Here is a 72089-nt window from a genome sequence, read left to right as displayed (position 1 = left end):
AATGAATGAGCCTATAGAATGCGAAGGGTGGAGGAAATCTGTTTTAGGATTAATGGGCCAGAAACAGGCCCATCAAATAAGACAACTTATATTAAGGGCGGGAAATTGAGGAATGAATCCAGAATATGTCGCAATATTCCAAAATGTTTCGCAATATATCAAGGGCTCATTATGGTACTCACGCGATGGCAAGCAACCGAACCCAAGGCCGTGGTCTATGCAGGTGGGAGTAACTTGTGGCAAGCAGAATATGGAATCAAACTTATAATTTGGGAAACAAATAAACTAGCTGATAATTTAGAATTTTTTATTGTACACAGCTAGTTATAGAGAGTTACTTCCCAGTGAGAGTGAGAATGTAAAAACCAAAACTTATTTTTATTATTAATAAAAGGGGTAGGGGACCTCTATAAAAACCTCGCTTACCGATCAAAAAAAAAAAAATATGGAGTCCTTGTCTTGCAAAGGGTTGAGTTGAGTCTTTGGTCTTTGAAGCCTTGTATTGCTTCCTGAGCTTTTGGACCCCTATGTTGAATTTGACAGTTGACTTTTACCTTTGATTGTTGACTTTAACCGTTGTCTTTTTGGCACTTTTTCTCAGTTGTCCCATAAGGTCCCTTTTAGTCTCCTTTTGGCTCTAGATTACGCCATTTGAGGTATTTGGTCTAGAATAGGCTTCTATCCTAAAAAACGATAAGAACATTAGTTTTGAACATTATTGATTATATAATTTTACATAATTGAAGCAGTACAAGAGGATAAAAAAGCATATTTGAGAACTGATTAATTAGAATGAATACAAAACACTTTATTGATTGAATTAATGCAAAACACTTGAATGAATGTATCAACTTGTGAACTTGCATTAAAATGAATGCAAAACACTTGATTGATGGAATTAACGCATCTACAAGCGAGCTTACATTAGAATGAATGCGAAACACTTGATTAAATGCATCGATGTGTGAGCTTGTATTAGAATAAGGAAAAACGTGGAGTATTTGTCTTGCAAAGGGTTGAGTCCTTGGTCCTTGAAAGCCTTGGAGTGTTTCCTGAACTGTTGAATTTTTGGACCCTTGAGTTGTCTTTGACCTTTAACCGTTGGCTTTGAGTTTTATTTGTGACTTTTCAGCACTTTTTCTCAGTTGCCCCATAAGGTCCCTTTTAGGCTCTTTTTGGCTCTAGATCACGTCATTTGAGGTATTTGGTCCATAATAGGTTTGTACCCTGAAAAAGATATAAAAACATGAGTTTTCTACATTATTGATTATATAATTTGACATAATTGAAGCATTACAAGAGGAAAAAAACGCATATTTTGGAACTGATCAATTAAAATGAATGCAGAACACTTGATTAAATGCATCTACTTGTAAACTTGCATTAGAATGAGTACAAAACACTTGATTGAGTGAATTAACTCATCTACAAGCGAGCTTGCATTAGAATGAATGCAAAACACTTGATTGAATGCATCTACGTGTGAACTTGCATTAGAATAATTTAAAAACACTTGATTGAATGCATCCACGTGCCAGATTGCATTAGAAAGAATGCAAACCACTTGATGGATTGAATGAATGCGTCTACAAGCGAACTTGCAATAGAATGAATGCATAGCACTTTACTCAATGCATCTACGTTTGAGCTTCTATTAGAATTAATGCAAAACACTTGATTGAATACATCTACGTGTGATCTTGCATTAGTATGAGTGCAAAACATGGAGTCCTTGTCTTGTAAAGGGGGTCTTTGGTCTTTGGTCTTTGAAGCCTTGTATTGCTTCCTGAGCTTTTGAGCTTTTGGACCCCTAAGTTGACTTTGACCGTTGACTTTTACCTTTGATTGTTGACTTTAACCGTTGTCTTTTTGGCACTTTTTCCCAGTTGTCCCAAAAGGTGCCTTTTAGTCTCCTTTTGGCTCTAGATCACGTCATTTGAGGTATTTGGTCCAGAATTGGCTTTTATCCTAAAAAACGATAAGAACAATAGTTTTGAACATTATTGATTATATAATTTTACATAATTGAAGCACTACAAGAGGATAAAAATGAATATTTTAGAACTGATGAATTAGAATGAATGCAAAACACTTGATTGATTGAATGAATGCAAAACACTTGATTGATGGAATTAACGCATCTACAAGCGAGCTTACATTAGAATGAATGCAAAACACTTAATTAAATGCATCGATGTGTTAGCTTGTATTAGAATAATGCAAAATGTGGAGTCTTTATTTTGCAAAGGGTTGAGTCCATGGTCCATGAAGCCTTGGAGTGTTTCCTGAACTGTTGAATTTTTGGACCCTTGAGTTGTCTTTGATCATTAACCGTTGGCTTTGACTTTGGATGTCGACTTTGATTGGTGACTTTTCAACACTTTTTCTCAGTTGTCCCATAAGGTCCCTTTTAGTCTCCTTTTGGCTCTAGATCACGTCATTTGAGGTATTTGGTCCAGAATAGGCTTGTATCCAGAGAAAGCGATAAAAACATGGGTTTTGTACATTATTGATTATATAATTTGAAATAATTGAAGCATTACAAGAGGATAAAAACTCATATTTTGGAACTGCTCAATTAGAATGAATGCAAAACACTTGATTGATTGAATGAATGCAAAACACTTGATTGAATGCATCTACTTGTGAACTTGCATTAGAATGAATGCAAAAGACTTGATTGATTGAATTAACTCATCTACAAGCGAGTTTGCATTTGAATGAATGCAAAACACTTGATTGAATGCATCTACGTGTGAACTTGCGTTAGAATGAATTAAAAACAAATAATTGAATGCATCTACGTGCAAGATTACATTAGAATGAATGCAAACCACTTGATTAATTGAATGAAAGTGTCTACAAGCGAGCTTGTAATAGAATGAATGCAAAATACTTGACTGAATGCATCTACGTTTGAGCTTGCATTAGAATGAAATCAAAACACTTGATTGAATACATCTACGTGTGAGCTTGCATTAGTATGAATGCAAAACATGGAGAATGGTAAGCAGGTCATCCATGTTCAGAGTTCACAATTCTCTGAATTTAATAAGAAATTTGATAACCTATTCTTGGATCGTTTGTCGGGAAGAGGCTGAATTACAGTTTTGTAATCGTGTGGCAAGAACATGGGGAACCAAGAGGTTTATTATGAAACCATACGGAGACACAATGTACATTTTCCAGTTCGAAAAAGATGATGATCGAAGGACAGTATTGGACATGGGTTCTTTCCTTATATCCAGCAAGTTATTTGTTGTGCGGCCATGGAAGTTGGTTGTTGAAGCTGAGACTCGTGAGCTGAAGACGCTACCCCTTTGGATTATTATCAAGGGAATGCCAATGGAGATGTGGAACAAGGATGGCTTTAGCCAAGTAGCAAGTGCAGTGGGAATTCCTATGTTCACGGATCAATTAACCGAGAATATGACTAGAACCTCATATGCACGAGTATGCGTGGAAGTTAACACCAAATGCCGTTATCCAGAGAGCATTCTAGTGGTGCTAGATCAACAGAGAGAATATACGGTGTCTTATGAATACAACTGGAAGCCTCCGATGTGTGCAATCTGTGAGGTATTTGGGCACTCTGATCAAACATGTCTTAAGGGCGCGCTAGAGACGAAAGCAGGTAAGGAAAAAGTATGGGTTAAAAAAGACATGAAAACTGCGAGAATGGAGGGGGAAACAAATGTGCAGTCAGTGCTTAATAAAGAGCTTGCAGGCGAAGTACAAGAAGTGCATACTATCCAAGAAGAGGGTGGGTGGCAGTCACCAAGCAAGAAACACAGGTGTAGGCCAAGATAAAGCCCAAGTGTACTACAATCAAAGGTGGATTTCCCTAAGCGAAAGGAAACTGGAATTCCTGAGATGGAAAGTACTGTGAAGGAGGGGAGTGCGGCCACGCACAACACAAAGGGTGTGCTTACTATTTCATCTGATGGGGGCGCACCTGCAAGGTTAGTAGTTAGAGACTATGCTAAAGAGGGCCCGATATCTAGTGAGGACTTGAGTGCTGGAAAGGAACAGAGATACTCAACTTATAGCAAGGACCGAAACAATAGTCCAAGGGTAATTACTGGAAGGGACTTGAGTCTTAATACAAGAAGGAACAAAGGAGGAGGGTCAAGTGGCGGTGTTTGCTTTCAGTTCACTAGTCATGTCCCGCATAATCTTGAAGGTAGTAAAGTTGAATACCATCGATCACATCAATGATAGATTATATAGGAGGAACAGTGGCAGAAAAAATAAGTCTTAGGAGTATTGGGCCAGGAACAGGCCCATTAGATGAGAATGTTTGTTTCTCCTTAGCACATGTGTACAAGGAAAATAAAAAAAGAACAAAGGCACAGGCAGGAAATGAACCTACTGTGATTTTACAAGATATTATACCTAGTTCATTTGCTGAGGTTGTAAGAAAAATTGTGCATGAAGATGCAATATGAATGTAATGACAAATATTTTTATTATTAATGAAAAGGGGTAGGGGACCTCTTTAAAAACCTCGCTTATCAACAAAAAAAAAACATGGAGTCCTTGTCTTGCAAAGGGTTGAGTTGAGTCTTTGGTCTTTGAAGCCTTGTATTGCTTCTTGAGCTTCTGAGTTTTTGGACCCATAAGTTGACTTTGACCATTGACTTTTACCTTTGATTGTTGACTTTAACCGTTGTCTTTTTGGCACTTTTTCTCAGTTGTCCCATAAGGTCCCTTTTAGTCTCCTTTTGGCTCTAGATCACGTCATTTGAGGTATTTGGTCCAAAATAGGCTTCTATCCTAAAAAACGATAAGAACATGAGTTTTATACATTATTTATTATATAATTTTACATAATTGAAGCACTACAAGAGGATAAAAATGCATATTTGAGAACTGATCAATTAGAAATAATGTAAAACACTTGATTGAATTTAGATAATTGTGAACTTGCATTAGAATGAATTCAAAACAATTGATTGATTGAATTAACTTATCTACAAACGAGCTTACATTAGAATGAAAGCAAAACACTTGATTAAATGCATCGATGTGTGAGCTTGTATTAGAATAATGTAAAACATGGAGTCTTTGTCTTGCAAAGGGTTGATTCCTTGGTCCTTGAAATCTTGGAGTGTTTTTTGAACTGTTGAATTTTTGGACCCTTGAGTTGTCTTTGACCTTTAACCGTTGGCTTTGACTTTAACTGGTGACTTTTCAGCACTTTTTCTCAGTTGTACCATAAGGTTTCTTTTAGGCTCTTTTTGGCTCTAGATCACGTCATTTGAGGTATTTGGTCCATAATAGGCTTGTATCCTGAAAAAGCGATAAAAACATGAGTTTTGTATATTATTGATTATATAATTTGACATAATTGAAGCATTGCAAGAGGATAAAAACGCATATTTTGGAACTGATCAATTAGAATGAATGCAAAACACTTGATTGAATGCATCTACTTGTGAACTTGTATTAGAATGAATGCAAAACACTTGATTGATTGAATTAAATCATCTACAAGCGAGCTTGCATTAGAATGAATGTAAAACACTTGATTGAATGCATCTACGTGTGAACTTGCATTAGAATGATTTAAAGCACTTGATTGAATGCATCTACGTGCAAGATTGCATTAGACAGAATGCAAACCACTTGATTGATTGAATGAACGCGTCTACAAACGAGCTTGGAATAGAATGAATGCAAAACACTTGACTGAATGCATCTACGTTTGAGCTTGCATTAGAATGAATGTAAAACACTTGATTGAATACATCTACGTGTGATCTTGCATTAGTATGAATAGCATGATTGTATTTTAGTTCCAGAGTTCAATCATGGAGGCAAATATAGGGTGATTCTTTAACCTTAGGGTTAATAAGGTTAAAAGGAAACCTACTTACATGGAGTAATAAGCTAGAGGAGAGAGTAAGCTGCAAGTTGGATAGAGTTATGGCTAATGCGGAGTGGATAGGAGCCTATGGGGATCATGAGGCTGAATTTATGAATCCAGGAGCAATCTCGGACCATTCTCGCCATGATTGTTACCCTATGATGTATAAAAGGAACCAAAAAGAAAGCATTCAAGTTTTTAACTTTTGGTATCTGAGAAAGATTTTATGAAAACAGTAGAGGAGGTGGAAGAGTGAACTAGTTGATAATCCGATGTTTGTGTTTATGAAAAGGTCAAGATAACTAAGGCAAAGACTTATACAAATGGATATGAGGCGAATTGGGTAATGTGGTTGACACAGTGAAACAAACAAAGCAAGACATGGATATCATACAAACTCGGCTGTAAGGACAACCTATGAATCGTATCCTCATTTGGAAAGAGAGAGAAGCAATCAGAACACATGTGAAAGCAGTCGAGACAAAGGAGGTTTTGTTTAGGTGATAAGAGCCCTTTAACAATATTGCTTTACACCAATTATGTGATTAATAAGTAAGAGTTAGTACTGTTATCGTGCTTTTGTGATTGCGCTAAAAAGAGCTACAGTGATTGCTATGAAAGTTCAATGAAGAAAGCCCAAGTTTCATGGAGAAAAAACCCTTAAAAAGCCCAAGTCAAAGTTGTTAAGTGAAAGTCAAACCGGATTAGAAAGCTGAAGAAAAGTCAACAGAATTTCAAAAGGACATATCTTTGGACTCAGGCCTCGGAATTAGGTCCATTTTATATTAAAATGATCGGCTCAGAAAGATCTTTCTAATGGTTTAGGCCTTGACTCGATCAGAGTAGTATAAGTTGGTAAAATTGCGTGATACAGTAACACGATCAAAATTGTAAGTCTTGGATTTACCCAATTGGGTTATGGACTTGATTTATGGGTCCATAACTAAAAGCCCATGCATGAAATTGTAACCTAACCCTCTCCTATATAAAGAGGGTTAAGGTTAAAATAAAGTAGCTACTCCCTCTTTAGTTTAGAATAATTTAGGGTTCCCTCTCTCTCTCTCCTTTTGTAGTTTAGTTTAGGTTAGAATAATTTAGTTTGTAGCCTCTATTAAATCCTTCAATAAAAACCATTAGTTTAATATTCAATTCTTGTCTCTTTAATTTAATGTCTTCATCTTATTGTTTTGATATTGTTCATCCAATGAAACTAGGCTAAAAACTCCATTAGAGGAGGTTAAAGAAGCCATGTGAAGATGATTGCTTGTTAGAATAGTTGTTATTTAGAATAGAATTTCAAGTTCATTATTATGAGTGTTTAGAGATAAACCTCATAATGATGAACTAGAGTTTAGAGCCACCATCAAAGAGATTAGTGGTGGAGCTAAACTCTCATGCTAGTGGAACCTTGATTTGAGAGGACATGGTATTCACTAGGGATCAATATTCGATTCGATGACTAACTAATAGCCAATCAAATTGCATGGTGGAATTTCCCTCCTCTATGTTCTTCCAATTCATTAAATTCACCTTTTCATTGCGTAGTTAAATTAGTTTAATTTATAATTAGTTTTATTTTAAATAAATCACAACACTACTCTCATTGTTCTCACCATTGTTTTCTTGTGTTTGATTAATTAAATTCACTTATGTCTTGCTAGTTTAAGAGTGGAACGATTCCGTACTCTATATATTGCATGAATATATATGTGAGAGTAGGAAATAAATAATTGATACCGTAAGAATAAGGTTAGAGTAATCTAGTTTAGTTTTTATCGGTTATCAAATGGCGCCGCTGCCATCTTAATCTCGATCAAGACAAGAATTCAATTGCTTGAATCCAAGGGGCAATCCCCCATTCTCTACCCACCCACCCGTTTAATTTTTCATTCTTATTTCTTGAATTTTCGGAACTGTTCACTATTTTAGGCATAGGGGCTGCGGATTCACAGAGGAAAACACTGTAGTAAAGGTATTTATAAATTTTGAATAATTCTGAAAATTTACAGGCGTAATCCTTAAGGTGTTATTGATTTACTGTAATTTTGTCAGATTTTTTCTAGTCGTTTTACCTAGTGAACTAATACGATCTTTACAGTGCTGCATTTCAGTTTTCAAACCGTAAGTTCTTGAAAAACAGACAAGTAATATTAATAGATAAGTTTCCCCAAGTTCTGTTATATGAATCTACTTGTAACAGGCATGCTCAAGTATCGAACCTCATAGTAGATGGCAAATGGGAGTTTACAAATAGTGTAAGATGTCACATTAGTGAGATTGTTGAGGTTATAGAAAATGAAGTGGAAATAATGGGGGATGAGGACAACATAGTGTGGTCAGCAGCAACAAATGGAGACTACAATCTGAAGGAAACTTATGAGAGTATGAGAGGTATAAGACAAGAAGTTCAGTGGCATAAACTGGTTTGGTTTGCAAACAAAATCCCCAGGCATTCCTTCATCAGCTGGATGGCACTAAGTGGAAGGCTGAAAACTCTGAAGAAGATGAAAGAACAAAAGCTGGTTGACTCAGATACTTGTGTCTTCTGTTGGAGAGCAGTTGAAACAGAGGAACACCTTTTTCATTATTGCTCGATACCACAAACCTTATGGAACATATTATTGCAGAAAATGGGTTTTAACAGAACATTAGCAGTTACTTGGAAGGGGGAAGTATTATGGATAGAAGCTAAGTCACAGGGAAAAGGAACTCAACAGGATGTGATGAGATTAATGTGGAATGGGTTCAACTATGGGGAATGATAGAATTTTTGAAAATAAGCCGGTGAATGTACTGACAAATAGCTCGAGCAGTGATTCGCGTGATGTCGAGTAAAATTGAATGCAATACAAATCAAGATGAAGCAAGGACCGAGGTAGAAAGATTCACGATATTTGGAATGTGGATACAAATCGAGCAAAGGAATAAGAAAATTTGGCGTAAAAACCGAGAAGATGGGTCATGCACTATGAACACAGATGGCACACTAAGGGGAATTTAGGTGGTTGGTCAGCAGTGATAATGAGATAGAGAAGGAGAATTATTAGAGGCAAGTCACACGCAGAGCAAGTAAACAATCGATCGACCTCATTGGGAAGCAAAGAGAACAGGGAATGAAGATGGCGATAAGAAAAGGGAGAAGAAGAATTAGCGCTCAAACTGATTCAATGAGTGTAATAGGTTTCTTAACAGACAGGTGTCAACATCCGATGCAGGCAGAAAAAATGATACGGGCTATTAAACGTATGAAGGCCCAATTCGAACAGTTCAACATCATTCACATTTTTAGGGAGTCCAACAAGCTTGTAGATGCTATTGCAGCTAATATTCCTCAATGTAACTATTTAGAATTAGAACCGATATTATTTGCTGAAGATGTAAAACAGATTATATGTGATGACGCGAGGGGCAAGGAATATGTGAGAGAGTGAGAAGTAACAAGCTTGTACTACATTTATTTTTTATTCTAATAAAAGGGGTAGGGGTCTAGGGGACCTCTCTAAAAACCTCGCTTATCAACCAAAAAAAAAAAGACAAATAAAGTTACTTAGGCAGTTCCAAAAATTCTAAACTTTTTACAGGAGTATCTATCCTAAGTCAGGAGTTTGCAGTAAAAATTTGACGAGTTTTTCCCTCCTGACTAGTGGAGTGTTTCCAGTGTGTTTATGCAGTTTTGGAAACACTTAATTTCTGGAACCAGCCGATAAGGAGGGTTTGTATAACTCCAATTGCTCTAAACCTTTTAAAGGAATACCCACGATCTGTCAGGAGTCTCCAGTAAAACTTTGGAGATTTTTGTCTCTTTTTGATTGGTTAACTATTCAGTTGTTTGTATTGTGTCCGAAAACTGTTTCACAAACTTTGAAGGGAAGTATAAGGACTTTCATAGCTCCGATTGATCTGACATTTTACGGGCTACTTGATAGACATCTTAGCAAACTACTGTAAAAATTTCAAATTTTTTGGAGCACGCCCCGCGCCCTAGATAGCCTATTTTCGAGCGCGACCCGCGCTTAAAACACTGGACATCAATCAAGGTTGAGCGCGCCCCGCGCCCAACCAAGACAAAGTTCGAACGCCCACCACGCTCAAGCGCCTGGAACTCGAGTTTGACCTGAGCGCGACCCGCGCCCACCCAAGGCTAATTTTGAGCGCGACCTGCGCCTAAGTGCCCGTTCCTCGAGCAAGGTCAGAGCGCGACCCGCGCCCTCTTGTGTAGCAGCTCGATCTTCACAGGTCAGTCCAAACTTCCATTTCTTCAAGTTATTTAGTGTTTCTAACATTTTTTTTTATCGGTAAGCGAGGTTGTTAATGGGGTCCCCTACCCCTTTATTAAAAATAAAATAAGAGAAAAAAGGAAATTACAATCTCTCATACTCTTTTCCCATTACATCATCATATATAATTTCTTACATCATAAGGAAAGGAACTTGGATTGATCTTTTCTATGGATCAGCTGTAGTGGTACTTTCTAGGGCATCAGCTAACTTGCCCCTAACGTGATAAACCATTTCTAGGCAAGTTTGTAAAAACAAACTGACTAGTCATTTAGGATTTTCTTCCCCCATTCGCTATGGAAATCCCCCCGCGATATTTTTGGCAACCTTAGTTGTGCCCTTGTTGGTTACCGGTGGTGCCTCCACCGGTTCCTGCGTGACCCTCTCTTTTCCGATCATCAGAACCGATGTCTCGGTTAGTCCGCGGTACATCATCGCCCTTACCCCTCGATCAAATGCCTCCTAGGTGGTGTTTCCCGACCATCCTTCCCAATCTCAATTGTACTCACTTGTTCACGATTCTCCGCCCGGTGAGGCATCCCCTTTTGTTCCATTTCAACCCCTAAGACCATCGGGCGTAAGCCTTGTCTCAGCCCCCTCGACTCAACCCTCGTCTTGCCACGGGTGGTTATACTTTTCTTAACCCATACTTTAGGTTTTTCCCCGTAATTCAAGAGTACTATTTACACATTTAGCTGTTGAATGGCCAAAAGCTTTACAGCACGAACAGAGTGGCGGTTTCCAATTATATTCAATTGGCACCATGAAGGATCTTACTTGATCAACTACAACCGGCACTTCCTTCGGGAACGTGCAATCTGAGTGGATCTGAGTGGATCTTCAGCATTCTCTTCCTCAAAATCCTTTCCATCGATCCTTCCCCAAATCGCGCATCCACAGCTACTTCCATCTCCTCCAACTCAGAATCACTAGTTGAGGATGCTAGATCTCCTGCTCCTCCATCAGAGGGAGCTCTTCTCCTTCTAGCGCCCAGATGGGTTTAAATGACCTAAAATCATGTAAAAATGAAGCTAAAATCTAATTTATAATGCCAAATGACCTAAATACCCCTAATGCATAAATTGCCCCTTAAAGGTCCCCATTATTAATGAAAAACACAAGATTGAATAATTTGAAGCATTACAGGAGGATAGTGTTTCTAACATTATACAAACACCGAGATTAAGGTGATACAAATGCGTAACAAAGGAGGCATTCGGTACTCCTTCTTCCTCCCTCGCCTCTTACGCCGGAGGAGTTTAATTCTAGTATAATCAGGCTTCTTTTCGTAAATGTCAATGCACATGCCTATCTAGAAATTTATAGTTAGAGTTTTGTTTGCATATTAATTGTCTTAGAATATATTTTTAAAACCAATATGGCATATCAATATGTAGACGAACAATCATGTGATTATTATGTAAACCCTTCACCATGTTCATGCTGCGGTAGTCCTTACCATTGGGCTTCTCATTGCCTATCATACCAAGAGTTTGGACCGACTATAGAATATAATAATAATTATGAGCCTCAATTTTCAAATTTTCATAGTAACCAATACAATCAAGAGTTTTCTAGTCATCCAAACTATACATGGAGTCAACCTAACCCAGCACAATACGAAATCAACCAGAGTTACTCAAACGCCAATAACTATGACTATCAAACACCGTACCAACCAGAACCACACCACCAAGCTTCCCATCCGCTAACAACATTTGATAAAATAATGGCCCAAAAGAAAATAATACTTCAGAACCTAGAACGGACAAGATTGATGCTAACCTCACCTACGCCAGACATTTCCACCATGCCAGAAATCACCAACCCATCTAGCTCGCCACCCTTCCCAGACCAAATTTCCTAACAAATAGCCAACAATGGAAAAACGTTTAGAGAACAAATATGCGTTTTTATACTTTTGTAATGCTTCAATTATGTCAAATTATATAATCAATAATATACAAAACTCATGTTTTTATCGCTTTTTTAGGATACAAGCCTATTCTGGACCAAATACCTCAAATGACGTGATCTAGAGCCAAAAAGAGCCTAAAAGGGACCTTATAGGACAACTGAGAAAAAGTTCTGAAAAGTCACCGGTCAAAGTCAAAGCCAACGGTTAAAGGTCAAAGACAACTCAAGCGTCCAAAAACTCAAAAGTTCAGGAAACACTCCAAGGCTTCAAGGACCAAGGACTAAACCCTTTGCAAGACAAACCCTCGACGTTTTGCATTATTCTAATACAAGCTCACACATCGATGCATTCAATCAAGTGTTTTGCATTCATTCTAATGTAAGCTCGCTTTTAGATGCGTTAATTCAATCAATCAAGTGTTTTGCATTCATTCTAATGCAAGCTCACAAGTAGATACATTCAATCAAGTGTTTTGCATTTATTCCATCAATCAAGTGTTTTGCATTAATTATAATTGATCAGTTCTCAAATATGCGTTTTTATCCTCTTGTAGTGTTTCAATTATGTAATAAATAATGTACAAAACTCATGTTCTTATCGTTTTTTAGGATAGAAACCTATTCTGGACTAAATACCTAAAATGACGTGATCTAGAGCCAAAAGGAGACTAAAAGGGACCTTATGGGATAACTGAGAAAAAGTGCCAAAAAGACAACGGTTAAAGTCAACAGTTAACGGTCAAAGTCATCTTAGGGGTCCAAAAACTCAAAAGCTCAGGAAACACTACAAGGCGTCAAAGACCAATGACTCAACTCAACCCTTTGCAAGACAAGGACTTCATGTTTTGCATTCATACTAATGCAAGCTCACACGTAGATGTATTTAATCAAGTGTTTTGCATTCATTCTAATGCAAGCTCAAACGTAGATGCATTCAGTCAAGTGTTTTGCATTCATTCTATTGTAAGCTCGCTTGTAGACGCGTTCATTCAATCAATGAAGTGGTTTGCATTCATTCTAATGCAATCTTGCACGTAGATGCATTCAATCAAGTGTTTTTAATTCATTCTAATGCAAGTTCACACGTAGATGCTTTCAATCAAGTGTTTTGTATTCATTCTAATGCAAGCTCGCTTGTAGATGAGTTAATTCAATCAATAAAATGTTTTGCATTCAATCTAATGCAAGTTCACAAGTAGATGTATTCAATCAAATGTTTGGCATTTATTCAATCAATCAAGTATTTTGCATTCATTCTAATTGATCACTTCCAAAATATGCATTTTTATCCTCTTGTAATGTTTCAATTATGTCAAATTATATAATCAATAATGTACAAAACTCATGTTTTTATCACTTTTTCAGGATACAAGCCTATTCTGGACCAAATACCTCACATGACGTAATCTAGAGCAAAAAAAACCTAAAAGGGACCATATGGAATAGAGAAAGAATAGGTAATGTCGTCAATAGGGCTGCTGAAATGAAGGAAATTATGCTTAGCATTCAAACTGAATTGCAAGAAGAGCCGTTGAACATAGTACTTATCAGGAAGGAGAAAGAAGCCATCGAGGAATATGTTAAAGTGGCTGTGGCAGAAGTGGGTTTCCATAGACAGAAATCGAAGGATCAAGTTATCACTGTAGGGGATAATAATACAAAGTATTTCTTCACATCTGTCAAAGAAAGAAGGAACACAAACAAAATCACTTGTCTCACTAATAGTGAAGGAACAATATTGGAAGACATCCAAGAGATTGGTGAGCAATGTGTGGAATTTTATAAGGAACTATATAGTCCAGAGCATATGGAGGAGGTTAGTTTCTGTATGTTTGCTGATATGGCACCCAAGCAACATATTGATGAAGGTATCTATGAAGAGCTGCAAGCAAGAGTAACTAGAAATGAGATAACTGAGGCATTATCAAGTATTGGTAGTGACAAAGCTCCGGGAAGTGATGGCTTCTCTTCTCTGTTCTTCAAAGCCACATGGAAAGTAATCTCTGAGGAATTCATTCAAGCCATTCAAAAAAATTTCAAATCAGGTATGATGCTTAGAGAAGTAAACTCTACATGTATCACACTTATTCCAAAAGTACAGAGTCCATCCTCTTTAACGGACTATAGGCCCATTTCATGTTGTGGAGTGATGTATAAATGTATTACTAAGATTTTAACTTCTAGAATGAAGAAGTTCATTCATCTAATGGTGGCACCGAATCAGTATGCATTTATTACACGGAGAGCAATCCAAGACAATATCCTTTTATCTCATGAGTTGTTACATAACTACCATAGGGATTTGTACCCTCCAAGATGTGCGGCCAAGATAGATCTTAAGAAGGCATATGACTCAGTAAGATGGGAGACAGTGGAATATGCAATGTAGAGAATTGGCCTTCCAAGGAAGTTCATACAGTGGGTGAAAGTGTGTGTGGAGACTCCATCATACTCTATCATGTTGAATGGCTCACCCTATGGGTACTTCGAAGGCAGAAAAGAGATAAGGCAGGGTGACCCCATGTCACCTTACCTGTTTGTACTTGTAATGGATATTTTGTCGGAGATAATGATACACAGTGTCAGGGAAGGAAGATACAAGCTACACCAGAAATGTAATGAACCATCACTCATCCTGCCTTTGCAGATGACCTTATTGCTTTCATTTATGGAGATACTGATGCAGCTAAGTGCTTGAAAGAAAATATTGATATATTCACAAGATGTTCGAGACTAGAAGTGAATGTAAGGAAGAGTCAAGTATTCTTTGCAGGAGTTGATCAAAGCAGCTATGATTCTATACAACAGATTCTTTCGTTTGCTACAAGTGAGCTACCGGTTAAATAACTGGCATGCCCCTTATTACAACAAGGTTAACATCAACTGATTGCCTTCCTTTGATTTCTAAAGTTACTAATAGAATTCAAAGTTGGAGAGGCAAGTTTCTATCTTATGCAGGAAGAGTTCAACTCATCAAATCAGTATTGAATAGCTTGAGTGTCTATTGGTTCTCATGCTTTATTGTGCCACAAAGGATTATCGAGGATATTAATAAGCTATGTTGGAATTTCTTATGGAATGGACCAGATTGTGCCAACATCCCATGCTGTCATCAGTTGGGAGAGTATGTGTTATCCATATGAGGAAGGAGGGCTAGGAGTAAGGGATCTCTCAAGGATGAATCATGCAACTAATATGAGGCACTTATGGAACATCATAAACAAGAATGAAACTCTGTGGGTTCAATGGGTTTATAAGAATCTTATTAAGGAGAAAAACTTATGGAGTATGAATATAGCCGACATTTAATTCTCCTCGAGTCGGGCTAAATATTCTAAAATAGAGGGATGAAGCAAAACACATTGCATTGCATCAAATTGGAGATGGAAAAAGCACATCATTCTGGTTAGATCCTTGGCACCCATATGGGATTTTGAAGGAGACGTTTCCGCAAGCTCTGAAATATAACTCAACTTGCAATCTTGGTAGCAAGCTTTCGGTTTTCATTGAGAATGGAAAGTGGCATGTACCTAATCATTGAGAATGGAAAGAATGGAAGAAGAGGTGAGCATTATCAGTGGGGAAGATACGATGGTGTGGACTGTTTCGAACAGGGGTGGGTTTACACTAAAAGATACCTACCACAGTATAAGGGATACAAAACAACAAGTAGCATGGCACTCTTTTATAACATAGATGGTGTTACAGTGGAGCTTGAAGACATTATGCAGAATGAAAAAGAGGAAAGTGGTGACAGATGACACATGTATTTTCTACTGGCGGGAAGTGGAGACTGAAGAGCACTTATTCTTCAATTGTACATTCACTCAAGAGGTATGGAGTAAACTGTTGAACGCATGTGGGTATTCAAGGATCAGAGCGATCAATTGGGGGGAAGAAGTGAAATGGGTAATACTGGTTACAGCTGGGAAAGGATGCAAGCAAGATGCGTTCAAGCTTGTGTTTAATGGGTTTTGTTATTGGAATTGGAGGGAGCGAAATGAAAGAATCTTTGAACAGTGAAGTAAAATGGGGGATAGCATTGTCTTCAATGTAATGAGTGATGTTAAGACGAAGTTGAGTGCAATGAACTTAAAGATGGAGGATGGGCCCGAGAGAGAGTGGTTTGTTGATCTATGGAACGTGGATATTATGAGAAAAAGGAAAAATAAGATTTTCTATAGATGGGAAAGGGCACCTGAAGGTATACATAATGTGAATTCAGATGGGACTATGCAAGGACAGCAAGGGGCATGGGCAGTGCTCAGAGATCAGCAAAAGGAAAGTCAGAATATAACACTATTGCTTTGGTGGAACTTCAAGGCGTGGAACAAGGTATGAAGTTAGCAATTGCGCAGAACATTAGGAAACTTCAGGCACAAACAGATTCTCAAAATGTAATAGCTTTTATACATAAATCTGTTTTTCCATGGGAAGCAAACAAGATGATGAGAAGCATTAGAAGAATGGAGACAGAGCTGGAGGAGTTCAGTATAGTCTACATTTACAGAGAAGCGAACAAACTAGCGGATTCTTTAGCTAGTACTATTCCTGATTAGGCATATGTAGATATTAGTATATACTCTTTTTAAAATGAAGTAATGAAAATTATAGATGATGATGTAATAGGAAGAGAGTATGAGAGATTGTAATCCAGTTCAGAAGCTTTTTATTATGAACAAAGGGGTAAGGGCCCCAATTAACAACCTCGCTTGCTGATAAAAAATAAAAAAATAAATAAAAAAAAGAAAAAAAAAAGTGTAAATTTGCAATAGAATGAATTAAAAACACTTGATTGAATGCATCTACGTGCAAGATTGCACTAGAATAAATGCAAACCACTTGATTGATTGAATGAACGCGTCTACAAGCGAGCTTGCAATCGAATGAATACAAAACACTTGACTGAATGCATCTACGTTTGAGCTTGCAATAGAATGAATGCAAAACACTTGATTGAATACATCTACATGTGAGCTTGCATTAGTATGAATGCAAAACATGGAGTCCTTGTCTTGCAAAGGGTTGAGTTGAGTCCTTGGTCTTTGAAGCCTTGTAGTGTTTCCTGAGCTTTTGAGTTTTTGGATAAGTTGACTTTGACTGTTGACTTTTACCTTTGACTGTTGACTATAACCGTTGTCTTTTTGGCACTTTTACTCAGGTGTCCCATAACGTCCCTTTTAGTCTCCTTTTGGCTCTAGATCACGTCATTAGAAGTATTTGGTCCAAAATAGGCTTCTATCCAAAAAAACAATAAGAACATGAGTTTTGTACATTATTGATTATATAATTTTACATAATTGAAGCACTACAAGAGGGTAAAAATGCATATTTGAGAACTGATCAATTAGAATGAATGCAAAACATTTGATTGATTGAATGAATGCAAAACACTTGATTAAATGTATCTACTTGTGAACTTGCATTAGAATGAATTCAAAACACTTGATTGATGGAATTAACGTATCTACAAGAGAGCTTACATTAGAATGAATGCAAAACAATTTATTAAATGCATCGATGTGTGAGCTTGTATTAGAATAATGCAAAACGTGGAGTCTTTGTCTTGCAAAGGGTTGAGTCCTTGGTCCTTGAAGCCTTGGAGTGTTTCCTGAACAGTTGAATTTTTGGACCCATGAGTTATCTTTGACCTTTAACCGTTGGCTTTGACTTTGACTGTTGACTGGTGACTTTTCAACACTTTTTCTCCGTTGTCCCATAAGGTCTTTTAGGCTCTTTTTGGCTCTAGATCACGTCATTTGAGGTATTTGGTCAAGAATAGGCTTGTATCCTAAAAAAGCGATAAAAACATGAGTTTTGTACATTATTGATTATATAATATGACATAATTTAAGCATTGCAAGAGGAGAAAAACGTATATTTTGGAACTGATCAATTAGAATGAATGCAAAACACTTGATTGATTGAACGAAAGCAAACTTCTTGTTTGAATGCATCAACTTGTGAACTTGCATTAGAATGAATGCAAAACACTTGATTGATTGAATTACTTCATCTACAAGCGAACTTACATTAGAATGAATGCAAAACACTTGATTGAATACATCTACTTGTGAGCTTGCAATAGAATGAATTAAAATCACTTGATTGAATTCATCTACATGCAAGATTGTATTAGAATGAATGCAAAACACTTGATTGAATGCATCTACATGTGAGCTTGTAGTAGAACGAATTAAAAACACTTGATTGAATGCATCTACATGCAAGATTGTATTAGAATGAATACAAAACACTTGATTGATTGAATAAACTCGTCTACAACCGAGCCTGAAATAGAATGAATGCAAAACACTTGACTGAATGCATCTATGTGTGAGCTTGCATTAGAATGAATACAAAACACTTGATTAAATACATCTATGTGTGAGCTTCTATTAGTATGAATGGAAAACATGGAGTCCTTGTCTTGCAAAAGGTTGAGTTGAGTCGTTGGTCTTCGGAGCTTTGGAGTGTTTCTTGAGCTTTTGAGTTTTTGGACCCCTAAGTTGACTTCGACATTAATTGTTGACTTTAACCGTTATCTTTTTAGCACTTTTTCTCAATTGTCCCATAAGGTCCCTTATAGTCTCGTTTTGGTTCGAGATCACCTCATTTGAGGTATTTTGACCAGAATAGGCTTCTATCCTAAAAAACGATAAGAACATGAGTTTTGTAAATTATTGATTATATAATTTGACATAATTGAAGCACTACAAAAGGAAAAAAAAACGCATATTTGGGCACTGATCAATTAGAATGAATGCAAAACACTTGATTGATTGAATGAACGCAAAACACTTGATTAAATGTATCTACTTGTGAGTTTGCATTAGAATGAATGCTAAACACTTAATTGATTTAATTTACGCATCTACAAGCGAGCTTACATTAGAATGAATGCAAAACACTTGATTGAATGCATCGATGCATGAGCTTGTCTTAGAATATTGCAAAACGTGGAGTCTTTGTCTTTCAAGGGTTAAGTCCTTGGTCCTTGAAGCCTTGGACTGTTTCCTGAACTTTTTAGTTTATGGAACCTTGAGTTATCTTTGACATTTAACCATTGGCTTTGGCTTTGACCGGTGACTTTTCACCACTTTTTCTTTGTTGTCCCATAAGGTCCATTTTAGGCTCCTTTTGGCTCTAGATCACGTAATTTGAGGTATTTGGTCCAGAATAGGCTTGTATCCTGAGAAAGCAATAAAAACATGAGTTTTGTACATTATTGATTATATTATTTTACATAATTGAAGCATTACAAGAGGAAAAAAAATGCATATTTGGGAACTGATTAATTAGATTGAATGCAAAACACTTGATTGAATACATCTACGTGTGAGCTTGCATTAGTATGAATGCAAAACATGGAGTCCTTGTCTTGCAAAGGGTGGAGTTGAGTCCTTGGTCTTTGAAGCCTTGGACTGTTTCCTAAGCTTTGGAGTTTTTGGACCCCTAAGTTGACTTTGACCGTTTACTTTTACCATTGACTTTGACTTTAATTGTTGACTTTAACCGTTGTCTTTTTGACACTTTTTCTCAGTTGTACCATAAGGTCCCTTTTAGTCTCCTTTTGGCTCTAGAGAATGTCATTTGAGGTATTTTGTCAAGAATAGGCTTCTATCCTAAAAAATGATAAGAACATGAGTTTTGTACATTATTGATTATATAATTTGACATAATTGAAGCACTTCAAGAGGATAAAAATGCATATTTGTGAATCGATTAATTAGAATGAATGCAAAATACTTGATTGATTGAATGAATGCAAAACACTTGATTGAATGCATCAATGTGTGAGCTTGTATTAGAAAAATACAAAACGTGGAGTCTTTGTCTTGCAAAGAGTTGAGTCCTTGGTCCTTGAAGCCTTGGACTATTTCCTAAAGTTTTGAGTTTTTGGACCCTTGAGTTGTCTTTGACCTTTATATGTTGGCTCTGACTTTGACTGTTGGCTTTGACCGGTGACTTTTTATCACTTTTTCTCAGTTGTCCAATAAGGTCCCTTTTAAACTCATTTTGGCTCTAGATCACGTCATTTGAGGTATTTGGTCCAAAATTGCCTTGTATCCCTGAAAAGCGATAAAAAAACATGAGTTTTGTACATTATTGATTATATAATTTGACATAAAACAAGAGGTTACCCCTACATAGAGGATAAAAAAAATTGAATTATTACAAATAATTTCCCATAATTTTCAAACTCTATTTTCTTTATATCTTCTTAAAATGAGAGTTCAATGAAATAAAAATGGAATATTAGTCGCCAAACTATCGCAAGCTTTATTACATTCTCTAAATACATGAATTATAGAAAAATACTCTAATTTGACATAATTTAGAACAAATGCAAAACATATTTGGAAATTTAGAATGAATGCAAAACACTTAATTGACTGAACAAATGCAAAACCCTTTATTGAATGCATTTTTTTTTTTTTATATATCGATAAGCGAGGTTTTTATAGAGGTCCCCTCCCCCTTTTATTAATAATAAAATAAATAAGCCATAGGTTGTTACATTCTCACTCTCACTGGGAAGTAACTCTTTGTAACTAGCTGTGTACAAATACGAGCTAAAGTATTAGCTAGTTTATATGATTCAAAAAATTCATGTAAAACTTTTTGAAATATTGCGAAATATCACGCAATATCCGCAATATCCCACAATCTTGCGAACTATTCTCACAGTCCACAACAAACGTGTTTCTTCTTGCTAATGTGTTCTACTTTGATTTTGCTTGAGCTGATCCATGGAGAACCGAAGTCCTCGGGTGTCTATCATTAGTGGAGGCTCGGTTCCTTTCCAAAGAAGGGTGTTCTCGGGGTTCATTCCAGCTCTCGAGCCCATGTTAGCATAGTCTCCCGGGATATTCTTATTAGAAGTTGTGGTTTCTACTTGTTGTCTTCTCTCACTTTTATGTATTCCCGACCATCATTACCAGCTAGCTACCTTTCGCATGGGCTCCACATTTGAGCTCCTATGTTTCACCCTCACCATGTGTCTCCGTGTGGGCGACTGCCAACCTTCATTCTCAGTGTCCTTACCTGGCATTGTTCTTTCCTCTTGCATTGTATCTTCAATCTGAATGTCTTCGACTTTATTGCCCCCTTCTTTTTTTCCTAAGTAAGAGCCTCTTTATATCTTGTTCATCTTCCTTGCAAGTTCATCCAATATAGCCTTTCCTTCCCCATCATTCTTTGCATGGACTTTGGTGACATTGCTGTTCTCTGCTCATTGATGTCCATCCAGTGTCCTCCACATTGTGGAATTCATGAATTTCAGATTCAGTTGCAAAAATAGGCTTCTGAACTCCTTGGGTATCTGCTTTTTGCTCCACTTTCGCATCAGTTTGTCTGTGTTAGTCTTTGAGCCACACTTTATTTGAATTGCCTTTTCCCACCTTGACCGCTTAGGGCAAAATTGTGATCCTGTGTCCAAAACTTGCACAATTCATACACCTCGGGGGCTTCCAATTATACTCTAATGAGACTTTATACTCTCTCCTTTGATCCAATATTACTGGTATATCTTTTGGATAAGTGCACTTTGTGTCAATCTCTACACATAGTCGCGTATAGGCGATTCGAGACATATTCTCTGTTAACCGATCGGTGAACATTGGAACTCCGATAGCACTCCCTACTTGGTGAAGCCTTGTTTATTCCACATTTCCATTGGCATCCCTTTCACCACAACCCAAATTGGGATGGTTTTGAGTTCTCGCATTTACGCCTCGACAAAAATCCTCCACGACCTCACTACAAACAGTTGACTTGCAATATGGAACGAGCCTATATATCGAAAACCGCCTTCCCCGATCATCTTCACTCTGAAACTTGAAGGTGTACATGGTGTCTCCATACGGCTTCATCACAAAGTTCTTAATTAAGCCAAGTTCTAGTGACTATATCCTTAACAAAATTGAAGTTTAATCTTTTCCCTACAAAGGAACCAACAACAAGATTCTCAAACTTTTTTGAAGTCTGCATATTGGGGAGCTGTTGACATGCCTTTCCATCCACCATAGCAGGTGGAATATATGAAAGCTCATCGAAGACCGACTGATTTTTTCCGATGATTGCAGCCCATATACTTCGTTTCGATGGCTTCTCACTTACCTATTTTCCTTGATGTTCAAAATCAAATCCTATTTTTCCATTCTTCCTTGACTCACCATCCAAAACCTTTCTTTGTTGTAACCTCTTGATGTTCACTCAATTGATTGCGTGTGTTTTGAATACCATTCACTGCTTTAGCGTTTCCACATATCTCAGTTTTCTTCCCCCACTCGAGTTTGCACCACTCGATATTCAAAGGCTGCCTCTTTCCTTGGTTCCATAACCAAACCTGTAACTGCTGGTGTGTTCTTAGTGGCTAGTGTCGGAGTTCCCATCTTCTCAGTCCCCTTAGCTTCATAATCGAGGACAAGATCCAGAGCCTTCTCCTTTATTTCGTGACCTTCTTGGTTCGTCCAGCTCCCATCAGATCTAGCTTTTATTAGATCTAGCCTTTTCCTAAATCTCTCCAGCGAACCCTCTCCGTAACAAGTATCGACTTAGCAAATTCGATTTCCTCATCCTCACTTGTTGGGGTGTTGCTCTCAATCTTGTCTCCCTCATTGCACTCCTTAGCTGGTGTGTTTAAAACTGCGGCTGCAAAATCCCTAAATTCTTTTGAAATTGGCATGTTTTTCTAAATTTATTTGCATCTACTTGTGAGTTAGCATTAGAATGAATGAAAAACACTTGATTGATTGAATTAACTCATCTACATGTGAGCTTGCATTAGAATGGATGCAAACACTTGATTGAATGCATCGATGTGTGAGCTTGTATTAGAATAATGCAAAATGTAGAGTCTTTGTCTTCCAAAGTGTTGAGTCCTTGGTCCTTGAAGCCTTGGAGTGTTTCCTTAACTTTTGAAATTTTGGGCCATTGAGTTGTTTTTGACCTTTAACCCTTGGCTTTGACTTTGACCGGTGACTTTTCAGCACTTTTTCTCAGTTGTCCTATAAGGTCCCTTTTAGGCTCCTTTTGGCTCTAGATCACGTCATTTGAGGTATTTGGTCCAGAATAGGCTTGTATCCTAAAAAAACGATAAAAACATGAGTTTTATACATTATTGATTATATATATTTGACATAATTGAAGCATTACAAGAGGAAAAAAATGCATATTTGGGAACTGATTAATTAGAATGAATGCAAAACACTTGATTGATTGAACGAATTCAAAACACTTAATTGAATGCATCTACTTGTGAGCTTGCATTAGAATGAATACAAAACACTTGATTGATTGAATTAACTCATCTACAAGTGAGCTCACATTAGAATGAATGCAAAACACTTGATTGAATGCATCTACATGTGAGCTTGCATTAGAATGAATTAAAAACACTAGATTGAATGCATCTATGAACAAGATTGTATTAGAATGAATGCAAACCACTTGATTGATTGAATGAACGCGTCTACAAGCGAGGTTGCAATAGAATGAATGCAAAACACTTAATTGAATGTATATACATGTCAACTTGCATTTGATTGAATGCAAAACACTTGATTGAATACATCTACGTGTGAGCTTGCATTAGTATGAATGCAAAATATGGAGTCCTTGTCTTGCAAAGGGTTGAGTTGAGTCTTTGAAGCCTTGGAGTGTTTCCTGAGCTTTTGAGTTTTTGGACCCCCTAAGTTGACTTTGACCATTGGCTTTGTCTTTGACTGTTGACTTTAACCGTTGTCTTTTTAACACTTTTTCTCAGTTGTACCATAAGGTCCCTTTTAGTATCCTTTTGGCTCAAGAGAACGTCATTTGAGGTATTTTGTCCAGAATAGGCTTCTATCCTAAAAAACGATAAGAACATGAGTTTCGTACATTATTGATTATATAATTTGACAAAATTGAAGCACTTCAAGAGGATAAAAACGCATATTTGTGAATCGATTAATTAGAAGGAATGCAAAATAGTTGATTGATTGAATGAATGCAAAACACTTGATTGAATGGATCGATGTGTGAGCTTGTATTAGAATAATGCAAAATGTGGAGTCTTTGTCTTGCAAAGGGTTGAGTCCTTAGACCTTGAAGCGTTGGACTATTTCCTAAACTTTTGAGTTTTTGGACCTTTGAGTTGTCTTTGACCTTTATCTATTGGCTCTGACTTTGACTGTTGGCTTTGACCGGTGACTTTTTATCACTTTTTCTCAGTTGTCCAATAAGGTCCCTTTTAGGCTCATTTTGGCTCTAGACCACGTCATTTGAGGTATTTGGTCCAAAATTGGCTTGTATCCTGAAAAATCGATAAAAACATGATTTTTGTACATTATTGATTGTATAATTTGACATAATAGAAGCATTACAAGAGGATAAAAATGCATGTTTGGGAATTGATTAATTAGAATGAATGCAAAATACTTAATTGATTGAACAAATGTAAAACCCTTTATTGAATGTATCTACTTGAGAGCTAGATTATAATGAATGCAAAACACTTGATTGATTGAATTAAGTCATTTACAAGAGAGCTTGCGTTTGAATGAATGCAAAACACTTGATTGAATGCATTGATGTGTGAGCCTGTATTAGAATAATGCAAAACGTGGATTCTTTGTCTTGCAAAGTGTTGAGTCCTTGGTCCTTCAAGCCTTGGAGTGTTTCCTTAGCTTTTAAGATTTCAGACCCTTGAGTTGTCTTTGACCTTTAACCCTTGCCTTTGACTTTGACTGTTGACTTTGACCGGTGACTTTTCAGCACTTTTTCTCAGTTGTGCTATATGGTCCCTTTTAGGCTCTTTTTGGCTGTAGATCACGTCATTTGAGGTATTTGGTCCAGAATAGGCTTGTATCTTATAAAAGCGATAAAAACATGAGTTTTGTACATTATTGATTATATAATTTGAGATAATTGAAGCATTACAAGACGATAAAAATGCATATTTAGGAACAGATAAATTAAAATGAATGCAAAACACTTGATTGATTAAATTAACTCATCTACAAGTGAGCTTGCATTAGAATGAATGCAAAACACTTGATTGAATGTATCTACGTGTGAGCTTGCATTAGAATGAATGCAAAACACATGATTGAATAGATCTACGTGTGAACTTGCATTAGTATGAATGCAAAACATGGAGTCCTTGTTTTGCAAAGGGTTGAGTTAATTCCTTGGTCTTTGAAGCCTTGGAGTGTTTCCTGAGCTTTTGAGTTTTTGGACCCTTAAGTTGACTTTGACCATTGACTTTGACTTTGATTGTTTACTTTAACCGTTGTCTTTTTGGCACTTTTTTTCAGTTGTCCCATAAGGTCCCTTTTAGTGTCCTTTTGGTTCTAGATTACGTCATTTGAGATATTTGGTCCAGAATAGGCTTCTATCCGAAAAAACGATAAGAACATGAGTATGGTAAAATATTGATTATATAATTTGACATAATTGAAGCACAACAGGTGGATAAAAACGCATATTTGGGCACTGATAAATTAGAATGAATGCAAAACACTTGATTGATTGAATAAATGTAAAACACTTGATTGAATGTATCTACTTGTGAGCTTGCATTAGAATGAATGCAAAATACTTGATTGATTGAATTAACGCATCTACAAGCGAGCTTAGATTAGAATGAATGCAGACACTTGATTGAATGGATCGATGTGTGAGCTTGTATTAGAATAATGCAAAACATGGAGTCTTTGTGTTGCAAAGGGTTGAGTCCTTGGTCCTTGAAGCCTTTGAGTGCTTTCTGAACTTTTAAGTTTTTGGAACCTTGAGTTGTCTTTGACCTTTAATCGTTGGCTTTTGACTTTGACTGTTGACTTTGACAGGTGACTTTTCAGCACTTTTTATCTGTTGTCCCATAAGGTCTCTTTTAGGCTTCTTTTGGCTCTAGATCACGTCATTTGAGGTATTTGGTCCAGAATTGGCCCGTATCCTGAAAATCGATAAAAACTTGAGTTTTGTACATTACGAGTGGAAAAACACACTTATTAGGGAACTGATTAATTAGAATGAATGCAAAACACTTGATTGATTGAACGAATTCAAAACACTTGATTGAATGCATCTAGTTGTGAGCTTGTATTAGAATGAATGCAAAACACTTGATTGATTGAATTAACTTATCTACAAGCGAGCTCGCATTAGCACTTAATTTTTGCTTTAATGGTGGCAAAAATAGGGTGATTTTTTAAGTTAGGGGATTTAGGTCTTTTCACCAAAAAAAATACATAAAATATGCAAAAAACAAAAGATTTTAGGGTTGTAGCTGCCGTAAACCCTAGCACACTAGCTAGGGTTGGAGATCAGAGTGATGATTCCGACCGAGAGATTGATTCAAGTGATGAGGATGAAGACATAGAAGTAGTCAGGAGTGCGCTATTGAAGAAATATGGCTAAGGGTCACTAGAAAAACTAAGGAAAAGGCTGGATAAGGGAGAAGTATCTGGAGAAGATGAACAGAGTCATACTACTGAACTAACGAAAGAGGATTTACTAAAAGAGGCTCATAGGCTCTTGGATGCGGTGAAAGAAGTACAAGAGGCTGGAGAACGCAGAGAGACGATGCAACTCAAAACTCTAAAGAGGAAAGAACATCGAGTGGTAGCACGTACTGCTGGAGTTGGAGATGAGGAAGAGTTAGCCTACAAGCGAAACTCTAGAGAGACGATTGATGAGAAGCCGCGGTAAAAGGGGATCTGGAAGGTCAAAACATGTAAGTACCTGGAGAAGAAGATGAACAGTCTAGAGTATCGGGAAAACACACTAAAGGCCATGGATCGGAGTCAGGAATACATCACGATAAAGAGAAACAATATAGAACTGATTCTAATAGGGTTGTAACTATAAGAAAGTGAGAGGATTCAAATGTAGAAGTGCAGAAACTAAGAGGTGCAGAAGAACACGGAAACTCTGGTGGTTCTGTTACTAAAAAAAGGGAATGCCAACATGACAAGAGCACATCTTTGCTAGAACAAAATCAGGTGCAAGTTTGTTTGAACAAGGGGGAAAGGGTTGTGGAACATCAGGGAAAAGATGAAGAGACTATGAAGGCAGCTGATGCTGAACAGAAAGGAAAGAATCTAGAGGAAGGAACATTAGCAACAAAAGCTTCATGGGTGGAGGTGTTAAGGAGAGTGAATGTGGGGAAGAAGAGTCTAAAGTTTGTACCACCTACGATGCATTCAGTCAAGTGTTTTGCATAGAAAAACGTAGATCGCGTTCATTCAATCCAATCAAAATGGTTTTCGCGTTGGATTTCTAATCTGATCTTGCATTAGATGCATTCAATCAAGTGTTTTTAATTCATTCAAATGCAAGCTTACATGTAGATGCATTCAATCAAGTGTTTTGCATTCATTTTAATCTTGAAAGCTTCGCTTTGTAGATGAGTTAATTCAATCAATCAAGAGTTTTGCATTCATTACAATGCAAGCTCACAAAGTAGATGCGTTCGATCAAGTGTTTTGAATTAAGTTCGATCAATTTAGTGTTTTCATTCATTATAATTAATCGGTTCCCAAATATCGTGTTTTTCCTCTTGTAATGCTTCAATTATGTCAAATTATATAATTAATAATGTACAAAACTTATGTTTTTTATCGTTTTTAGGATCTGAGGCCTATTATGGACCAAATACCTCAAATGGCGTGATCTAGAGCCAAAAAAGCACTGAAAAGGGACCTTATGGGACAAGGGAAAAAGTCTTTGAAAAGTCACCTGTCAAAGTCAATGATCAAAGTCAAAGCCAATGGTTAAAGGTCAAAAGACAACTAAAGGTTCAAAACTTAAAAGTTAGGAAACACTACAAGGCTTCAAGGACCAAGGACTCAACCACTTTGCAATAAAAAGACTCCACATTTGCATTATTCTAATACAAGCTCACAAATCGATCCATTCAATCAAGTGTTTAACGTATTCATTCTAATGTAAGCTAATTAGCGTAGATCGTTAATTCAATCAATTAAGTGTTTTGCATTCATTCTAATGCAAGCTCACAAAGATACATTCAATCAAGTGTTTTGCATTCATTAAATCAATCAAGTATTTTGCATTCATTCTAATTTATCGGTGCCCAAATATGCATTTTAATCCTCTTGTAAATTATGCATTTACCCGATTAGCTTCATTATGTCAAATTATATAATCAATCATTTACCAAACTTATATAATTAATCATTTACATGTTTCTTATTGTTTTTAGGATAAAAGTCTATTACGGACCAAATACCTCAAATGGCGTGATCTATAACCAAAAAGGAGACTAAAAAGACCTTATGGGACAACTAAGAAAAGTGCGAAACAGGACAATAACGTTAAAGTCAACAATCAAAGTCAAAGTCAATGGTCAAAGTCAACTTAGGGGACCCGAAGAAATTCAAAAGCTCGGGGAAACACTCCAAGGCTTCAAGGCGAAAGACTCCATGTTTGCATTCATAATAATGCAAGCTCACACGTAGATCCTATTCATCAAGTGTTTTGCATTCATTCTAATGCAAGCTCTGCGCGTGAGATACATTAGGTCAAGTGTTTTGCATTCATTATAGTGCAAGCTAGGCTTGTAAACGCGTTCATTCAATCAATCAAGTGGTTTGCATTCATTCTAATACAATCTTGCACGTAGATGCATTCAATCAAGTGTTTTTAATTCATTCTAATGCAAGCTCACATGTAGATGCATTTATTCAAGTGTTTTGCATTCATTCTAATGCAAACTCACTTGTAGATGAGTTAATTTAATCAATCAAGTGTTTTGCATTCGCTCAATCAATCAAGTGTTTTGCATTCATTTTAATTTATCTGTTCCTAAATATGCGTTTTTATCGTCTTGTAATGCTTCAATTATGTCAAATTATATAATCAATAATGTACAAAACTCATGTTTTTATCGCTTTTTCAGGATACAAGCCAATTTTGAACAAAATACCTCAAATGACGTGATCTAGAGCCAAAATAAGCCTAAAAGACCTTATTGGACAAGCTGAAAAAAAAGTTATAAAAAGTCACCAGTCAAAGCCAACAGTCAAAGTCAGAGCCAATAGAAAAAGGTCAAAGACAACTCAAGGGTTCAAAAACTCAAAAGTTTAGGAAACAGTCCGATGCTTCAAGGACCTGGGACTCAACACATTGCAAGGCAAAGACTCCACGTTTTGCAGTATTCTAATACAAGCTCACAGATCGATGCATGCAATCAAGTGTTTTGCATCCATTGTAATGCAAGCTCGCTTGTAGATGAATTAATTCAATCAATCAAGTGTTTTGCATTCATTCTAATGCTAGCTGACAAGTAGATCCATTCAATAAAGGGTTTTGCATTTGTTCAATCAATTAAGTGTTTTGCATTCATTCTAATTGATCAGTTTTCAAATAAGCGTTTTTATCCTCTTGTAATGCTTCAATTATGTCAAATTATATAATCAATAATGTACAAAACTCATGTTTTTATCGCCTTTTCAGGATACAAGCCAATTTTGGACCAAATACTTCAAATGACGTGATCTAGAGCCAAAATGAGCCTAAAAGGGACCTTATTGGACAACTGAGAAAAAGTGATAAAAAGTCACCGGTCAAAGCCAACAGTCAAAGTCAGAGCTAACAGATAAAAGTCAATGACAACTCAATAGTCCAAAAACTCAAAATTTTAGGAAACAGTCCAAGGCTTCAAGGACCAAGGCAAAGACTCCACGTTTTGCATTATTCTAATACAAGCTCACACATCGATGCATTCAATCAAGTGTTTTGCATTCATTCAATCAATCAACTGTTTTGCATTCATTCTAATTGATCGATTAACAAATATGCGTTTTTATCGTCTTGAAGTGCTTCAATTATGTCAAATTATATAATCAATAATGTACGAAACTCATGTTCTTATCATTTTTTAGGATAGAAGCCTATTCTGGACAAAATACCTCAAATGACGTTCTCTTGAGCCAAAAAGATACTAAAAGGAACTTATGGTACAACTGGAGAAAAAGTGTCAAAAGACAAACGGTTAAAGTCAACGGTCAAACTCAAAGCCAATTGTCAAAGTCAACTTAGGGGTCCAAAACTCAAAAAAGCTCGGAAACACTCCAAAGCTTCAAAGACCAAGGACTCAACTCAACCCTTTGCAAGACAAGGATTCCATATTTTGCATTCATACTAATGCAAGCTCACACGTAGATGTATTCAATCAAATGTTTTGCATTCAATCTAATGCAAGCTCACACATAGATTCATTCAATTAATTGTTTTGCATTCATTCTATTGCAACCTCGCTTGTAGATGCGTTCATTCAATCAATCAAGTGGTTTGCATTCATTCTAATTCAATCTTACACGTAGATGCATTAAATCAAGTGTTTTTAATTCATTCTAATACAAGCTCACATGTAGATGCATTCAATCAAGGGTTTTTTTTTTTTTGATTGGTAAGCGAGGTTGTTAACGGGGTCCCCTACCCCTTTATTAAAAATAATAGAAAAGGAAAAACAAGAAATTACAATCTCTCATACTCTTTCCCCATTACATCATCATATATAATTTCTTACATCTTGAGGAAAGGAACTTGGCCTGATCTTTGCATATGGATCAGCTGTAGTGAATAACATGAACACCCCTTTCTTTTTGATAAAAAAGCGGGCTAACCCTTTTAGTCGTTCTTCCCCATTTCACTCTCTCTCTCGGTCACCCCCACACATTTGTTGCCAACTATAATTGTGCCCTTGTTGGTTATAAGTGCTACCTTCTCTGGTTCCTACACCCTCTCCTTTCCTTCCATCCTTTTTTCCGATGTCTTGGCGAGTCCTTCTTAGATTGTCCTTGCCACGATCATATATGCCTCCTAGGCGCGTTTCCCAACATCCTTCCCAATCTCAGTTGTACTTGTTCATGAATCAATCGACGAATGATTCATCCCCTCTTGGACCATTTCAACCCCTTGTACCACTGGTGCACTCCCCGGCTCTTTTTTCTTCAACGCTTTTCCTACTCCTCTTTTTTCCACTAAAATAACAGGATCTAATACTTCTTTAGGAATTTCCCCTTTCTCAGCTCCTTCCCTTTCATCTAGTATCCCATGCTCAACATATTTTTTCTTAAGCCAAATACCCATTCTAGGATCTAAAACCACCTTGACATTCTTAGGGCATTTTTGTGCAGAGTGCCCAAAGGTATCACAACAAAAACACCTTACTGGCCTCCAATTGTTTTCAAATGTAACATTAAATTTCCTCCGCTCATCAATAACTATGGGCACTCCCTCCGGGTAAGGACACTCTGTATCAATTTCAACACACACCCTCGCATAAGAAGTTCGTGCTTTGCTCTCAGTGAGTCTATCCACAAAAAGTGGATTACCAATGATACTGCCAATCTTGCTAAACCCCTCCTTGTTCCACATTACTAATGGCAAATTTTTTACAACCACCCAAATAGGTAGTGTCTTTAAATCATTCATCTCATTCTCAACAAATAACTTCCAAGGCCTAATGACAAATAATTGGCTAGCAATATGAAACTATCCTCTTCCGTTTCAAACTGAAACGTAAACATTTTATCACCATGTAAATTCATCTTGAAGTTTTTCATGTTCCAAGTCTTTGAAACTGTTTCTTTCACAAAATTGTACCCCAATCTTCTTCCTACAAACTGCCCTACAACAAGGTTCTCATACTTCTTGCACTCATTTACAAATTGGTCACTTTTCACATGAATAACAGGTTTGCCATCCACCAAATTAGGTGGCACAAACTCTAAATTTTCCTTTTTCCAACCGAGCTGCCGCCAAGCATCTCGCCCTAATGACTTCTCACCCATTCTTGGTTTCTTTGCATTCTCTCTTGCTGTTCCTACATTGCTACATTTCTACCAACTTTTAACTGTTGGTAATTCTCACGGCATGCGCTCATTTCCAAAGAACTCGACATTGCACTCGAGTATCAAGGGACGAATCAGACGCGTCGTCATTTTCATTGGGCTGTCTTGCTTCTGGTCTATCCGTTGACCTCAACTTCTCAGTTCCAGCCCCTCGACTTTGCATTTGATTTTCAGATGATAAATCGTTCACGATCTTTCAACGTGGCTTAATGGCTGATGGTGTATCATCCCTACCACATCGATTGTGCACCACTCGATACTCGAAGGATGATTCTTCGCTGTTCTTCATGGCTGGTGCTGATCTTGTCTTCTCATTTCCAGTACTAAGAGGTTGTTGTGCCCCCACTACTGCTGCTCCCAAAGCCTTCCACTCGCTTTCTGTGCTTGAAGCTACACTTGCCTTTATTCCTTCCTCATGGCTATCATCAGTCTTGAAAAAGCTACACTTGCCTTGTGTCAGTACTGCTAAACAATTTTTGCCTATCAACAAAGTATCTCTTGATAATCTTCAATACACTTCCAGGTTCATCTCCTTTTCCCGTACCAGCACAACCACCCTGAGACGTACTCCTGTCTTCAGCTTGAACAATTAAAACTTTATCTGCTTCCTTCAAAGCTTTTTCCATTGTTGAAGCTTCTTTCACCATACCTTTACTTGCTGTGACGTTTGTGAGTGGTAAACTTGCTATCTGCTCATCCCCACTTGTGTTCGTCTGAATCCAACAACCTTGTTCATCAGTTAAATCGTCCTCTTCCTCGTCAGATGACTCTACGCCCTTCTTCTCACCACCATTACCATTACCATTGCCTTCATATTGATTTAAAACCATATCCAAAGCCTCGTCAGATCTGATTTTGAGATCGATTTTTTTCCTAAATCTCTCAAGTGATCCAACCCCATACTTCTTGACGAGGAAAGACTTGTAGAAATCCATCGCCTCATCCCCACTTGTGGGTGTAGTGCTCTCAATTTCATCTCCCTCATTTTGTGCCCTCGCTGGTGTGCTCAAACTTGCGGCTGCTAGATCCCTAATTTCTCTTGAATTTCGCATATTTTCTAATTTAAATGCTAAAAGACTGAAATACCCCTAAGGTTAAAGAATCACCCTATATTTGTCACCATTAACACTCTCTAGTAACCTTGCATTATAATGAAATCTTGGCCCTCAATCAAGGGTTTTGCATTCATTCTAACGTGAGCTCACTTGTAGAAGAGTTAGTTCAACCAATCAAGTGTTTTGCATTCATTCTAATGCAAGCTCACAAGTAGATGCATTCAATCAAGTGTTTTCAATTGTTCTATCAATCAAGTGTTTTGCATTCATTCTAATTAATCAATTCCCAAATATGCATTTTTTCCTCTTGTAATGCCTCAATTATGTCAAATTATATAATCAATAATGTATAAAACTCATGTTTTTATCGCTTTTTTAGGATACAAGCCTATTCTTGACCAAATACCTCAAATGACGTGATCTAAAGTCAAAAGGAGCATAAAAGGGACCTTATAGGACATCTGCAAAAAGTCTTTGAAAAGTCACCGTCAAAGTCAAAGCCAAGGGTTAAAGGTCAAAGACAACTCAAGGGTCCAAAATCTCAAAAGTTAAGGAAACACTCCAAGGCTTCAAGGACCAAGGACTCAACAATTTGCAAGACAAAGACTCTACATTTTGCATTATTCTAATACAAGCTCACACATCGATGCATTCAATCAAGTGTTTTGCATCCATTCTAATGCAAGAGTTAATTTAATGTAGATGAGTTAATTTAATTAATGAAGATGAGCCAATTGGATTCATTCTAGGGTTAACTAGTATTAGTCCCCCACTAGATGAGCCAATTTAGGATTTTCCCCCTAGATGGGACTAGATGGGGGTAATTAGGGTCTCCCCAAATACACACAAAAAAAAAAGTCAAAGTGGGTTGACCAAAAAAATTTTGTGTGTATTTAATTATGACTAATTTCCCATCTATCAATAATCCTAATTGGCTCATCTAGTGGGGGTAATACTAGTTCACCCTTCATTCTATTGCTAGCTCACAAGTACATGCATTAAATAGAGGGTTTTGCATTTGTTCAATCAATTAAGTGTTTTGCATTCATTCTAATTGATCAGTTTCCAAATATGCGTTCTTATCCTCTTGTAATGCTCAAATTATGTCAAATTATATAATCAATAATGTACAAAACTCATGTTTTTATTGCTTTTTCAGGATACAAGCCAATTTTGAACAAAATACCTCAAATGACGTGATCTAGAGCCAAAATAAGCCTAAAAGGGACCTTATTGGACAACTGAGAAAAAGTCATAAAAAGTCACCGGTCAAAGCCAACAGTCAAAGTCAAAGCCAACAGATAAAGGTCAAAGACAACTCAAGGGTCCAAAAACTCAAAAGTTTAGGTAACAGTCCAAGGCTTCAAGGACCAAGAACTCAACCCTTTGCAAGACAAAGACTCCACGTTTTCTATTTTTCTAATACTAGCTCACACATCGATGCATTCAATCAAGTGTTTTGCATTCATTCTAATGTAAGCTCGCTTGTAGATGCGTTAATTCAATCAGCTTAAGTGTTTTGCATTCATTCTAATGCAAGCTCACAAGTAGATACATTCAATCAAGTGTTTTGCATTCATTCAATCAATCAAGTATTTTGCATTCATTCTTATTGATCAGTGCCCAAATATGCATTTTTATCCTGTTGTAGTGCTTCAATTATGACAAATTATATAATCAATAATTTACAAAACTCATGTTCTTATCATTTTTTAGGATAGAAGCCTATTCTGGTCCAAATACCTCAAATGACATGATCTCGAACGAAAAGGAGACTAAAAGGGACCTTATGGGACAATTGAGAAAAATTGCCAAAAAGACAACGGTTAAAGTCAACAGCTAAAGTAAAGTCAACTTAAGGGTCCAAAAACTCAAAAGCTCAGAAAACACTCCAAAGCTCTGAAAACCAACGACTCAACTCAACCCTTTGCAAGACAAGGACTCCATGTTTTGCATTCATACTAATGCAAGCTCACACATAGATGTATTCAATCAAGTGTTTTGCATTCATTCAAATGCAAGCTCACACATAGATGCATTCAGTCAAGTGTTTTGCATTCATTCTATTGCAAGCTCGCTTGTAGACGCGTTCATTCAATCAATCAAGTGGTTTGCGTTCTTTCTATTACAATCTTGCACGTAGATGCATTCAATCAAGTGTTTTTAATTCATTCTATTGCAAGCTCACATGTAGATGCATTCAATCAAGTGTGTGTTTTTTTTTTTTGGATGGGTAAGCGGGGTTTTTTAATTAAAAGGTCCCCTACCCTTTCCTCATAGAGGAGAAAATTTTAAAAATTATTACAATCTTAAGTACTCTGTCCCACTAGCATCTTCATATATAATTTTCTTTATATCTTCAGAAAACGAGCTTGGGATGAGTTCAATAAAAGAAATTCCTAGGATAGAAGCTGCTAAATTATCTTCTAGTCTATTACATTTTCTAAACACATGAACTATAGAAAAACTTTCTAATAAGTTTGTTTTGTTCCTGATGTCTTCAATAATCCTCTTCAGCCTCCATGGTTGGGTCTTCCTTTTGTTTAGAAAACTCAACACATTTGTTGAGTCTGTTTGTGCTCTTACCTTTCTTACATTATGCCTTTGTGCGAGCTCCGAACCCTTTTGTAATCCCTCCAGTTCAATGTACGCAATGTTTGCGAACACCGATTTCCCTTTTGCTGCCGCTATGACTCTGCCTTGATCATCTCTCAAAACTGCTGCCCATCCCCCTTGTAATCCTTGTAGAGTACCATCTGAGTTGAGGTTCACGATATCAGGCCCAGCTCTTTCCCACTTGCACTTCTGGGCCCTTGAATGTACAGGCTCCACATCGACATTCCACCTCTGTTCGAACTCTTCTCTTTCCCGCCCTATTGGCATTTTGAATTTGACAGAGCTCATCTTTGTTCTGACATCCATTATTATCAGTTGTGCCATTTGATGGAGATATCTTGTTTCATGTTTAAATATCCGACTATTCCTTTCCCGCCAAATCCAATAGAAATAGGCGCTACTGGTCAGCTTCAGAGCATCTTGTTTCGGTCCCTTGCCAATCGATTTCTGAACCATCCACTCTATTTCATCCTCTTAATTTGCTGAGATCGGTCTTACATACCCTGCCAAATCCATTACAGTGATCCAAATGTGTCGTGAGTATGAACACTCAAAAAACAGATGGATCGTGGTTTCAATTTCCTTCCAGCACAGAACACAAATATATGAGTTTATCACTCCCCAAATCTTCAGCTTGTCCCTTGTTTTCAATCCTTCATTGAATATCATCCACCAAATAAATGAGTGCCTTGGTATCTTATTCGAAAACCATATTAAATCATGCCATGCTGTGTCTTGTCTGATGTTCCTCATACTATCGTATGTTGCCTTGAGTTAATACTCCCCACTCTGTGATGCATTCCATATTATCTCATCCTCTCCACCTTCTATTTGTACTTCCTCTTCCATTTGTTGTGCTATCTCTCTTATGTGATGCCTGATGTATTGAGGTACTGCCCATCTCCCATTCTCAATCACACTCGCAACTGTTGCAGTAAGATTGCATGCTGAGTTGTACCATAAAGCTTGAGGAAACTGGTCTCTTAACACTCCCAAAGGGTGCCAAGGAACATGCCATAGTTTTGTATTCTCTCCATTCCCAATCTGATAGAAAATGAATGTGATCGCATCTTTCCTCATCTTGAGAATATTTCTCCAGGTGCTAGAGCAGTCAGCTGGTATCTTCATATGCCAAAATTCCTTGTTTATGAAAGAACGAAAGGTAGTGGTAACAGATATGTGCGTCTTTTGCTGGCGCGAAATCGAAACTGAGGAACATCTGTTTCATGAATGCTACTTCACACAAGCTGTTTGGAGTACTCTACTCAAAGAGATGAGATATAACAGAATACCAGAGCTGACATGGCAAGGTGAGCTACAATGGATACAGGGCGAGACAAGAGGGAAAGGAGCTAAACAAGATGCAGTTCGGCTAGTGTGGAATGGGTACATTTACTGGATTTGGCGAACTAGGAATGAGAGGATTTTCGAGAATAAGCAGACATATGCAGCTCAAGTGGCGCATGCAGTTCTGAAAGATGCAAGAGTTAAACTGGTGTCGATGAATATCAAAATGGAGCAGAGCCCAGATACTCAGCTGTTTATGGATACATGGAACATTGATGTCGAATTTCATCTGACGCGGCACAAGATCTGTTCTTGGGAGAGGGCAGAAAGTGGAATTGTAAACATCAACACCGATGGAACACTACAAGGGTCCAATGGAGGATGGGCAACAGTAATGCGAAATGAGAGGGGAGAAGTTCTGGCGGCTAGTCATGGCAGATCAAGCAAGAGGAGCATTTACTTGATCGAACTACAAGCAGTTGAGCAAGGTATGAGGATGGCGATTGAAAAGGGAATGAGAAAGATGAGCATACAGACGGACTCACAGACCGTGTTAGCATATCTCACTAAGGACAAACCGCGATCGTGGCAAGCGCGAGAAAGCCGACTAGAGATATTGACCGAATGAAGTTAGAACTTGAATATTTTCGAATTACTCACGTTTTCAGGGAAGCTAGCAAACTAGCTGATGCATTAGCGAGTAATATACCTACAGTTAGTTATATATAGTTAATTCCTAGTTCGTTCTCGGAAGATGTAAAGAAAATTATTTATGATGATGCAAGAGGAAAGAAATATGTTAGAGAATGTAACAAGCAATGATTATTATTTTAATGAAAAGGGGTAGGGGACCTCTATAAAAACCTCGCTTTCCGATAAAAAAAAAAATCTACCCATAATGTGTCCTTTTACAATCTGGCATACATGCTTTAGTGTTGCTGCCTTGTTCGCAGTTTTAAGATCTCGAATTCCCAACCCTCCCTCTGCATAAGGGTAGCACATATCATCCCAACTAATTAGTGCATGAGATGTTTGGAGGTCAGGTCCTTTCCAGAGGAAGTTCTTGCATATCCTGTTAATATCTTCAATGGTCTTCACTGGCAGCATGAAAGAAGCAGTCCAGTATATGCTAAGGTTATTTAGCACTGCTTTAATGAGTTGTAATCTTCCTGCATATGAGAGAGATTTACCTTTCCAGCTTTGAATCCTTTTCTGAACTCTCTCATACAAAGGTAGACAATCTGAAGATGTCAGCCTTGTCGCAATCAGTGGTAACCCTAAGTACTTCACTGGCAATTCACCCTCTAGGAAGTTTAATGCACTCTGAATTGCATTACATTGAGCACTATACAGCCCAACAAAAATACTTGACTTTTTTGTTCACATTCACTTATAGTCCCTAACACCGCTGAATTTTGCCGATTTTGCTTTAGACAGATTGTTGTATCCTTTTCTCCATGCATAAAAGCTAAAAGGTTATCTGCAAATGAGAGGTGAGTAATAACAGGTTCATGACATTTATAGTGTAATTTGTATCTTCCTTCCTCTACACTCTTCATCATAATATTAGTAAACAAGTCCATGACCAACACGAACAAATATGGTGACATAGGGTCTCTTTGCCTGATTCCTCTAGTACTTTGAAATGTCCATATGGTGAGCCATTCAACATGATAGAGTAACTTGCAGTCTTCATGCACTCCCTTACCCAAGCAATGAATTTTCCTGGGATTTCAATCCTTTCTAAGGCAAACAGTATATGCTTTCCTTAAATCAATCTTAGTCATGCATCTTGGGGGCCTAGTATCTCTATGATAGTTGTGCACTAATTCATGAGACAGTAGTATATTATCCAATATACTTCTTCCAGTGATGAAAGCAGATTGATTTCGGTGTATAACTCTAGGCATAAAGGCTTTCATATGACCAGTAATGATCTTAGTGATACACTTGTATACAATAGAGCAGCATGCTATAGGTCTATAATCACTAAGGGATGAAGGGCTTTGCATTTTAGGTACTAAAGTAATACATGTAGTATTTACCTCAGATAGTATTCTGCCAGACTGGAAGAAGTTTTGTATTGCTTTTGTGAAGTCATCACCCACAATTCTCCAACATTTCTTAAAGAACAAAGAACTGAACCCATCAATTCCTGGAGCTTTGTCATTATCTATGTCCGCCAAAGCTTCAATAATCTCATCTCTGGTCACATTTGCTTGCATCTGGTCATGTTCCTCTTGTGTTACCCTTTCTCTTGGGTTAGTACTCTCCAGTTTAGCAAAACTCACTTCTGTCAGATCAGGACTGAAAAGCATCTTATTTTTTTTTTTTTGCACGCAAGTAGGGATATTTTATTATCTAATAAAGAATGTTACATCGAGAGTAGACAGCTTACATCCAAAGGTAACAAAAAGGAAATTTTTTTTCCTAGTTTAGTTAAACCGGTAGTAAGTCCTGTAGGGACTTTCTAGGCTAGAGACAAAGCTGGGTCTGCCAGAGCTCCACCACTCCTCACCTTGGTTTAGAGTTGCTCCCATCTTGGCAATAGCATCAGCGCCAAAATTTGCTTCTCGGTAGGTGTGGGGACAGATCTCGGCTAGAGAGTTTATGGGTTGCTCGAAGCCATCTTGCTTTGAGCACCCAAGGAGCGTTAATCCCTACTAAGAGCTATGATAGCAGCTAGTGAATCACTTTCTATCCATAAATGATTCCAACCTTTTACCATCTGCTAGTTCATTGCCATAACAATGGCATAGCACTCATAACAAAGTTGGTGGTAATCCCAAGCCCATAGGCCTTGGCTCCGATAACCTGGGCCGAGTGGTCTCTGTAGCCTGCTCCACCATTACCAGGATTTCCAGCCGAAGAACCATCTATATTTGCTTTAACTTCACCAGCTTCAGGTGAGTTCCACCTGACTTCTTGTATACATCTGTCACGTGCTCTGCCCTTGATGTTAAAAAAGTGAAGCACTTCCAAGTCTTCTGCAGAGTTAAACATATACCCAGAAGCTATTCTGCCCGAGGCTTGAGCACCTTTGGTTACTTCGTTTTTGATGTAGTCTCTGTTCAAGCTCTTGTCCTCAAAAAAAATTCTATTCCTCGTCTTCCAAATCTGGGACATGAGATGTGCCGCAGCAGCGTTCCAAAGCTCTTTTCTGATAGGGCTTAGCAACTTGGGAGCAGCTAGGACACCTTCCAAACTAAGAACTGGACGCAACTTGTGAGCTTCAAACTAGCCATAACCAAAGCTCTTTAGTAACTTCACATTCCCAAAGAATATGGGCTACCGATTCCTCCTCTTTTTTACAGAGTCTACATCTAGAGACCATGTGGACGCCTTGCTTTCGTACCCTGTCATCAGTCGGCACTTTGCTCTGTGAATGAGCTTCCAGACGGTACTAGCAGTTCTAGGATGCACAAATTTATTCCATACCCATTTGTGCCAAGCCACCACTTGTCCTTTACTTCTGATTGATTCGAAGCGGCTTTTATCAGAAATTTACCATTTGTCGCCAAATTTCCGGACTCTAACATCCTCTTCATCTCCAAAAGGTGGTGGCAAAGAGAGAAGGTCTATGCCCGCCGGCCAAACACTTGTTGCACTTGGGCTGGAATGTTCCATTCTCCCTCGGTAATGATGTCCGATACTTTTCGCTTTGAGGCCTTTCCGGTTGACCCCGACTTTATCTCGCTAGAGCAAAGACCTGCCTTGATCGTCTTGCCACGACCTAATGTCCTTTCCTTGGCCCATTATCCATCCCAAGTTAGGTGACAGCTCCTCAAGTGCCCATCTTATGCCTGGCCAAATAGTTGACTTTTTGAAGTAGGTAAGCAGCTTTCCTGATGCCATGGTGAACTTTGCACGCATAAACAAGCTCCACTCTGTGGTTCCCGAAATGAAAACCCAAGCAAGCTTCATGAGAAGTGCTAAGTTCAGCTCCTTGAATTTCCTTAAGCCGAGACCCCCTTCCTCTAGGGGCTTGCACACCTTTTCCCATTTAAGGGTGGTACCTTTTCTCACCGTGGGGTTCCCCGACCACACAAAGTTTCTTATAGCTGCTTCACATTCTTTGATACACTTTGAAGGCCACTTGTACACCGACATGTTATACACTGGCAAGCTAGTGAGGATGGATTGGGCAATGACCACCCTTCCTTGAAAAGAGAGCATCTTTCCTGCCCAGCCGCTCGCTCGTCTTTTGACTTTGTCAACCAGTGTCTGTATGCATGCTCTAGTGACCCTCCCTTTGAAGATCGGGGCCCCCAAGTACCTTTCTGGAAGAGTTCCTTCAGTGTACTCAAGTAACTCTGCTACTCTTTCTTTCTTTTCTCTGCTCATAGCTCCTAGGAAAAGCTTGCTTTTGGAGCTGTTGAAATCTTGCCCGACGCTTTCATAGGCGGTGGCGATCTCTTAAGGTGTCGAAGTCCCCGTGATGCGCCATTTGCGAATAGGAACACATCATCCGCAAAACAAGATGTGTGTGGGGCTAGGGCAAGATCCAAATTGCCCGTCATGTGCTTGATCTTGCCGTAGAGGAAAAGCATGTTTATTCCTCTACTTAGCACATCCTCCGCTATGTCAAATAGAATGGGAGATAAAGGGTCCCCCTGACGTAGCCCTCTTCCTGCTTCAAAAAATCCACAAGGTCCACCGTTTATCATAACGGAGATGTTGGCACTTCTGAGGAGAGTAGAGATCCAAGAGCACCATTGGTCATAGAATCCAAGTCTTCTAAGGACCTCCAACAAAAACTCCCAGCTGAGAGAGTCAAAAGCTTGAGTGATGTCTAGCTTTATGCCCACATTTCCTCCTCTGGTCTTCTTATCCAATTCGTTGATCATCTTCGAGGCCAGAGCAATTCCTATTGTGCCTGTTCTGCCTTGAATAAAAGCTAATTGTTCCCCGCTAATGATCTTGCCTACAATGAATTTAATTCTCAAGGATAAAATCTTAGTAATGATCTTAAACAGGAAATTACTTAAACATATAGGCCGAAAATGATTTACATCAATAGCATTTGTAACTTTAGGCACTAAAACAAGAAAACTAGAATTCATGCCTTTTGGGAGAACATTGTCTCTAAAGAAGGGGATAACAGCGTAGCTAACATCTCATCCAATGATGCTCCAGAAAGACTGGTAAAATATGCCTTGGAATCCATCTGGCCCCGGGGCACTGTTTGGATCCATAGAGAAGACCGCGGCTTTGACCTCTTCACAAGAAGAAATGGCTGAGAGTGAGGCATTGTCATCCTCTGTTACCAGCTTAGGAATCAGATTCATGAGGCCCTCATCCATCTCTACTGTTTGGTGCTTGTACTTTTCTTGGTAGGCTTCCACTATGTATTCTTTGATGAGGTCTTGCCGTTTAAGAATAGTACCTTCCCGGTTCTTAATTTCTGTAATCTTAGATCTCGCAAGTCTCATTTTAATAATGGCATGAAAGTAGGCTGAATTCCGTTCCCCCTCTAATGCATCTGATACTCTGGATTTCTCTTTGGCCGATATTGTGGACATCTTGACAGCTTCCTCAATTTCCGAGGCCTTGTCAAATTCCCTCTGGTGCAAAGTGGGGTCCAAAGGATCACTCTCCTGAGCTTTGATAATTTGCTCTAGTTCATCTTCAAGGACTTTGATGTGCTGAGCTTGACTTCCAAAAATTTAAGAACTCCAGATTTTCAGCTTTTGCTTGAGTCTTTTTAATTTTTTGACCACTTTCCTGTTGGGCACATCATAGAGAAGTTCGTTCCAGCTGGCTTCTACCACTACCTTTAGTGACTCATGGTGAGTCCAAGCCTTTCTAAACCGAAAAGGGATGTTGTGGGGTTTGGGGATGCAAGAGTTCCAGCCCACAATAGGGCTGTGATCGGATCGAAAAAAACGTGGAGAATTTTGCTCCGCCATCCCACATTCCCCTGCTGCCATTCTTGATTTACCAACATTCTATCAAGCTTCTGGAGCATTCTCCTACTTCCCCATCTTTTATTGCACCATGAGAATTTATAGCCCAAAGTGGTTGAGTCTATAAGTGCATTAGAGTGGATGAAAGAGTTGAACTCATTCATTGCCGTAAGACAAGGTCGGCAGCCTCCTTTTCGTTCTACCACAGAATTGACTATATTGAAATCTCCTATAACTGCCCATGCCTCATTATTCGTCCGCAACTGAGAAAGATCTTGCCATAGTTCTCTGCGGAGACCATAGGAGCTGCTAGCGTGAACAAAGGACATAAGGAAACTATTTACACGAACTGTGATCTGTTGATGGGAAAGACTGACTAAGGACAACTGAGAAAAAGTGTTAAAAAGACAACGGTTAAAGTCAACAGTCAAAGTCAAAGCCAATGGTCAAAGTCAACTTAGGGGGTCCAAAAACTCAAAAGCTCAGGAAACACTCCAAGACTTCAAAGACTCAACTCAACCCTTTGCAAGACAAGGACTCCATATTTTGCATTCATACTAATGCAAGCTCACACGTAAATCTATTCAATCAAGTGTTTTGCATTCAATCAAATGCAAGCTGACATGTATATGCATTCAATTAAGTGTTTTGCATTCATTCTATTGCAACCTCGCTTGTAGACGCGTTCATTCAATCAATCAAGTGGTTTGCATTCATTCTAATACAATCTTGCACGTAGATGCATTCAGTCTAGTGTTTTTAATTCATTCTAATGCAAGCTCACATGTAGATGCATTCAATCAAGTGTTTTGCATTCATTCTAATGTGAGCTCACTTGTAGATGAGTTAATTCAATCAATCAAGTGTTTTGTATTCATTCTAATGCAAGCTCACAAGTAGATGCATTCAATCAAGTGTTTTGAATTCGTTCAATCAATCAAGTGTTTTGCATTCATTCTAATTAATCAGTTCCCAAATATGCATTTTTTTTCCTCTTGTAATTCTTCAATTATGTCAAATATATATAATCAATAATGTATAAAACTCATGTTTTTATCGCTTTTTTAGGATACAAGCCTATTCTGGACCAAATACCTCAAATGACGTGATCTAGAGCCAAAAGGAGCCTAAAAGGGACCTTATAGGACAACTGAGAAAAAGTGCTGAAAAGTCATCAATCAAAGTCAAAGCCAAGGGTTAAAGGTCAAAGACAACTTAAGGGCCCAAAATTTCAAAAGTTAAGGAAACACTCCAAGGCTTCAAGGACCAAGGACTCAACACTTTGGAAGACAAAGACTCTACATTTTGCATATTATTCTAATACAAGCTCACACATCGATGCATTCAATCAAGTGTTTGCATCCATTCTAATGCAAGCTCACATGTAGATGAGTTAATTCAATCAATCAAGTGTCTTTCATTCATTTTAATGCTAACTCACAAGTAGATGCAAATAAAATTAGAAAAACATGCCAATTTCAAAAGAATTTAGGGATTTTGGCGTACCGGGCTAGCTTTAAACACACCAAATTTAAGGAGTGCAATGATGGGAGACAAGATTGAGAGCAACACCCCAACAAGTGAGGATGAGGAAATCGAATTTGCTAAGTCGATACTTGTTACGGAGAGGGTTCGCTGGAGAGATTTAGGAAAAGGCTAGATCTAATAAAAGCTAGATCTGATGGGAGCTGGACGAACCAAGAAGGTCACGAAATAAAGGAGAAGGCTCTGGATCTTGTCCTCGATTATGAAGCTTAAGGGGACTCAGAAGATGGGAACTCCGACACTAGCCACTAAGAACACACCAGCAGTTACAGGTTTGGTTATGGAACCAAGGAAAGAGGCAGCCTTTGAATATCGAGTGGTGCAAACTCGAGTGGGAAGAGAAACTGAGATATGTGGAAACGCAGCAGTGAATGGTATTCAAAACACACGCAATCAATTGAGTGAACATCAAGAGGTTACAACAGCAAAGGTTTTGGATGGTGAGTCAAGGAAGAATGGAAAAATAGGATTTGATTTTGAACATCAAGGAAAATAGGTAAGTGAGAAGCCATCAGAAAACGAAAGTATATGGGCTGCAATCATCGGAAAAAATCAGTCGGTGCTGATGAGCTTTCATATATTCCACCTGCTATGGTGGATGGAAAGGCATGTCAACAGCTCCCAATATGCAGACTTTAACAAAAAGTTTGAGAATCTTGTTGTTGGTTCCTTTGTAGGGAAAAGATTAAACTTCAATTTTGTTAAGGATATAATCACTAGAACTTGGCGAATTAAGAACTTTGTGATGAAGTCGTATGGAGACACCATGTACACCTTCAAGTTTCAGAGTGAAGATGATCGGAAGGCGGTACTCGATATAGGCTCGTTCCATATTGCAAGTCAACTGTTTGTAGTGAGGTCGTGGAGGATTTTTGTCGAGGCAGAAATGCGAGAACTCAAAACCATCCCAATTTGGGTTGTGGTGAAAGGGATCAATGGAAATGTGGAATAAACAAGGCTTCAGCCAAGTAGGGAGTGCTATCGGAGTTCCAATGTTCACTGATCGGTTAACAGAGAATATGTCTCGAACTGCCTATGCACGACTATGTGTAGAGATTGACACAAAGTGCACTTATCCAAAAGATATACCAATAATATTGGATCAAAGGAGAGAGTATAAAGTCTCATTAGAGTATAATTGGAAGCCCCCGAGGTGTATGAATTGTGCAAGTTTTGGACACACAGATAACAGCTGCCCTAAGCAGGTCAAGGTGGGAAAAGGCAATTCAAATAAAGTGTGGCTCCGGAAGACTAACACAGACAACACTGATGCGAAAGTGGAGCAAAAAGCAGATACCCAAGGAGTTCAGAAGCCTATTTTTGCAACTGAATCTGAAATTCATGAAGTCCACAATGTGGAGGACACTGGATGGACATCAATGAGCAGAGAACAACCCGAAATGTCACCAAAGTCCATGCAAAGCAGCAAGAAAGGAAAGTGAGGCTCTTTTGGAACTTGAACTTGCAAGGAAGATGAACAAGATATAAAGAGGCTCTTACTTAGGAAAAAAAGAAGGGGGCAATAAAGTCGAAGACATTCAGATTGAAGATACAATGCAAGAGGAAAGAACAATGCCAGGTAAGGACACTGAGAATGAAGGTTGGCAGTCGCCCACACGGAGACACATGGTGAGGGTGAAACATAGGAGCTCAAATGTGGAGCCCATGCGAAAGGTAGCTAGCTGGTAATGATGGTCGGGAATACATAAAAGTGAGAGAAGACAACAAGTCGAAACCACAACTTCTAATAAGAATATCCCGGGAGACTATGCTAACATGGGCTCGAGAGCTGGAATGAACCTGAGAACACCTACTGCTGGAAAGGAACTGAGAGCCTCCACTAATGATAGACACCCGAGGACTTCGGTTCTCCATGGATCAGCTCAAGCAAAATCAAAGTAGAACACATTAGCAAGAAGAAACACGTTTGTTGTGGACTATGAGAATAGTTCGCAAGATTGTGGGATATTGCGGATATTGCGTGATATTTCGCAATATTTCAAAAAGTTTTACATGAATTTTGGGAATCATATAAACTAGCTAATACTTTAGCTCGTATTTGTACACAGTTAGTTACAAAGAGTTACTTCCCAGTGAGAGTGAGAATGTAACAACCTATGGCTTATTTATTTTATTATTAATAAAAGGGGTAGGGGACCTCTATAAAAACCTCGCTTATCGATATATAAAAAAAATGCATTCAATAAAGGGTTTTGCATTTGTTCAGTCAATTAAGTATTTTGCATTCATTCTAATTGATCAGTTTCCAAATATGCATTTTTATCCTCTTGTAATGCTCAAATTATGTCAAATTATATAATCAATAATGTACAAAACTCATGTTTTTATCGATTTTTCAGGATACAAGGCAATTTTGGACCAAATACCTCAAATGACGTGATCTAGAGCCAAAATGAGTTTAAAAGGGACCTTATTGGACAACTGAGAAAAAGTGATAAAAAGTCACCGGTCAAAGCCAACAGTCAAAGTCAGAGCCAACAGATAAAGGTCAAAGACAACTCAAGGGTCCAAAAACTCAAAACTTTAGGAAATACTCCAAGGCTTCAAGGACCAAGGACTCAACTCTTTGCAAGACAAAGACTCCACGTTTTGTATTTTTCTAATACAAGCTCACACATTGATGCATTCAATCAAGTGTTTTGCATTCATTCAATCAATCAAGTATTTTGCATTCATTCTAATTAATCGATTCACAAATATGCATTTTTATCCTCTTGAAGTGCTTCAATTATGTCAAATTATATAATCAATAATGTACAAAACTCATGTTCTTATCGTTTTTTAGGATAGAAGCCTATTCTTGACAAAATACCTCAAATGACATTCTCTAGAGCCAAAAGGAGACTAAAAGGGACCTTATGGAACAACTGAGAAAAAGTGTCAAAAAGACAACGGTTAAAGTCAACAATTAAAGTCAAAGTCAATGGTAAAAGTAAACGGTCAAAGTCAACTTAGGGGTCCAAAAACTCAAAAGCATAGGAAACACTCCAAGGCTTCAAAGACCAAGAACTCAACTCAACCCTTTGCAAGACAAGGACTCCATGTTTTGCATTCATACTAATGCAAGCTCACACGTAGATGTATTCAATCAAGTGTTTTGCATTCAATTTAATTAATCAGTTCCCAAATATGCATTTTTTTTCCTCTTGTAATGCTTCAATTATGTAAAATAATATAATCAATAATGTACAAAACTCATGTTTTTATTGCTTTCTCAGGATACAAGCCTATTCTGGACCAAATACCTCAAATTACGTGATTTAGAGCAAAAAGGAGCCTAAAATGGACCTTATGGGACAACAGAGAAAAAGTGGTGAAAAGTCACCGGTCAAAGCCAAAGCCAATGGTTAAAGGTTAAAGATAACTCAAGATTCCATAAACTAAAAAGTTCAGGAAAGCAATGTCCAGGGCTTCAAGGACCAAGGACTTAACCCTTGAAAGACAAAGACTCCACGTTTTGCAATTTTCTAAGACAAGCTCATGCATCGATGCATTCAATCAAGTGTTTTGCATTCATTCTAATGTAAGCTCGCTTGTAGATGCGTAAATTAAATCAATTAAGTGTTTAGCATTCATTCTAATGCAAACTCACAAGTAGATACATTTAATCAAGTGTTTTGCGTTCATTCAATCAATCAAGTATTTTGCATTCATTCTAATTGATCAGTGCCCAAATATGCATTTTTTTCCTTTTGTAGTGCTTCAATTATGTCAAATTATATAATCAATAATTTACAAAACCCATGTTCTTATCGTTTTTTAGGATAGAAGCCTATTCTGGTCCAAATACCTCAAATGACGTGATCTCGAGCCAAAACGAGACTATAAGGGACCTTATGGGACAATTGAGAAAAAGTGCTAAAAAGATAACGGTTAAAGTCAACAGTTAATGTCGAAGTCAACTTAGGGTTCCAAAAACTCAAAAGCTCAGGAAACACTCCAAAGCTCCGAAGACCAACGACTAAACTCAACCTTTTGCAAGACAAGGACTCCATGTTTTCCATTCATACTAATACAAGCTCACACATAGATGTATTTAATCAAGTGTTTTGTATTCATTCTAATGCAACCTCACACATAGATGCATTCAGTCTAGTGTTTTGCATTCATTCTATTTCAGGCTCGGTTGTAGACGAGTTTATTCAATCAATCAAGTGTTTTGCATTCATTCTAATACAATCTGGCATGTAGATGCATTCAATCAAGTGTTTTTAATTCGTTCTATTGCAAGCTCACATGTAGATACATTCAATCAAGTGTTTTGCATTCATTCTAATACAATCTTGCATGTAGATGCATTCAATCAAATGATTTTAATTCATTCTATTGCAAGCTCACATGTAGATGTATTCAATCAAGTGTTTTGTATTCATTCTAATGCAAGTTCGCTTGTAGATGAGGTAATTCAATCAATCAAGTGTTTTGCATTCATTCTAATGCAAGTTCACAAGTTGATGCATTCAAACAAGAAGTTTGCTTTCGTTCAATCAATCAAGTGTTTTGTATTCATTATAATTGATCAGTTCCAAAATATGCATTTTTATCCTCTTGCAATGCTTAAATTATGTCATATTATATAATCAATAATGTACAAAACTCATGTTTTTATCGCTTTTTTAGGATACAAGCCTATTTTGGACCAAATACCTCAAATAACGTGATCTATAGCAAAAAGAGCCTAAAAGACCTTATGGGACAACGGAGAAAAAGTGTTGAAAAGTCACCAGTCAACAGTCAAAGTCAAAGCCAACGGTTAAAGGTCAAAGACAACTCATGGGTCCAAAAACTCAACTGTTCAGGGTACACTCCAAGGCTTCAAGGACTAAGGACTCAACCCTTTGCAAGACAAAGACTCCACATTTTGCATTATTCTAATACAAGCTCACACATCGATGCATTTAATAAATTGTTTTGCATTCATTCTAATGTAAGCTCTCTTGTAGATACTTTAATTCCATCAATCAAGTGTTTTGAATTCATTCTATTGCAAGTTCACAAGTAGATACATTTAATCAAGTGTTTTGCATTCATTCAATCAATCAAATGTTTTGCATTCATTCTAATTGATCAGTTCTCAAATATACATTTTTACCCTCTTGTAGTGCTTCAATTATGTAAAATTATATAATCAATAATGTACAAAACTCATGTTCTTATTGTTTTTTGGATAGAAGCATATTTTGGACCAAATACCTCTAATGACGTGATCTAGAGCCAAAAGGAGACTAAAAGGGACGTTATGGGACACGTGAGTAAAAGTGCCAAAAAGACAACGGTTATAGTCAACAGTCAAAGTCAACTTATCCAAAAACTCAAAAGCTCAGGAAACACTACAAGGCTTCAAAGACCAAGGACTCAATTCAACCCTTTGCAAGACAAGGACTCCATGTTTTGCATTCATACTAATGCAAGCTCACTTGTAGATGTATTCAATCAAGTGTTTTGCATTCATTCTATTGCAAGCTCAAACGTAGATGCATTCAGTCAAGTGTTTTGCATTCATTCTATTGCAAGCTCGCTTGTAGACGCGTTCATTCAATCAATCAAGTGGTTTGCATTTATTCTAATGCAATCTTGCATGTAGATGCATTCAATCAAGTGTTTTTAATTCATTCTATTGCAAATTCACACTTTTTTTTTCTTTTATTTATTTTATTTTTTATCAGCAAGCGAGGTTGTTAATTGGGGCCCTTACCCCTTTATTCATAATAAAAAGCTTCTAAACTGGATTACAATCTCTCATACTCTCTTCCTATTACATCATCATCTATAATTTTCATTACATCATTATAAAAAGAGTATATACTAATATCTACATATGCCTCATCAGGAATAGTACTAGCTAAAGAATCCGCTAGTTTGTTCGCTTCTCTGTAAATGTAGACTATACTGAACTCCTCCAGCTCTGTCTCCATTCTTCTAATGCTTCTCATCATCTTGTTTGCTTCCCATGGAAAAACAGATTTATGTATAAAAGCTATTACATTTTGAGAATCTGTTTGTGCCTGGAGTTTCCTAATGTTCTGCGCAATTGCTAACTTCATACCTTGTTCCACGCCTTGAAGTTCCACCAAAGCAATAGTGTTATATTCTGACTTTCCTTTTGCTGATCTCTGAGCACAACTGCCCATGCCCCTTGCTGTCCTTGCATAGTCCCATCTGAATTCACATTATGTATACCTTCAGGTGCCCTTTCCCATCTGTAGAAAATCTTATTTTTCTTTTTTCTCATAATATCCACGTTCCATAGATCAACAAACCACTCCCTCTCGGGCCCATCCTCCATCTTTAAGTTCATTGCACTCAACTTCGTCTTAACATCACTCATTACATTGAAGACAATGCTATCCCCCATTTTACTTCACTGTTCAAAGATTCTTTCATTTCGCTCCCTCCAATTCCAATAACAAAACCCATTAAACACAAGCTTGAATGCATCTTGCTTGCATCCTTTCCCAGCTGTAACCAGTATTACCCATTTCACTTCTTCCTTCCAATTGATCGCTCTGATCCTTGAATACCCACATGCGTTCAACAGTTTACTCCATACCTCTTGAGTGAATGTACAATTGAAGAATAAGTGCTCTTCAGTCTCCACTTCCCGCCAGCAGAAAATACATGTGTCATCTGTCACCACTTTCCTCTTTTTCATTCTGCATAATGTCTTCAAGCTCCACTGTAACACCATCTATGTTATAAAAGAGTGTTTCGGAATCCTGTTGGTATACCAGACAATAGAGTGCCATGCTACTTGTTGTTTTGTATCCCTTATATTGTGGTAGGTATCTTTTAGTGTAAACCCACCCCTGTTTGAAACAGTCCACACCATCGTATCTTCCCCACTGATAATGCTCACCTCTTCTTCCATTCTTTCCATTCTCAATGATTAGGTACATGCCACTTTCCATTCTCAATGAAAACCGAAAGCTTGCTGCCAAGATTGCAAGTCGAGTTATATTTCAGAGCTTGCGGAAACGTCTCCTTCAAAATCCCATCTGGGTGCCAAGGATCTAACCAGAATGATGTGCTTTTTCCATCTCCAATTTGATGCAGTGCAATGTGTTTTGCTTCATCCCTCTATTTTAGAATATTTCGCCAGCTCCAGGAACAGTCAAGCTATTCAATACTGATTTGATGAGTTGAACTCTTTTGCATCAGTATCTCCATAAATGAAAGCAATAAGGTCATCTGCAAAGGCAGGATGAGTGATGATAGGTTCATTACATTTCTGGTGTAGCTTGTATCTTCCTTCCCTGACACTGTGTATCATTATCTCCGACAAAAGATCCCTTACAAGTACAAATAGGTAAGGTGACATGGGGTCACTCTGCCTTATCTCTTTTCTGCCTTCGAAGTACCCATAGGGTGAGCCATTCAACGTGATAGAGTATGATGGAGTCTCCACACACACTTTCACCCACTGTATGAACTTCCTTGGAAGGCCAATTCTCTACATTGCATATTCCTTGGAGCCATTACCCCCAATGTTTGTTGATAGGTTTTAGTCAGGTGGAAAGTGTCATTGGTACCCCCAGAGGTGTTCATGCTGCAAAGTGTTTGGGCACACAGACTTGAAATGTCCAAAGCAAGTTAACCAAGGGAAGGAGCAAAAGCAAGGGGTTTGGCTACAGAAAGAAGGGAGTAAGAATAAGGAAGGGAAAGGTAAAGCAATCCAAGAAGAGGTGAGAAGTGAGTCGCAAGAAAATACAAATTCTGATAAAACAATGAGCACGACTATCAGTATCAGGGATGAAAATCGAAAATTAGAGAGTGGAAGCAAGGCAGAGCAAGAAAGGCACACTGTAGCAAAAAAAGATGAAGCATGGGAGGTTCTAAACAAAAACACATTATCAAAAATAGAGTGGAGAAAGAGAAAGTGGTCGGGTACGAGAGAGAGCTGAAAACAGAATTTCCGTTAGAATTGTGTCACCAAAGGGTATTAGTATTGAGGGGGCTGGAAGGTCGGGAAGCAAGAGGGCAAACATCAAAGGCAGCAGAGGGTACACAAGGAGATGAACGAAGACATAGTGCAAAGCCAGATGGGAATAAGGGGAGTAGCAACAAAGAAAGGAGTAATAACTCCTTGAGTACAATACATCCTCATAATTTTAAATGATAAATCTAGCTTGCTAGAATATGAGAGGTTTGAACAAACCTTTTAAACAAGTGGAAGTGAGGAATCTAATCAAGAAGTATGATGTTGGATTAATGGGGTTAGTTGAGACACATGTAAAGGAAAAGAACTTGCATAAGGTGTTGTATAATTGCTGCAATGGATGGGAGGTTGAACACAATTATGCTCAAAGTGAGTTGGGTAAAATATGGGTGTGTTGGGATGCAAGGAGATGCTCTATATCAGTAAATGAGAAAACACTACAGAGCATTACAATGGATGTTACGGCAGTTACTGGAGTGAATGTGGTGGTGACTGTTATTTATGTGAGTACCAATATAGTAGTAAGAAGGGAATTGTGGAATAATATCATGCAACAAGTTGTTACAATGAATATACCGTGGATCATATTAGGGGATTTCAACACAGTACTAAGCACCCCCAATAGAGGGTAGGAGGAGCTGAATTGAGGCCGCATCATTTTGCAGACCTCCTAAACTGTGCAACAATGGCTGGTATAGTAGATATAAGATACAAAGGTAACTTGTTAACTTGGAACAACAGACAAGAAAAGAGATTATCCTGCAAGTTTGACAGAGTCATGGTTAACGTAGAATGGATTGGGATGCTTGGGGATTATGAGGCAAAATTCTTGAATCCAGGAGTAGTCTGATCATAATGCAATGGTAGTATGCTCAACTAAGCAAGTGAATGTACAAAAGAAGTCATTTCGATTTTTTAATTTCTGGGTTGAGAAGGAAGGCTTTATGGGGGTATAGTGGAGAAATCGTGGGCATGTCCAAAGATGGGGGTAACCCAATGTATGTCTTTATGAAAAAGCTAAAGATGGTGAAAAATGAGCTGATTTTATGGGACAACTGAGAAAAAATGCCAACAAGACAACGGTTAAAGTCAACAATCAAAGGTCAAAGTCAACGGTCAAAGTCAATTTAGGGGTCCAAAAACTCAAAAGCTCAGGAAACACTACAAGACTTCAAAGACCAAAGACTCAACTCAACCCTTTGCAAGACAAGAATTCCATGTTTTGCATTCATACTAATGCAAGCTCACACGTAGATGTATTCAATCAAGTGTTTTGCATTCATTCTAATACAAGCTCAAACGTAGATGCATTCAGTCAAGTGTTTTGCATTCATTCTATTGCAAGCTCGCTTGTAGACGTGTTCATTCAATCAATCAAGTGGTTTGCATTCATTCTAATGCAATCTTGCACGTAGATGCATTCAATCAAGTGTTTTTAATTCATTCTAATGCAAGGTCACACGTAGATGCATTCAATCAAGTGTTTTGCATTCATTCTAATGCAAGCTCGTTTGTAGATGAGTTAATTCAATCAATCAAGTGTTTTGCATTCATTCTAATAAAAGTTCACAAGTAGATGCATTCAATCAAGTGTTTTTTTTTTGTCGGTAAGCGAGGTTTTTAGAGAGGTCCCTTTTCATAAATGAAAAAAGGTTATTACATTCTTACATATTGCTTACCCCTAGCCATCATCATAGATTATTTTCTTTACATCTTCTGAGAAGGAACTAGGCACTAAGTCTATATAACTTACATTAGGAATATTACTAGCCAATGCATCTGCTAATTTATTGCTTTCTCTGTATACATGGCTGATATTATAATGCTCCATCTTTGCTTCCATATCTCTGATGCTCCTGATGGTCTTTTCTGCTGCTCATGGATGCTTGGTCGTCCTCTTCAACCATGCAACAACAGTTTTTGTGTCTGTTTGTATTGCAATCTTCTTTACTCCTTGTCTTATCGCCATCCGCAGACCTTACTCAACAGCCTGCAATTCAATCAAAGCTATAGTGATCATATTTGACTTGCCGTTACTTGCTGCCACCACTTCTCCTCTATCATTTTTGGATAATTGCTGCTCATCCTCCCTCTGTTCCTTGCAAGGTTCCATCAGTATTCAGATTGTATATCTCTTTCTCTGCCCTCATGCACTTGCAATACTCATGCATTTTTTCCTTAACTTCCACTTTTATGTTCCAGATTTCCATGAAATTTTGTGCCTCTGGTCCTTGTTCCATTCTAATGTTCAGTGCCAAAAGTCTTCTTCTCACATCTTCAATAACTGAGTTTACTAAATAAGTTTCATCAGCTTGCTTATTTTGAAAGATTCTATCATTTCGCACTTTCCAAATCCAATACACAAATGCATTCCAGGTGAGTCTTCGACTGTCTTGAATACATCCTTTGCCTCGTGTATTTTCCTCACCCATTGTACTTCATCTTGCCATGTTTGAGCCAAGGCCCTGTTAAAACCAATCTTCTCAGAACGGTTTACTCCAAACCATTTTTGCCACGTACAAAAATGGAAGAGATGATCTACGTTTCCTTTTCCCCGCCAACACAAAAAACATAGTCATCGGTAGCCACTTTCTTCCACTCTTTTAATTTCTGCAGCGTTTTAAGTCCTCCACTCAAAGCCATCCAACTAATGAAAGACTGTCTAGGTATTCTACGGAGAACCAAACAAGTTTGCTCCATTATACAGTTTGATTTATTCCTTTGAGTGCTTCATGCGTTCTCTCATGTTGTACTTACCATGTGCTGATGCCGTCCAAACTATCTTCTCCTCCTGACCCATTATTTCTACCTCTTCAATCTCCTCAATAAAATCAGAGAGATGTACCATTATACGCTGAGGAACTCTCCATTTGCCATCTACAATGAAATCTGATACCTTGTTATCCACGTGGCACATGCCATTCATACAATGAGAGCTTGTGGAAAACTTTCTTGCATAAAATTTTTGAACAATACCAAGGCTCATTCCAAAAACTAGTCTCTGTCCCATTCCCTAATTGATGAGTCACTAAGTCTACAGCCTCCTTCCTTGCTTTTAGTATATTCCTCCAGCTCAAAGAAAAGTCATTTGGAATCTTTAATATCCAGAAGTTTCTGTCTCTGACCAAATACTTTTGTACCCAAGTAACCCATAGATTATCTGCCTTTGATATAATTCTCCATATGTGCTTCATAGTTGCCGCTTGATTCACTTTTCCCAGGTTTCTGATTCCCACCACACTTCTTCATAAGGAAAGCAAATATTTTCCCATCAAATCAAAGCATGTGACTGAGTACAATCTGGCCCTGTCCACAAGAAGTTCCGACATAATCTATTAATGTCATCGATTGTTTTCTGTGGTATAGTGAATGATGCCACCCAATAAACACTCAAACTATTTAACACAGCTTTAATCAACTGTAGTCTTCCTACATAAGACAATAGCTTCCCTTTCCAGCTCTGAATTCTTTTTGTAACATCAAAGGACAGCAGTCAGTCGATCTTAATCGTTTTGTAATCAAAGGTAAGCCTAGGTACCTCACAGGCAACACGCCTCTTGCAAACGGTAAAACTTGCTCTATCTCAATGCATGTAATATCATCCACCCCTGCAAAGAAAACGCTACTCTTCTGTATATTGGCCTCCAACCTCAACTCAATCTGAAATCTTCCGTGTTCGTTTGAGCTTAGTAGCACTCTGAACATCCCCATGCATAAATGCCATCAAGTCGTCTGCAAATGACAAGTGGGTAATCACAAGATCTACGCACTTGTTATATAATTTGTATTGTCCCATCCTTACACTATGGAGCATAATGTCAGAAAATAGGTCCATGACTAGTACAAACAGATAAGGTGAAATGGGGTCACCTTGTCTTATCCCTCTAGTTCCTCTAAAGTAACCATAAGCTGACCCATTAATCATTATAGAATAAGATGCAGTTTGTACACAAGAACATGCTATGAATCTTCCTGGAATACCCACTCTTCTCATAGCAAATTCCACTGCTTCCCACCTCACTGAGTCATAGGCTTTTTTCAAGTCTACTTTTATAGCACATCTTGGTGGTAGGTGATCTCGATGATAATTGTGCATGAGTTCAGGTGACAGAAGAATATTGTCTTGTATACTCTTTCCCGGTATAAAAGTGGACTGATTGGGATTGACAATTCTGGGCATCAAGTCTTTCATCCTTCTAGTCATTACCTTAGTGATGCATTTATACATTACACCACAACACGCAATTGGCCTATAGTCCTCTAAAGAAGTCGGTACTTGTATCTTTGGAATAAGAGTAATACAAGTGGAGTTTACCTCATGCAACATCTGATTTGATCGAAAGAAGTTCTATGCTGCTCTTATGAAGTCTTCCCCAATGATTCTCCATGTGCATTTGTAAAAGAATGATGAGAATCCATCACTACCCGGGGATTTTATCATTTTCAACATTAGCTAGAGCTTCTATAATCTCAGCCCTTGTTACCTCTCTCTCCAACCTTTCATACTCTCTTGCATCCAGCTGTTCTCGCGGTTCCATCTCCTGAAACTTTGAAAAATTTACTGCTGTCATGTTTGTAGGGCTGTACAGAGCTTTGTAAAAAGTTACACATTCATTTCCAATTTCATTAACATCTTGAATGATATTCCCATCTTCATCTTGTAAGCACGATATCTTATTCATTACTCTTCGTGCTTGCATGGATTTGAAGAAGTACTTCGTGTTATTATCTCCCGGGCCAATCTTTTGATCCCTCGATTTCTGCCTAATGATAACCCGTAAAAACTTGACTAGATTACTCTAACCTTAAATTTACGGTATCAATTATTCATTTTCTGCTCTCACATATATATTCATGCAATATATAGAGTATGGAATCGTTCCACTCTTCAACTAGTAAGACATAAGTGAATTCAATTAATCAAACACAAGAAAACAATGGTGAGAACAATGAGAGTAGTGTTGTGATTTATTTAAACTAAAACTAATTTAACTACGCAATTAAAATGTGAATTTAATGAATTAAAAGAACATAGAGGAGGGAAATTCCACCATGCAATTCGATTGACTATTAGTTAGTCATCGAATCTAATATTGATCCCTAGTGAATACCATGTCCTCTCGAATCAAGGTTCCACTAGCATGAGAGTTTAGCTCCACCACTAATCTCTTTGATAGTGGCTCTAAACTCTAGTTCATCATTATGAGGTTTATCTCTAAACACTCATAATAATGAACTTGAAATTCTATTCTAAATAACAACTATTCTAACAAGCAATCATCCTCACATGGCTTCTTTAACCTCCTCTAATGGAGTTTTTAGCCTAGCTTCATTGGATGAACAATATCAAAACAATAAGATGAAGACATTAAATTAAAGAGACAAGAATTGAATATTAAACTAAGGGTTTTTATTGAAAGATTTAATGGAGGCTACAAACTAAATTATTATAACCTAAACTAAACTACAAAAGGAGAGAGAGAGAGAGAGAGAGAGAACCCTAAATTATTATAAACTAAAGAGCGAGTAGCTACTTTATTTTAGCTTTAACCCTCTTTATATAGGAGAGGGTTAGGTTACAATTTCGTGCATGGGTTTTTAGGCTAGGATATGGACCCATAAATCAAGTCCATAACCCAATTGGGTAAATCCATGACTTCCAATTCTGGTCGTGTTACTGTAGCACGCGATTTTACCAACTTATACTGCTCTGATCGAGTCAAGTCCTAGACCATTAGAAAGATCTTTCTGAGCCGGTCATTTTGATATAAAATGGGCCTAATTCCGAGGCTTAAGTTCAAAGATATGGTCTTTTGAAGTTCTGTTGACTTTTCTTTAGCTTTCTAATCCGGTTTGACTTTCACTTAAAAGCTTTGACTTGGGCTTTTTAAGGGCTTTTTCTCTATGAAACTTGGGCTTTATTTATAGAACTTTCATAGCAATCACTTTAGCTCCTTTTAGTGCCTACTTAGTAACGAATTGACATTTATTCAACTCCGAAGCCTGAAATACATAAAAGCACGATAACAGTATTAACTCTTACTTATTAATCACATAATTGGTGTAAAGCAATATTGTTAAAGGGGTTAAAACTACAGTTTTGGGCTCTTATCAAACCACCCCCAAACAGCATTTTGCTTGTCCTCAAGCAAATATGAGAAATTAGAATAAGTGACCAAAAATGGAGTTCTAACTAATCTCGTTTCGCCGAGTGCAATTGCATTGACCATATGCAATAAGACCTTAAAACCACTAGGAATAGAGGACGAGTTATAGCCTCGTGAGAGTTTTCCATGAAGGTACTCACAAACTTCATCTATACTTCAACGACTAAGAAATAAAACTATTGTTTCCATATTTATGTCTTAATGATCTATACATCTCACTAGTATTTAAACAATAATGATCATTCTAAAACTTAAACTAATACATGCATAATAATCAAATCATCTTAAGATAAACAACTATACAATGAACTATGATATGAAATGCAATAGCAGGTCCATTTCTGAAACTTTTGGGTAGCGTGCCTTAGTAGGTTCTCTCACAAGGAATGTGTCAAAACACATAACATTCTGATTTTTCCACTAAAGTTTGCTAACTCCAGCGTGCAGTGGGCACACGTTTCCTCACAATCTCAATGACAATCCAAGGAAGCTGGGGTCAATCAAACACATCTACCACTTACTATCACACCAACCTATTCCTAATTGAGCTAGATGTCTTTATTAGGTGATACGGGGCATAGGTATTGGTTAAAAAAGAAAGGAAATTGATATTCAAAAAGACAAGTATGAGAAATTAGGGTATTCATATTATGTAACTAGAGAAAACCTTGTTCTTTTGCTTTTATACTTTGTTTCCATCCTTAGCCTTTTTATTTTGGCTTTTTGACTCCTTTTATTCTATTTTTGGAGTTTTTATTTTATTTTATTTTTCATTTCTTTTCCTTTTCTTTTCTGAAGCAACTAACTAATTTTTGTTTACATTTCTCTTCTCTTTTCTTCACTCATCCCATTTCTCAGACTTATCTAAATAGGTAGGCTGATTTTATTGTTTCTTTTGTTTTATCGGGTAAAGGCTTTGTGGTTCGTTAAAAGGCTAATGAAAAGCTCAAAGGGGGACTAGCGGATAATAAATTTCATATAGGTGTGAATTTCTGGCTATATCGGTCCAAAGAGAGCCTAAATTCTCGCTTAGGATATGGTGTGGTGATCAAGCAAGTGGATGTGTGATTTCTCTACTCAAAATTTACTTCTCCCTTGTGTCATCACTCAGATATTTCACTCTTATGAAGCTTTTAGGCTAGATGCTCACAGGATATGTATTAAGTACTCTAACCTAGGTCTCAGAAAAATACTGCAAAGTACAATCAAAGATGCTCATGCAAGATTTTCGTGAAAAGATGCAATGACTATTACCTACGTATTAATCTATGTTTCAAAAATTAAATCCTAATTCAAGTGCTAGGTGAGATTTCAAGACTAATTTCATCATGGAGAAGGGAACAATACCATTATCACTAAGTGTATAACATAAAATTTTTATTTATATTTTTGAATTTTTGAAATTTATAAGACAAATAATACATAATATACAACCTAATATGTACTTAAACATTTACGTCATGTTTCTATACCACCCCCAAACAATTTAGGAGAAGGGGGTTCACGAAACAATTCAATAGCACAATTAAATTATGTAACTAACTACTTTTTATAATTTTTAACATTTTATGAATAAAAGTGCGTAATTTACATCCCAAAAGTGTCTAATTTTTGCAAATGTTTCTATCCCACCCCCAAACAATCGAACGGTTTGTCCTCAAAGTGTAAAGAGATAAGGAAAGAATTTACCATCGAAACGTGGCGAAAATTGGCAATACCCGTAACAGAAATATTGTAAAGAAGATATGATAACATGAAGCACAATTAAACTGTTACGTACTAACTAACGCAAACTCTACTGGAGTAAACATGACAGGCAAAGGGTGGCAAAAAGATTTGAAATGAAATACCAAAATACGCCTCCCCCAAATAAAATTTGAAACTCTTTTGAAGTTTGAAATTTTTTGTGGCCTATACTCCATTAAGGTGGTATTTTACAAGAAATTATATGGGTCGTTTAAAGTCAGATTCCCCTAGACTTAATGTGGGGTCATTTTAAGTCAGATTCCCCTAGACTGTCGCACCCCCAAACAAACCAGAACAGGGGTGACACAAAATAGATGATGCGTGGTCAACTATAAACTAATAGCCGAAAGAGTTGGGTGTCTAGCCATAAAAACATGATACTAAATGCACCCCCAAACAGAATGAAGTTGTATAATTGGAAACAATTATGTAGAAGAATAAAAGAAAATTTATGCAAACCATCATGTTGTAGCTGTTTTAAAGAGTTAGAATGACCCAAAAGATGAATTAGTGATATTTTAAGTGAGAAAGGAATGAAGTATGGATCTTGATGTCTTTCATGAGGCTTAGATGAGGGAAAATAAGACAACCCAGGTTTTTCACTACACTCGGTCAAAGCTTGGCTCTCAACTACAGGAACGGTGTACTCATGGGATTGTATACTAGGCAAACACTCTTCACCGTGAGGGTTGAAAAAGTTATAGAGGGCCTCTGAGGCAATAGGCTCAAGTGCAAATTCGAGGTTTTTCTTAAATGGTGGGTGAATGGATGGCTTAGTTGTGCTAGATGGTTGGATTGTAGGAGGTGGTAACTCAGGTGGATGGTGGTCAGTTGATGGTTTATCAGTTGGTGGATCCTCACATGCTCTTAAGAAATCATAGAATTCTTCATCTAGCTTAGCTGAATCTATAAAGTTGTGGCTCGTGACTTTATCTATAAGAATTTCATCTATGTTTTCCATTGTTATTTCCTCAGCTGCCAAACTAAATTTAGATTCACATTGCTCTAAAGATGTTACTTCCTTTAATTCTTGCACATTACCTTGTTCATGCCTTAGATTAGAATTGTTGATTTCTATTTCCTCACTCTCGTCCTCTAAAACAATATAAGTTTCCTCAATGGCATCATGCTCATCCGAAACAAGTCCTACAGAGTCGTCTTCAAGAATTTCCTTATCCAGGTTGTGTGTGGAGTTAATATAATGGTTAATGGAAGGGTCATGGGAAGGTAATGGTTCATCTTGTGTGTCGATCTCTGGCAATGTTGAAAGTTCTGTGTTAGGTGAGGGGATCATGGAAATCATTTTGGCTAGATTCTGAAGCATAGTTTGGGTTTTTGCATTTTGTTCTCTAAACGTTTTTCCATTGTTGGCTATTTGTTAGGAAATTTGGTCTGGGAAGGGTGGCGAGCTAGATGGGTGGGTGATTTCTGGCATGGTGGAAAAGTCTGGCGTAGGTGAGGTTAGCATCAATCTTGTCCGTTCTAGGTTCTGAAGTATTATTTTCTTTTGGGCCATTATTTTATCAAATGTTGTTAGCGGAGGGGAAGCTTGGTGGTGTGGTTCTGGTTGGTACGGTGTTTGATAGTCATAGTTATTGGCGTTTGAGTAACTCTGGTTGATTTCGTATTGTGCTGGGTTAGGCTGACTCCATGTATAGTTTGGATGACTAGAAAACTCTTGATTGCATTGGTTACTATGAAAATTTGAAAATTGAGGCTCATAATTATTATTATATTCTATAGTAGGTCCAAACTCTTGGTATGATAGGCAATGAGAAGCCCAATGGTAAGGACTACCGCAGCATGAACATGGTGAAGGGTTTACATAATAATCACATGATTGTTCGTCTACATATTGATATGCCATATTGGTTTTAAAAATATATTCTAAGACAATTAATATGCAAACAAAACTCTAACTATAAATTTCTAGATAGGCATGTGCGTTGACGTTTACGAAAAAGAAGCCTGATTATACTAGAATTAAACTCCTCCTCGTAAGAGGCGAGGGAGGAAGAAGAAGAGTACTGAATGCCTCTTTGTTACGCATTTGTATACGCAATCTCAGTGTTTGTATAATGTTAGAAACACTATCCTCCTGTAATGCTTCAAATTATTCAATCTTGTGTTTTTTCATTAATGGGGACCTTTAAGGGGCAATTTATGCATTAGGGGTATTTCGGTCATTTGTGTATAAATTAGATTTTAGCTTCATTTTTTACATGATTTTAGGTCATTTAAACCCATCTGCTGGCGGCGCTAGAAGGAGAAGAGCTCCCTCTGATGGAGGAGCAGGAGATCTAGCATCCTCAACTAGTGATTTTGAGTTGGAGGAGATGGAAGTAGCTGTGGATGCGCGATTTGGGGAAGGATCGATGGAAAGGATTTTGAGGAAGAGAATGCTGAAGATCCACTCAGATCTACTCGAAGGTGAAGAAGAAGAGGCCATGGCGAGCGCCACTGTCGGGGAAGGGCATCGTTATCCCCCTCCACCAAAAGCTTTGGCTCGAGCTGAAGAATTACTACCAGTTTTGTTGAATCGCAATGGGTGTGATGTTAATCCACTGATGTCCGATCGAATTTTACCTGATGTTATGAATGGGGACGTTATAGAAGGACTGATTCGTGATGCTAGTGCTATGACTAGCACTGATTACCCAAGGTCCAGCGATGTGAATATGCCACCTGAGGCTGCTGCTAAAGAGTATTCCTGGGTTAATGTTCTTGGACGAAGTGAAGTGGGTAAGCAGAACCTTACCTATATTAAACCTACGGTTGTTGATGGGAAGACAGTGGTTAATGTGAAGTCTGCACAGTTTGCGCACATTCAGCAGAAGTATGCCAAACTGGTTGTGGGTGTGGGAAAGAAGCTGGGGTTTTCATATGTAAAGGAGATTATTACGAGAGTGTGGAGGCTAAAAAACAGTTTCATCATGAAATCGCATGGAAACATGTACACTTTTGAATTTCAGACTGACGAAGACCAAGACTTAGTCCTAGATAAAGGAAGTTTTCATACTGCCAGCCAATTGTTTATTGTTAGGCCTTGGAAACTTTTCATTGAGGCGGATACTAGGGAGCTCAATACCATTCCTATTTGGATTATTATGAAGAATTTTCCGTTGGAAATGTGAGATAGCGCAGGGTTCAGTCAGGTGGCTAGTGTTGTTGGTATACCTTTGTTTACGGATAAGCCAATGGAGGAGATGACAAGAACTAGTTTTGCACGCATCTGTGTGGAGATTGATGTTGATTGCACGTTCCCAAAGGAAGTGCCGGTTGTAGTTGATCAAGTAAGATCCTTCATGGTGCCAATTGAATATAATTGGAAACCGCCACTCTGTTCGTGCTGTAAAGCTTTTGGCCATTCAACAGCTAAATGTGTAAATAGTACTACTGAATTACAGGAAAAACCTAAAGTATGGGTTAAGAAAAGTATACCCACCCCAGGGCAAGACAGGGTTGAGTCAGGGACTGAGACAAGGCTTACGCTAGTGGTCTTAGGGGTTGAAATGGAACAAAAGGGGATGCCTCAGCTGGCGGAGAATCAGGAACAAGTGAGTACAATTGAGATTGGGAAGGATGGCTGGGAAACGCCACCTAGGAGGCATTTGATCAGGGTAAGGGCGATCTAAGACCGTGACTATGGGGAGACATCCTAAATGGTACATGGTGGAAAGGAGAGGGTGCAAGAACCAGGAGGCACCAAAGTATGGGTAACCAACAAGGGCACAACTAAGGTTGCCAAAAAATATGCGGGGATTTCCATAGCGGAATGGGGGAAGAAAATCCTAAATGACTAGTCAGTTTGTTCTTACAAACTTGCCTAGAAATGGTTTATCACGTTAGGGACAAGTTAGCTGATGCCCTAGAAAGTACCACTACAGCTGATCCATAGAAAAGATCAATCCAAGTTCCTTTCCTTATGATGTAAGAAATTATATATGATGATGTAATGGGGAAAGAGTATGAGAGATTGTAATTTCCTTTTTTCTCTTATTTTATTTTTAATAAAGGGGTAGGGGACCCCGTTAACAACCTCGCTTACCGATAAAAAAAAATGTTAGAAACACTGAATAACTTGAAGAAATGGAAGTTTGGACTGACCTGTGAAGATCGAGCTGCTACACAAGAGGGCGCGGGTCGCGCTCCGACCTTGCTCGAGGAACGGGCACTTAGGCGCAGGTCGCGCTCAAAATTAGCCTTGGGTGGGCGCAGGTTGCGCTCAGGTCAAACTCGAGTTCCAGGCGCTTGAGCGCGGTGGGCGTTCGAACTTTGCCTTGGTTGGGCGCGGGGCGCGCTCAACCTTGATTGATGTCCAATGTTTTAAGCGCGGGTTGCGCTCGAAAATAGGCTATCTAGGGCGCGGGGCGTGCTCCAAAAAATTTGAAATTTTTACAGTAGTTTGCTAAGATGTCTATCAAGTAGCCCGTAAAATTTCAGATCAATCGGAGTTATGAAAGTCCTTATACTTCCCTTCAAAGTTTGTGAAACAGTTTTCGGACACAATACAAACAACTGAATAGTTAACCAATCAAAACAGAGACAAAAATCTCCAAAGTTTTACTGGAGACTCCTGACAGATCATGGGTATTCCTTTAAAAGGTTTAGAGCAATTGGAGTTCTACAAACCCTCCTTATCGGCTGGTTCCAGAAATTAAGTGTTTCCAAAACTGCATAAACACACTAGAAACACTCCACTAGTCAGGAGGCAAAAACTCGTCAAATTTTTACTGCAAACTCCTGACTTAGGAAAGATACTCCTGTAAAAAGTTTAGAATTTTTGGAACTGCCTAAGTAACTTTACTTGTCTGTTTTTTTTTTTTTGATAAGCGAGGTTTTTAGAGAGGTCCCCTACCCCTTTTATTAGAATAAAAAATAAATGTAGTACAAGCTTGTTACTTCTCACTCTCTCACATATTCCTTGCCCCTCGCGTCATCACATATAATCTGTTTTACATCTTCAGCAAATAATATCGGTTCTAATTCTAAATAGTTACATTGAGGAATATTAGCTGCAATAGCATCTGCAAGCTTGTTGGACTCCCTAAAAATGTGAATGATGTTGAACTGTTCGAATTAGGCCTTCATATGTTTAATAGCCCGTATCATTTTTTCTGCCTGCATCGGATGTTGACACCTGTCTGTTAAGAAACCTATTACACTCATTGAATCAGTTTGAGCGCTAATTCTTCTTCTCCCTTTTCTTATCGCCATCTTCATTCCCTGTTCTACTGCTTCCAGTTCAATGAGGTCGATTGATTGTTTACTTGCTCTGCCGTGACTTGCCTCTAATACTTCTCCTTCTCTATCTCGTATCACTGCTGACCAACCACCTAAATTCCCCCTTAGTGTGCCATCTGTGTTCATGGTCTGCGACCCATCTTCTGGTTTCTGCCATCGACAAATTTTCTTATTCCTTTGCTCGATTTGTACATCCACATTCCAAATATCAGTGAATCTTTCTACCTCTGGTCCTTGCTTCATCTTGATTTGTATTGCATTCAATTTTACTCTGACATCACGAATCACTGTTCGAGCTATTTGCTGTACATTCACCGGCTTATTTTCAAAAATTCTATCATTCCTTGCTTTCCATACCCCATAGTTGAACCCATTCCACATTAATCTCATCACATCCTGTTGAGTTCCTTTTCCCTGTGACTTTGCTTCTATCCATAATATTTCCCCCTGCTAAGTAACTGCTAATGTTCTGTTAAAACCCATTTTCTGCAATAATATGTTCCATAAGGTTTGTGGTATCGAGCAATAATGAAAAAGGTGTTCCTCTGTTTCAACTGCTCTCCAACAGAAGACACAAGTATCTGAGTCAACCACCTTTTGTTCTTTCATCTTCTTCAGAGTTTTCAGCCCTCCACTTAGTGCCATCCAGCTGATGAAGGAATGCCTGGGGATTTTGTTTGCAAACCAAACCAATTTATGCCCCTGAACTTCTTGTCTTATACCTCTCATACTCTCATAAGTTTCCTTCAGATTGTAGTCTCCATTTGTTACTGCTGACCACACTATGTTGTCCTCATCCCCCATTATTTCCACTTCATTTTCTATAACCTCAACAATCTCACTAATATGACATCTTACGTTATTTGTAAACTCCCATTTGCCATCTACTATGAGGTTCGATACTTGAGCATGCCTGTTACAAGTAGATTCATATAACAGAACTTGGGGAAACTTATCTATTAATATTACTTGTCTGTTTTTCAAGAACTTACGGTTTGAAAACTGAAATGCAACACTGTAAAGATCGTATTAGTTCACTAGGTAAAACAACTAGAAAAAATCTGACAAAATTACAGTAAATCAATAACACCTTAAGGATTACGCCTGTAAATTTTCAGAATTATTCAAAATTTATAAATACCTTTACTGCAGTGTTTTCCTCTGTGAATCCGCAGCCCCTATGTCTAAAATCGTAAACAGTTCCGAAAATTCAAGAAATAAGAATGAAAAATTAAACGGGTGGGTGGGTAGAGAATGGGGGATTGCCCCTTGGATTCAAGCAATTGAATTCTTGTCTTGATCGAGATTAAGATGGCAGCGGCGCCATTTGATAACTGATAAAAACTAAACTAGATTACTCTAACCTTATTCTTATGGTATCAATTATTTATTTCCTACTCTCACATATATATTCATGCAATAGATAGAGTACGGAATCGTTCCACTCTTAAACTAGCAAGACATAAGTGAATTTAATTAATCAAACACAAGAAAACAATGGTGAGAACAATGAGAGTAGTGTTGTGATTTATTTAAACTAAAACTAATTATAAATTAAACTAATTTAACTACGCAATTAAAAGGTGAATTTAATGAATTGGAAGAACATAGAGGAGGGAAATTCCACCATGCAATTTGATTGGCTATTAGTTAGTCATCGAATCGAATATTGATCCCTAGTGAATACTATGTCCTCTCAAATCAAGGTTCCACTAGCATGAGAGTTTAGCTCCACCACTAATCTCTTTGATGGTGGCTCTAAACTCTAGTTCATCATTATGAGGTTTATATCTAAACACTCATAATAATGAACTTGAAATTCTATTCTTAATAACAACTATTCTAACAAGCAATCATCTTCACATGGCTTCTTTAACCTCCTATAATGGAGTTTTTAGCCTAGTTTCATTGGATGAACAATATCAAAGCAATAAGATGAAGACATTAAATTAAAGAGACAAGAATTGAATATTAAACTAATGGTTTATATTGAACGATTTAATGGAGGCTACAAACTAAATTATTCTAACCTAAACTAAACTACAAAAGGAGAGAGAGAGGGAACCCTAAATTATTCTAAACTAAAGAGGGAGTAGCTACTTTATTTTAGCTTTAACCCTCTTTATATAGGAGAGGGTTAGGTTACAATTTCGTGCATGGGCTTTTAGTTATGAACCCATAAATCATGTCCATAACCCAATTGGGTAAATCCAAGACTTACAATTCTGGTCGTGTTACTGTATCACGCGATTTTACCAACGTATACTACTTTGATCGAGTCAAGGCCTGAACCATTAGAAAGATCTTTCTGAGCCGGTCATTTTAATATGAAATGGGCCTAATTCCGAGGCCTGAGTCCAAAGATATGTCATTTTGAAGTTCTGTTGACATTTCTTCAGCTTTCTAATCCGGTTTGACTTTCACTTAACAACTTTGACTTGGGCTTTTTAAGGGCTTTTTCTCCATGAAACTTGGGCTTTCTTCATTGAACTTTCATAGCAATCACTGTAGCTCTTTTTAGCGCAATCACAAAAGCACAATAACAGTACTAACTCTTACTTATTAATCACATAATTGGTGTAAAGCAATATTGTTAAAGGGGTTAAAACTACAATTTTGGGCTCTTATCACCTAAACAAAACCTCCTTTGTCTCGACTGCTTTCACATGTGTTCTGATTGCTTCTCTCTCTTTCCTAATGAGGATACGATTCATAGGTTGTCCTTACAGCCGAGTTTGTATGATATCCATGTCTTGCTTTGTTTGTTTCACTGTGTCAACCACATTACCCAATTCGCCTCATATCCATCAGTATAAGTGTTGCCTTAGTTATCTTCACCTTTTCATAAACACAAACATCGGATTACCCACTAGTTCACTCTTCCACGCCTCCTCTATCAAGTTTTCATAAAATCTTTCTCTCAGATACCAAAAGTTAAAAACTTGAATGCTTTCAGTTTTTGGTTCCTTTTTTATCATAGAGGTAACAATCATGGCAGAATGGTCCGAGATTGCTCCTGGATTCATAAATTCAGCCTCATGATCCCCATAGGCTCCTATCCACTCCGCATTAGCCATAACTCTATCCAACTTGCAGCTTACTCTCTCCTCTTGCTTATTACTCCATGCAAGTTCACACGTAGATGCATTCAATCAAGTGTTTTGCATTCATTCTAATGCAAGCTCGCTTGTAGATGATTTAATTCAATCAATCAAGTGTTTTGCACTAATTCTAATATAAGTTCATAAGTAGATGCATTCAATCAAGTGTTTTGCATTCATTCTAATTGATCAGTTCCAAAATATGCGTTTTTATCCTCTTGCAATGCTTCAATTATGTCAAATTATATAATCAATAATGTACAAAACTCATGTTTTTATCGCTTTTTCAGGATACAAGCCTATTATGGACCAAATACCTCAAATGACGTGATCTAGAGCCAAAAAGAGCCTAAAAGAGACCTTATGGTACAACTGAGAAAAAAAAGCTTTGAAAAGTCACCGAGTAAAGTCAAAGCCAACGGTTAAAGGTCAAAGACAACTCAAGGGTCCAAAAATTCAACAGTTCAAAAAACACTCCAAGATTTCAAGGACCAAGGAATCAACCCTATACAAGACAAAGACTCCACGTTTTACATTATTCTAATACAAGCTCACACATCGATGCATTTAATCAAGTGTTTTGCTTTCATTCTAATGTAAGCTCGCTTGTAGATAAGTTAATTCAATCAATCAATTGTTTTGAATTCATTCTAATGCAAGTTCACAATTATCTAAATTCAATCAAGTGTTTTGCATTCATTCAATCAATCAAGTGTTTTACATTCTTTCTAATTGCAGTTCTCAAATATGCATTTTTATCCTCTTGTAGTGCTTCAATTATGTAAAATTATATAATAAATAATGTAGAAAACTTATGTTCTTATCGTTTTTTAGGATAGAAGCCTATTCTGGACCAAATACCTCAAATGACGTGATATAGAGCCAAAATGAGACTAAAAGGGACCTTATGGGACAACTGAGAAAAAGTGCCAAAAAGACAACGGTTAAAGTCAACAATCAAAGGTCAAAGTCAATAGTCAAAGTCAACTTATGGGTCCAAAAACTCAGAAGCTCAAGAAGCACTACAAGGCTTCAAAGACCAAAGACTCAACTCAACCCTTTGCAAGACAAGGACTCCATGTTTTTTTTTTGGTTGATAAGTGAGGTTTTTAAAGAGGTCCCCTACCCCTTTTCATTAATAATAAAAATATTTGTCATTACATTCATATTGCATCTTCATGTGCAATTTTTCTTACATCCTCAGCAAATGAACTAGGTATAATATCTTGTAAAATCACAGTAGGTTCATTTCCTGCTTGTGCCTCTGTTCTTTTTTTATTTTCCTTGTACACATGTGCTAAGGAGAAACAAACATTCTCATCTAATGGGCCTGTTCCTGGCCCAATACTCCTAAGACTTATTTTTTCCGCCACTGTTCCTCCTATATAATCTATCATTGATGTGATCGATGGTATTCAACTTTACTACCTTCAGTATTGTCTGGGACAGCTAGTGAACCTGAGCAAACACCGCCACTTGACCCTCTTCCTTTGTTCCTTCTTGTATTAAGACTCAAGTCCCTTCCAGTAATTACCCTTGGACTATTGTTTCGGTCCTTGCTATAAGTTGAGTATCTCTCTGTTCCTTTCCAGCACTCAAGTCCTCACTAGATATCGGGCCCTCTTTAGCATAGTCTCTAACTACTAACCTTGCAGGTGCGCCCCTATCAGATGAAATAGTAAGCACACCCTTTGTGTTGTGCGTGGCCGCACTCCCCTCCTTCACAGTACTTTCCATCTCAGGAATTACAGTTTCCTTTCGCTCAGGGAAATCCACCTTTGATTGTAGTACACTTTGGCTTTGTCTTGGCCTACACCTGTGTTTCTTGCTTGGTGACTGCCACCCACCCTCTTCTTGGATAGTATGCACTTCTTGTACTTCGCCTACAAACTCTTTATTAAGCACTGCACATTTTTGTTTCCCATTCTCGCAGTTTTCATGTCTTTTTTAACCCATACTTTTTCCTTACCTGCTTTCGTCTCTAGCGCGCCCTTAAGACATGTTTGATCAGAGTGACCAAATACCTCACAGATTGCACACATCGGAGGCTTCCAGTTGTATTAATAAGACACCGTATATTCTCTCTGTTGATCTAGCACCACTAGAATGCTCTCTGGATAACGACATTTGGTGTTAACTTCCACGCATACTCGTGCATATGAGGTTCTAGTCATATTCTCGGTTAATTGATCCGTGAACATAGGAATTCCCACTGCACTTGCTACTTGGCTAAAGCCATCCTTGTTCCACATCTCCATTGCCATTCCCTTGATAATAATCCAAAGGGGTAGCGTCTTCAGCTCACGAGTCTCAGCTTCAACAAACAGCTTCCATGGCCGCACAACAAATAACTTGCTGGATATATGGAAAGAACCCATGTCCAAAGATCGCCCTTCGATCATCATCTTTTTCGAACTGGAAAGTGTACATTGTGTCTCCGTATGGTTTCATAATAAACCTCTTGGTTCCCCATGTTCTTGCCACACGATTACAAAACTGTAATTCAGCCTCTTCCCGACAAACGATCCAAGAATAGGTTCTCAAATTTCTTATTAAATTCAGAGAATTGTGAACTCTGAACATGGATGACCTGCTTACCATTCTCCATGTTTTGCATTCATACTAATGCAAGCTCACACGTAGATGTATTCAATCAAGTGTTTTGATTTCATTCTAATGCAAGCTCGAACGTAGATGCATCCAGTCAAGTGTTTTGCATTCATTCTATTGCAAGCTCGCTTGTAGACACGTTCATTCAATTAATCAAGTGGTTTGCATTCATTCTAATGTAATCTTGCACGTAGATGCATTCAATAATTTGTTTTTAATTCATTCTAACGCAAGTTCATACGTAGATGCATTCAATCAAGTGTTTTGCATTCATTCAAATGCAAACTCGCTTGTAGATGAGTTAATTCAATCAATCAAGTGTTTTGCATTCATTCTAATGCAAGTTCACAAGTAGATGCATTCAATCAAGTGTTTTGCATTCATTCAATCAATCTAGTGTTTTGCATTCATTCTAATTGATCATTTCCAAAATATGAGTTTTTATCCTCTTATAATGCTTCAATTATTTCAAATTATATAATCAATAATGTACAAAACACATGTTTTTATCGCTTTTTCTGGATACAAGCGTCAATGGTCAAAGTAAACTTATGGGTCTAAAAACTCAAAAACTCAGGAAATACTACAAGGCTTCAAAGACCAAGGACTCAACTCAACCCTTTGCAAGACAAGGACTCCATGTTTTGTAATTATATTAATGCAAGTTTTTTTTTTTTTTTTGATTTTTAAGCGAGGTTTTTATAGAGGTCGCATCGTGAATCGCACCCAGAACTAGCGGAATGGTACACTGAGTTAGCTGATTTGTATGAAAAGAAGCTCTGGCATCAACTCACTCTTAAGCTCGATCAGTTCATCTCACTCCCCGTCTTTCAGGCTGGGAATGCTTTGATTGACCTTTATAACAACTTCATTATGGAATTTGAGACTAAGATCAATCCGCTTAAGTTCTCGCACTTTGCTATCTTAGTG

General features: G+C 37.8%; 4 protein-coding genes across 4 annotated transcripts; 2 read left to right on the top strand and 2 right to left on the bottom strand.

Moving 5' to 3' along the window:
* The first annotated feature begins 8178 nt into the window (after nucleotides 1–8178).
* Nucleotides 8179–8631, top strand: LOC147504418 (uncharacterized). The gene has a single exon (XM_086605203.1). It carries the CDS (start codon nucleotides 8179–8181, stop codon nucleotides 8629–8631), a length of 453 nt encoding a protein of 150 aa, XP_086461329.1.
* Nucleotides 8632–35281: 26650 nt separating this feature from the next.
* LOC147504417 (uncharacterized) lies at nucleotides 35282–35902 on the bottom strand. Its single transcript, XM_086605202.1, has one exon. The coding sequence runs from the start codon at nucleotides 35900–35902 to the stop codon at nucleotides 35282–35284; it is 621 nt and encodes a 206-aa protein (XP_086461328.1).
* An 871-nt stretch (nucleotides 35903–36773) lies between these two features.
* On the top strand, nucleotides 36774–37511 carry LOC147504416 (uncharacterized). Its single transcript, XM_086605200.1, has one exon. The coding sequence runs from the start codon at nucleotides 36774–36776 to the stop codon at nucleotides 37509–37511; it is 738 nt and encodes a 245-aa protein (XP_086461326.1).
* Nucleotides 37512–41232: 3721 nt separating this feature from the next.
* Nucleotides 41233–42953, bottom strand: LOC147504415 (uncharacterized). The gene is made up of 3 exons (XM_086605199.1): nucleotides 42825–42953; nucleotides 42039–42528; nucleotides 41233–41807 (listed from the first exon to the last, which is right to left on the bottom strand). Exons 1-3 carry the CDS (start codon nucleotides 42951–42953, stop codon nucleotides 41233–41235), a joined length of 1194 nt encoding a protein of 397 aa, XP_086461325.1.
* Between the last annotated feature and the right edge of the window lie 29136 nt (nucleotides 42954–72089).

Source organism: Coptis chinensis, chromosome 4, assembly GCF_015680905.1.
Source record: "Coptis chinensis isolate HL-2020 chromosome 4, ASM1568090v1, whole genome shotgun sequence".
NCBI classification, from domain to species: Eukaryota; Viridiplantae; Streptophyta; class Magnoliopsida; order Ranunculales; family Ranunculaceae; genus Coptis; species Coptis chinensis.
The sequence above is the reverse complement of the archived record's forward strand: the minus strand, read 5'-3'. Positions and strand labels throughout refer to the sequence as shown.

Coding starts and splice junctions, on each gene's coding strand:
- LOC147504416 (XM_086605200.1), top strand. CDS start 36,774: ATGTGCGTCTTTTGCTGGCGCGAAATCGAAACTGAGGAACATCTGTTT.
- LOC147504417 (XM_086605202.1), bottom strand. CDS start 35,902: ATGGATGTCAGAACAAAGATGAGCTCTGTCAAATTCAAAATGCCAATA.
- LOC147504418 (XM_086605203.1), top strand. CDS start 8,179: ATGGGGGATGAGGACAACATAGTGTGGTCAGCAGCAACAAATGGAGAC.
- LOC147504415 (XM_086605199.1), bottom strand. CDS start 42,953: ATGAATGAGTTCAACTCTTTCATCCACTCTAATGCACTTATAGACTCA. Junction 42,529..42,824: donor AGAAGCTTGATAGAATGTTG/GTAAATCAAGAA, acceptor AGTCAAGCTCAG/CACATCAAAGTCCTTGAAGA. Junction 41,808..42,038: donor GGGGCCAGATGGATTCCAAG/GCATATTTTACC, acceptor AATTCATTGTAG/GCAAGATCATTAGCGGGGAA.